This window comes from Nicotiana tabacum, chromosome 24 (genome assembly GCF_000715075.1).
Source record: "Nicotiana tabacum cultivar K326 chromosome 24, ASM71507v2, whole genome shotgun sequence".
Taxonomy (NCBI): domain Eukaryota; kingdom Viridiplantae; phylum Streptophyta; class Magnoliopsida; order Solanales; family Solanaceae; genus Nicotiana; species Nicotiana tabacum.
The window spans coordinates 82,568,383-82,640,471 of NC_134103.1; the positions used below are offsets into that span (position 1 = coordinate 82,568,383).

General features: G+C 36.5%; 2 protein-coding genes, 2 long non-coding RNA genes and 2 other non-coding genes across 9 annotated transcripts in view; 4 read left to right on the forward strand and 2 right to left on the reverse strand.

The window, feature by feature from the left end:
* LOC107790096 (BEL1-like homeodomain protein 9) overlaps positions 1 to 3,617 on the forward strand; it is a 6,173-nt gene extending 2,556 nt beyond the window's left edge. Inside the window, 3 exon segments of the mRNA XM_075247860.1 lie at positions 940 to 1,310; positions 2,611 to 2,671; positions 2,939 to 3,617. Of these exon segments, the coding sequence (XP_075103961.1) occupies positions 940 to 1,310; positions 2,611 to 2,671; positions 2,939 to 3,493 (987 nt within the window). The 3' untranslated portion in view covers positions 3,494 to 3,617.
* A 428-nt stretch (positions 3,618 to 4,045) lies between these two features.
* LOC107790095 (uncharacterized) lies at positions 4,046 to 7,575 on the reverse strand. Its single transcript, XR_001648960.1, has 2 exons — positions 7,213 to 7,575; positions 4,046 to 4,398 (listed from the first exon to the last, which is right to left on the reverse strand). It is a non-coding gene; the product is annotated as an uncharacterized LOC107790095 (long non-coding RNA).
* A 13,149-nt stretch (positions 7,576 to 20,724) lies between these two features.
* TRNAV-CAC (transfer RNA valine (anticodon CAC)) lies at positions 20,725 to 20,798 on the forward strand. The gene has a single exon. It is a non-coding gene; the product is annotated as a tRNA-Val (tRNA).
* A 2,745-nt stretch (positions 20,799 to 23,543) lies between these two features.
* LOC107790094 (CASP-like protein 5B2) lies at positions 23,544 to 30,142 on the forward strand. Of its 4 annotated transcripts, none has more exons than XM_016611995.2 (5): positions 23,544 to 23,967; positions 24,528 to 24,689; positions 25,101 to 25,158; positions 28,725 to 28,830; positions 29,682 to 30,142. In XM_016611995.2, exons 1-5 carry the CDS (start codon positions 23,808 to 23,810, stop codon positions 29,880 to 29,882), a joined length of 687 nt encoding a protein of 228 aa, XP_016467481.1. In that variant the 5' UTR covers positions 23,544 to 23,807; the 3' UTR covers positions 29,883 to 30,142. The 4 variants fall into 4 exon arrangements, with proteins under 4 accessions (XP_016467481.1, XP_016467479.1, XP_016467480.1 ...); XM_016611993.2 differs by having other exon boundaries at positions 23,550 to 23,967; positions 28,725 to 28,857; XM_016611994.2 differs by having other exon boundaries at positions 23,551 to 23,967; positions 24,528 to 24,668; positions 28,725 to 28,857.
* A 304-nt stretch (positions 30,143 to 30,446) lies between these two features.
* On the reverse strand, positions 30,447 to 33,140 carry LOC142178475 (uncharacterized). Its single transcript, XR_012706625.1, has 2 exons — positions 30,865 to 33,140; positions 30,447 to 30,774 (listed from the first exon to the last, which is right to left on the reverse strand). It is a non-coding gene; the product is annotated as an uncharacterized LOC142178475 (long non-coding RNA).
* Positions 31,774 to 31,847, forward strand: TRNAI-AAU (transfer RNA isoleucine (anticodon AAU)). The gene has a single exon. It is a non-coding gene; the product is annotated as a tRNA-Ile (tRNA).
* Positions 33,141 to 72,089: the final 38,949 nt, after the last annotated feature.

Consider the following 72,089-nt stretch of genomic DNA (forward strand, 5'->3'; position numbering starts at 1 on the left):
TTTGAACATTTCTTCAATTCTTTGGCTCGTGTTGACAACAACTTTTTCCATCGCAAAGTTACTCAATCACTTGCTGTGATTGGTGGAAGAATCTTGTCAGTGTCCAAGAGGCTATTAAAAGATTGCGCAATGTTAATTACTTCATTAAAAGTGTTATTGATTAATGTACACCTCATGATCCTTTTTATTCCATAGAGCGAGGTACTAAATTATCTTAGACTTTAATTGAAGTGTAGGTATTTTCGTCTCATATAGGGAAATTTGTAATGTGCTTTAATTTGATGAACTTGAGCTGAAAATGTTTCAATTGCTTGTGCTCTCATGGTTCGAGGATGTGACGGGACAATAGCCCAGAAGAATATTGCTACTATCAGTAATAAATGAATATTACTGAATTCATCAGTAACTGGAAAAATGACATAACAAAAATTGACAATGATATGCAATAATTAAGTTTTATCTGAAGGGCTTCAGAAAGTCATCCAAACCCAATGCAATAAAAAAACCTTGATCGACTTTGGTACCAGTTCTCAATTGCTCAATACACTTGATATTTATCTGATAAATCTCTTTTCTCAAATGTGGTATGAGCTAGCTATGAGTTATTTTCAGGCAATTTAGCATATTCATATTCCATTTACTTCTTGGACGTACTGTCACTCTTATATTTATGGCTTATAAGAAGTATTCATACTTAGCCAAGGGCTTTGGTCTCATGTTAAGAGCGCAATACATGATGTGTGGATTACGCGTGCTTGAACTTTGCGCTATATATCCAGTGAATTTTGATGTCATTGACCCTCATAGATTTGCGATTATGAAAAAGAGAAGTATACCTAAGCTATTCAGATGAACTTTTTGCATCACTTAAGATTTCAATTAATTTTAAGGAAATCTCTCCTTGTATTCTTGACAAATCTTTAGGGTGATGTTCATCAGGTTTACAGAAGGTATAAGCAGTACTATCAACAGCTACAAGCAGTTGTGGCATCTTTTGAATCTGTTCCTGGACTTGGGAATGCCGCACCATTTGCAAAACTGTCTCTAAAAGCTTTGTCCAAACACTTTAGGTGCCTTAAAAATGCCATCACTGACCAACTGCAGTACACAGGCAAATCTCCAAATTGCGAAAGTGATAATTCAATCCCGAGAGCTGGAAATCCTGCAGGGAAAGACATTTATTTCCAAAGACAAGCAATTCATAATGCTGGATTTGTTGACCATCAGCCTGTTTGGCGACCACAAAGAGGGCTACCGGAGCGTGCAGTAATTGTTCTCCGGGCATGGTTGTTTGACCATTTTTTGCACCCGTAAGTAATATCAATTGGATTTAACTTGTATACACCGATAGTGTAATGCATTTTAACTTATCATAGCAGGCCATTTACTTTATTTTCTAATACCACAGAATAAGGCTTATTATAGAGAGTTTATTTCTGTATTATCAAATTAGGCTTATATTATAGAGAGTTGCATGTTGTTGTAGGCCATCTTATTTGATTGTGTAAAAAGAGTTATATACTGTCAATGCATAGCGGTTACAATCATGGCAACTTCATATATGTTGAATTAATAAACTATGTTCATGACCCTTGAAAAGAGGGTGTGGAGGTCGAGAATTAGGATAGAAGGTAGGTGGTTAGTCGAGCGTCGTTCCTTTTGTTCCAGTAGTAGTAGCGTTATTCTCGTATTTTCATATTTTTGGATTTCTATTACTATTGATGTTGCTTTTGTTTCGATTTTTCTATTATCTTCCTCTTGTTATTGCTTCTTTGACTTATCCACTACTGCATTTCTATATCTATACTATTGTGATTATACCTACTTGTTTTGATCTGAGGGTCTTTCGGAAACAACCTTTCTACCTACACAAGGTGAGTTAAGCCTGCATGCGCACTACTTCCCCAGACCCCACTTGTGAGATTACACTGGATATGTTATTGTTGTTGTTATTGGTCATCTACTTGGTTTACGAATTAGGAAACTACAAGTATTTGCTTAAGGATGCATTTATTTGTTTAAGGATGCATTTATTTGTTAATGGTTTTGTTAGTGTATTTGAAAAAATGGTGCAAGTATGGAGTTATAAGTGTAAAACATGTACTGGAATAGATGTATGTTGAAAAACACATTAGTACCCTTGTCCAGCATTTTATTGGAGTTGAGCTTCCTTCTAGTGAGCTTGAGAATGCTTTAATTTGCTATCTAAATTACAACACACCAAGTGCAATCTCACAAGTGGAGTCTGGGGAAGGTATTGTGTACGCAGAACTTACAACTACCTATAATGAGGTAGAGAGGTTGTTTCCACACTCGGCTCAAAGAAAAAAAACAAAGCAAGTTTGAAAAAAGAGCAGTAGTGAAGTTTGAAAAACAAAGTGGCCATGTTGGAAATACTGGAGAGAAACAAAATAGTAAAGACAACAAAATAATAAGATAGCCGACGTAAAGGAAACAACATGTAATATAAAAAATTGCAGAATAGGAAATTTGCTGTCTAAAATTCTAACAATCTAGTTAGCTCTCTAAGTTTTCTTGATTCAAAGATGATATGGGAAAAGTTAGAGTTTTGTCGCTGTACTTTTAACTCTAGTGTTGATGCTGTTGCAGTTATCCCACAGACTCTGACAAAGTAATGTTGGCGAAACAGACTGGTCTTTCAAGGAATCAGGTGTGCATTTTTCATATTGATACCCTGATTATCATCCTTGAATAGCCGGATGCAGAAATTTTTAATGTATTTTAACTTGTCGTAACATGTAACTTGTCATATTTTTTACGTTACTAATCTCACTTTTTATGAGAAGTTACCTATAATTACCTTTTAGTTGACCTGACGATGTAAAAAGTTCTTTTACACTGTCAGTATATATATAATAGTTAGACGTTTTTTGCTTGCATCTACCTTATCTAATTCAATATTTTACTAATGGATCAGGTTTCTAACTGGTTCATCAATGCGAGAGTTAGACTATGGAAGCCTATGGTAGAAGAGATACACAATCTTGAAACTCGGCAAGCTCAGAAAGCAGCTTCACAAAGAGAGGGACAAAACAAAAACAATCCCATCGAACATTTTCCAACGAGTAATTCACTTCCATCTGAACATCCATCTACGTCTTCACAACAATTTCATGATGTTCCATCAAAGCGAACACGAAATAATGATCCAAGTGAAACTCATTTAGGAGGTGATGATCAGGAGACGATGAATTTATCGTATGACAATTTTTCGCCTCATTCTCATGTGGGAATTGATCAAATGAGTGCATCAGCTGGAAATGGTGGCGTGTCGTTAACATTGGGACTTCATCAGAACAATAATGTAAGTATTGGTTTATCAGGTTCCTTCCCAAGAAATGCAGCTCGGCGTTTTGGTATCGATGCAAATAACGAAGGATTCATGTTTGGTGGATTTGAAACACAAAATCGTCAGTTAGGAAGAGATAATAATATTATTGGAGGGCAGCTGCTTCATGATTTTGTTGGTTAAAAAATATTTTCCTGCTTCTTCATTTATAGAATGTTAGAAAGAATTCACTACTCCATACTATCTTTGGATAACAAATTATTGGTAAAACCATCTTTTTTACACAGTAATCTTAGTAGGTTTCTCATCAGCACTACTTGTATGGTTCTTAAAGATTTTGTTTCCTTAGACCAATATTTTGCGACTGTTTCTTGGTTCATTTGAGCATATATAATAAACACACTCGCACCAAAGAATATGCTATGTTAGTGAAGGAGGAACAGTTAGTTGCTTGATATAGGCAGATATGAATCAAGGATTTATATTCAGTGGGTTCAAAATGAATCTAATTTATATATTTCACAAGCATGAAGTTTTCTGCATATGTACTTCGAATCGAGCTGAAAGCAATGGGAAGTTAAAAAACTGAAAAGTTCACTAATCACAAAATGATATGCTTTTGCGCATTTGCTAAATATTATTCAGTCTTCATTTGCAATGGAAAAGGTTAATTTTGGCCTCAATACATGATTTTCTAGCTAGTGATATAAAAGCTTGAGAACTAGAACATCAATATGATTCATTTGCACAATGCCATGTTATTCTAGAGACTAAAATAAATGTATTGTACGTACAAACTAATTTCTTCAGATTATTTTAACAAATACTAGAAAACTATTGAAGTAATCAACTTTCAGTACCTCCTCATCGTCATCTTCTTCTTCCTCATTCACTGCAATGCAAGGAGAGCATAACGATCAACCACAACAACACGACTAATTACTTCATTATGGCGAATTTTACATTCCAAAAGAAGTCATCCGATGACCGCCTCCCCGCTTAAGGTCAGCAACACCAGCATCCGCCTCTTCTTTTTCTTCTTGATTCTAAGTATCAGCATCTCCTTCTTCTATTTCTATTTCCTTATTCTAAAGAAAGTTTAGTACAGAATATTAGTAATATACCAGAATTATATGAACTTGTAATAATAAGAACAACAATAACAATACTTGAGTTAAGCCAAAAAAAAAAAAAGGAACGCGGATGATAAGGCTTTGAGGCTAAGCAAAAGGAACACATAAGCCGCGAAAAACAATAATAAACAAGATATAACGGCAAACCCATCTGTTCCATCCCAATAAAGAGTAAAAAAACCATGGGCAGAGTATGAAAAAAACCAGTGCGATATTAAAGAGTGTATTTTTTGGGGGAAAAAACAAAGTAGCGTTTGGAAACGGACCAAATAAAGAGATCATACCAAAGTAATATTCAAAAATGGACCTAATTAACATAGATGCTGAAGTTAAAGAGTTTTTCATTTAAGGAAGAAAGAAGGATAAACTAGTCAAATGCTTTTCATAACTAATACTATTAAATTCTTTTTATGAATATATCAAAATATAAAAAGGTCCGGGAATAGTATATTTGCACTAATCTATTAAACTGAAAAACATGCGGAAGCTAGTGATTAAAGTAAAGGGTCAAAGTATTTTTCACTAGTGAACTCTCAAAAGCAGACTGAAGAGACAGCACAAATTTGAAAATAGAATGAAAAAATAAGAATGTTTATGTGTAAAAAAGCATTACACAAAAGGTAGACAAAATTCTGAATGTTGCTAGAAATTTGGGAAGCAAAAGTTGAAATGTTTGTAGGGGAAAATGCAAAGATTGACAAACATATCGAACACATGGACTAGTACTCCCTCCGTCTCAAATGATCTGTCGGCTTTCTAAAAATAGTTGTCGAATGATATGTCATTTTGGAAGTTTAAGGCAAATTAAATTATATTTTTTACATTTTATCTTAAATAATAATTGTTCTTGAAGATGGAGATGACATATAAATAAAATAAATATTCAATGAAAAGAGATTATATATTAAGACATAAATAAGGGTAAAATAGTCCAACTCCCTTCTTAATTAATATTTTTTAAGAGGCGTGTAAAAGAGAAACACGATAGATAGTGTGAATTGACGATGAATGGCCCCATTGAGGTCTTTCTCCTCAATCTCACTTGTCTAGAGAGATCTCTTCCAATGTGGGTGTTTTTAGGCATTCCATGGTGAATGTTGTCATCTCGACCCAACCATCGATATGTACAGATTGCAATGATGGCAATTCCCAACATTGTTTGGTTGGGCTAAAGCTCCTCAAGTCGTTGACATATCTAAGAGAAAGACGTGCCAGCTTAGGCATCACATTTTTTGGTGTAGTAATTCCTTTTTGTTTTTCAGTTTCTTCACCTTTCCCCCCATCACTTGTTCCATCCCCCAGATCTCAGAAATTTTTATTCTTGTAAGATTAACAAGGCCTTCAGCTCCTAGTGCAGGGAAAAAACTTTTGTAACTACTCGAACAATACCGAGATATTTTGAGATTCTGAAGATTACCGAAGAAGCAAGTGAAGAGTCTTTCTATCCCGTCCCTAAGATGATCAACAGCACCCTTCCAGAAATGCACAAGACCATCCGTATCTCCATCGCAAATTGATCTTAGGTTAAACAGATAATTAAGCTTATTCAAGATCTGGAAAAATGGGAAGCCAATTGATTGAAGAATCAACAAGAGTTTCCAGTTTACTGCACCATTCTGTCTCATGTGCTTAAATCCCTTTGGAGCCAATTCTTTTATGGCATCCGTCGAACCCTCACCTTTCAAGTATAAATATTTTGTATGTTCCAACAAGAGGCGTACCTATTGCCCTAAAAGAAGAACCTCGATAGGAATGTCCAAAGACAGAGAACTCACAACAAAATTGTTTGGATCCAGGCAATTCTTATCACAGTCTTCGAACTTTTTTCCTACTGATATAGCAAATCTTCTATGGTTGGAAGGAAATCCAAGTTCTTTGTTGATAACCTCTCTTAGATCTGAGTTTTCAATTTGTAGCACCTTCAATTTTACTAAGCATTCTAGCTCCTTGATGGCATTTTCATCCCACTTTTCAAAGTTGTTTAACATGTGAAGTTCTTCCAAATGAGATAGGCCTGATATTGTAACTTTTTCAATATTTAATGAATCACTAGTATTATATTCCCTCTTGCAACATGTCAGATCCAACAATCTTAGATTACACAACCTTCCTATTTGTGCAGGTACATCCTCAGTCCTTACTATCGAATAGGAAGAGCTAAGAATTTCTAAACTTCTCAAATCCCCAATGATGGAAATATCTCCCAAATAACAACTACGAAGATGTAATGTTCGAAGATTTTGCAGATATGTAAGTGATGAGGGTAGTGCTAGAAAACGCACATACTCTAATTCTAAGACCCCTAAGGTGTTCATTCCTTGAAGAAACTATCTAGCTGGTAAGACTTTGAAAATAGGAAAATAGAAAGTGGATAATTAGCCTTGTAAGAGCAATAATTGAAGTCTCGGAAAAGTTAACAGTTCCGGAAAAGCAATTTATGACCAAAGATGTACTGAAATGCAAGTACAGTTTTCATTCCGTGTCCATTCAATCAAGCTTCTATCATGGCATACCAAGAAACCATTATCCTTAGATGCAATAGACATTGCCACATCACAAACTACGTTGTGCATTTTGACATATCCTTTTTCAGACTCTACTAGAAAGAAACGATCTTTGAGTATCTCAACTGATGCATATTCTCTATTCCTTGCTTCTTCCAAGTTATTGATACCTCTAAACATGCTAAGTCCCATTCCATATCTAATTATATCTTCAAGGTAAATATCAACATCTTCTTTAAACAAAGTATAGAGAAGAAAAAGGTACCTAGTTTCATTACTTTCCAGACGAGTGTAACTCAACTCCAGAGGCCGATACACATCCATAAGTAGTCCCGGGATATTTGTCGGAACGTTCCTTTTTAGCTGGAGAAGTGCATACTCCCAAAAAGTCTTGCCTCTATCTTTAAGAGCCCTGCCAACAGTTATAAGGGCAATAGGAAGGCCCTTGCATTCATCTGCAACATCTCTTGCTATTGTATACAAATTAGGATCATTCACAGATTGACCTGCTTTCTCTTTGAACAAAATCCATGCTTCTTGTTAAATTTGTGGTTGATGATGAGCTTGAAGCTCGATCCATGAGAGAGAAGTCATGAGAGAGAAACAGGAATTGGGAAAGTGAAAGCTCACCTTTATTTCTCAGTGTAGTACAAAGTATATACACGTGTAATACCAAATTACAACTAATGTTGAGCTGGCCCACTAACTAACACTACTAACTGTACAACTAACTAACATTACATATGAAAGTATAATTATACAATTCTCAACACACACACACCCCTCCCTCAAGTTGAAAGTGTTGTAAACACTGCCAACTTGCCCAATATCGATGAATGCTTTATTCTTGTTAGGGTCTTGGTGAGAACATCAACCAACTGATTGTCTGTTGCTACATGGTGGAGTGAAATCAGCCCTTCCTGTAGCTTATTTCTTACAAAATGACCGTCCACCTCTATGTGCTTAGTCTTCTCATGAAACACAGGGTTTCTAGCTATGTGTAAAACTGATTGGCTTTCACAAAAAACTTCTACAGGTTTAGCAAAGGGCACAATAAGTTCTTCAAGTAGTCTGCATAGCCATACTAGCTCCCCTACTACTTTAATGAGTGCCCTGCATTCTGCCTCTGCTTATGATAGTGAAATAGTCTCTTGCTTCTTAGATTTTCAGCACACAGGACTATTTCCTAATAGCATTATGTATCCACTCACTTACTTCCTTGAGTTTGGGCAAGCAGCCCAATCAGAGTTACAATAAGCTTTGATGTTGCAGTTTGGATCATGTAACATGAAGATCCCCATTGTGGGATCACCCTTCAAGTACCTGAGTAAGTGAAAAGTTGCTTTCAAGTGGGGGTTCTCTTGGATCTTGCATGAATTGGCTAAGGTGTTGTACACTATAAGCTATGTATATCCTTGTGTTGGTAAGGAAGGTTCAATTTTCCTATTAGTTTCCTGTAATAGGTTGGATCAGTTAAGGCAGTGCCCTCTTTAGCTTTCAACTTCACCGTTGGATCAAGTGGTGAAGGAAAGCTACTATAATCCATACAATTGTACTCCTTTAAAAGATCAAGCACAAATTTTCTTTTGAGATTACAACTCCATTAGCCTTATAGAGTATCTCCAGCCCCAGAAAGTAGTGAAGTTTTCACATGTATTTGATTTTGAAGCTGTCATGTAGAAATGCCTTCAGCTCCTCTATTTCTTTTTTATTTATTCCTGTCAAGATTACATCTATACTGCCACATATACTGTTGACTCAAATGTCTTCTTGTAGAAAAGTGAGTAACCATACATAGAATAAGGGTATCCTTTGCAACACAGTGCTTCACCTAATTTGGCATACCACTGTCTACATGCTTGCTTAAGACCATACAAGGACTTCTTGAGTTTGCATACCAAATTTTCACTGTCTACTATTAAGCCTTGTGGTACTTCCATATATACCTATTCATGGAGATCCCCATGAAGAAAGGCATTACTCACATCTAACTAGAATATGTCCCAGCCTTTCTTGATTGCAGCAGCTATGAGGGCCCTCACTGTTGTGATTTTCACCACATGGCTGAATGTTTATGTGTAATCAATTCCAGCTTGCTAGGTATAGCCCTTTACCACCAACCTAGCTTTGAACCTCTCTATGCTACCATCTTCCTTATGTTTCACTTTATACACCCACTTACACCCTATGGCTTGTTTCCCAACTAGTAGTGGTACTAGATCCCAGGTGTTATTGGCATGCAATGCTTCAAAATCTTGTGTCATGGCTGCTTGCCAGGCAGGATTCACAGCTGCTTTTTCATATGAAGTAGGCTTTTTATCACTGCAAATACTTCTCACAAAGTACTAACTGTCCTGGCTTAGATTCTCAACACGTATATGACGGTGGAGAGAAAACAAAGCATTAAGAGAAAAGGGGTGCATTGGTTTGATCATTGGTGTTGTGTTCACTGATATTTGGTTTCAGCTAGGGTAATTTATGGACATAGTCCTTCAAGTATGTGGGAACTTTGTGTGTTCTATGAGATTGTCTTGGCTGCAAAACATGCTCAGGTGAGGTATTTCTTATAGAGCTTATTGGTGAATTACTTGGTGAGTTATCTGGAACAGGTAAATCTACAGTGTTAGGAGAGTGTGGTGAGGGGGATGGATCAGATGACAGATCTGGATGTGTGACATCTGGAACCCCTTTATCATTTTGCTCATTAGCTTGAGTCCGCTCATTGTCACTTGACACATGATCAATAAAAGGAATAGATTTGAGAAGAGAGTAGAAGGAAGCAGTATCCTGGGACATACTGAAAGGAAAGACATTTTCATTAAACATTACATCTCTAGATACATGTGTTTTCTTAGTGGCCAGACTGAGCACTTTGTACCTTTTTACCCCAAAAGGATATCCAACATAGACATGAGGTATGGTTCTAGGTTTAAATTTATCTCTATGGACCTTGGGTACTGTAGGGTAGCAAATTGAGCCATAGTTCAAGTTTCCATCCACAATCTGATGGCCAGACGGAGCGGTTCAATGGCATGCTGGGGGAATATATCCGCCATTTTGTTACCGGATTGCAAAAGAATTGGGTGAAGCTTCTCGATACTGCTCAATTGTGTTTCAATTCACAAAAGAGCTCTAGTACAAACAAAAGCGCTTTTAAAATTGTTATCGGACAACAACCGCTACTCCCACACACTATGAATGCCCCAAACATATCGAAATCTCCTTAAGTTGCTAGCTTCTCGAAGGAATGGAAGCGAAATTTGAAAATAGTGCGGAGCTATCTTGTCAAATCCTAGAAGCGGATGAAAAAGTATGCTGATCAAAATCGTTGCTTTATTGAATATCAAGTAGGAGACAAAGTGATGGTAAAAATCTCAAAGCGGTACTTGTTTGCAAGGGTCCATGACCCTCGCCTATTGATAAAAGTACATTGGACCCTTGTCCATTGAGAAGCGCATTGGGAAAGTTGCATACCCCAGCCTGGTGGAAGATTCATCCGGTCTTTCATGTCAGCCTTCTGAAACCTTTTCCGGAAGACATGGAGGATCCTTCGCTGAGCCAACTCACAATACCCAGTATTCGAGGCCCAAATTCAACTGGGAAAAGGCGAGTAGAAGATATTCTCGATGATCGAGTGATTTGTGCTTCAAGGAAAGATCACCAAGAGTTCCTGGTAAAATGGCAAGGCTGTGATGCAGAGGAGAATACTTGGGAGAGGGGAACAAACCTTAAAGCTTACACGAGCCTGATCAAAGATTATCTTGCAAGTAAGGCGCCGAGGACGTCGCCAACTCAGGTGAGGGAGAACATGGGCGGCTTTCCAGCCATGCCCCATGACCCCTTGGACATACCCCATGGCATTCTGGCAAACCTCTCAATGCCAAGCGCCATGGAAGGCCCCGTGGTCTGGCCGTGCCAAGTGACAAACGCGCCTATGCCTATGTCACCCTACCGATAGCCCTCGCCAGCGCCCAGCCGCAGACAGATGCCAACAGCGTCGCGCACGCAGACTCTGATGCTAAAGACAAGGTTGCTGCCAACGGATCTGCTGCTGCTTTGTAGGAATCTAAGTCATTCTATTGTAAATATAGAGTAGTTTTACTTCATGTATTTTCATTATGTCTCTCTAGCTTAGTTATTTCAAGTCCTGTAACTTTAGTTTATTTTTTTTAAGTACTATTAAGGGGATCAAGCAATCAAATTTTCTAGTAAGCAAATAATTCTCTATACTGGTGTCTCTCCCTCTCGACACCGTGTTGCTTTTCTGTAATAGCTTTCATTAATGTAATCAAGCTTTCTTTCATTCTCAATTTTCTTTTTTGTTCTCTCAATTACCCTTGACATTGATTTTCCCGTACCCACTGACAATCTCGTTTAGCATACGGAGGGGACCCTAGTTGGCGAATAGTAACTACACGGACATTGGTTGCCTAGTCTTATGTCGCTCTTCCAAGAAATCTCTGAAAGACGTCGCGTAACAGTTTGGATGCTGCTTTAGGGTCCGTTGTGGCTTTAGTATACTGCCTATTACTATGACAAGCAACCTGAAAAATGGATAAGATAATCAAAAGGTAAGGTCATTTATAATTTTAGTTATTCCAATCAGAGATTAAAGCAAAAGGCAAAGAACTGCATTTTATATTTATACATTTTCCGATGCTAAATTGCTAATCACTAAAGTAAAGCACAATTGCACTATTAGTATAAGTTTTCTGAAGGACCCATTTTTATGATGGCAAAGCCGAAACTCAAATCTAAAGCACAAAAGCAGAGAATTGGTGCTTTAGAAATCTTATTTTGATTCTTTAACTTCAAATGGTGCCATTCTTGCTTCAAAAGATGGAGAAAATTTTGATTCATGGATTCCAAGAACTGAATTTAATGCAATACTTAACAAAAAGAGTGAAAACGAAATAATTAAAAATGAAAAGAGACAATAACTAGAAGAGCACGCCATTCCCTTTTTGCTTATCTGAGGTCCTAAATAAATAGAGAATCTAATTAATTTTCAAATTTTTTCCAGGCACCTTTTTATCACAAATGAAATAACGAAAACAACAGAATTCAAAACTTACGGAAGCGAAGTATCCACATTTTGGCCACTATTCAAGAGGCATCCGACAGCAATTTGGGGGTATTTACAGCAAAAAATAGAACAGAATTTGAGCAATTGTAAATCACCTTTAGGTTGTGATCAGCTATCAGCACTAACTTTGGAATAAGTCAGTCACCTGTTCCAAAATAAAACAGAAGAATAACTTCTTACTAACTCCTTTCCGGTTTACGTAAATCTATTTTCTTTTTGGTCCGTTAAAAAAAGAATGATCCCTTTTTAAATTTAGAAATAATTTTACTTAAACTTACAATTCTACCCTTATTGAGAAGTTTTTATAACCACACAAATATTCTGAGCCCCTTTTTGAATTGTTTAGGACCACAAATTTCAAAAGTCTTCATTTTTTTCTTAAACTACGTATCCAGTCAAACAGTTTCACATAAATTGAAATTGAGGGAATATTCTTTTTTTTTGCTTTGTGGAAATTTTTCAGAAAATCCCGCAGTCGCTACCCTTTTGAGTAACATGTTCAATGTGTAATAGTTTGCAAACCACACAGGAAACATAAATCGCACTAGGCAAGTCCCGTGCGACAAGAACAAGCTCTGACTGAGGAATACTGGTGGTGAGGAAATAATTTGCTTTGGTATTTGAGGTTTTTATTTTTTACAAGCACCTATTAATTGAATGAAAAAGGTTAGTTATAATTTTTGGAATTTCAACTCATCCTTCGTGAGATATACTTATAACTTTTCAGAGAATAAAGAAGATTTTCTTTACATGCACTGAAGAAAATATTTAGTACCTTTTGTACAAATCAGAACCAGGTTTTCGTATAAGCTGACGGTTGACTGTCTCTCTGTTTCCACGACTCCATCTCTGTTAGTATATAATAAGATCTACTGTAGAGACGACGGACAAGCATAGTGAGCCATTTTGTAAGTCATCTTAGAGTTTGAAAATAAACATATTTGCGCCATTTACTGCATTTTAACATGGTTGCTACTTGCTAGCGGGGCGGGTAGTTTATATATTATTTTTTAGAATTAGTCTAATATTATTTATTAACTTTCGTGTTCCATAAAGGTTGAATGATACACTTGATTGAATATTAATTTATTTATTCAAAAGAATATGAATCAATTCCTACTAAATACTTTTTGTTTTTTCGATCTGTTTCTAGTTTCTAGTTGACTTATCCAAAACAAAATGCATGTTTAACTTCGAGAAAATGTTCAAGCTTGTCATTGTAATATCTGGTGTAATTTCTCAATTTTGCCCTTAAGTTTTGGTCCATTCATGCTTTTGACATTAGTCAATTGCCCTGTATTTGCCCTTGTCATTAATGGAGTTCCAACTTGAAATGAGTGAATCTAAATTGGAGCTCTTCTTACAATTAGTACTTACTAGTTGTCTTTTCATTGTTGAGCTGTAATTTCCAAATAAAATACTCCATATGTTAATTTTTAATTGTTCATTTTGCACTCTTTTTAATAAAAAACAAATGAAATATATATTTTACAATTTTATCCATAATAATATATATTTTCAAAATTCTTGAAAAATGATTTGGAGAATGAATAGTTAATGATAATGATAAAACAGGAATTTTTTTTTTATCTTTCTCTTGATTTAATATAGATGACAAGTAAAAACGAAAATATATTTTTTAGTATGGTAAATAAGTAAAAGTGAACGGAGGGAGTAGAACATTTAGCTTTCGTTACACGTGCAGGTTGGAACAAGGCCTCTCCCACTATTTTAGAGTGTCTAAAAAAGACCCAGCTATGATTAACGTTAGGGGTGTACAAATAAAACCGACAAACCGCACTAACCCGATAATCCGAGAAAAAAATCTGACTATGGTTTGGTTTGATTGGTTTGGTGTTGGAAAATAAAACCCGACGATATTTGGTTTGGTTTGGTTTTAACTAAAAAAAGTCAAATCGAAACCAAACCAACCCGACATTATATGTATAGAAATTTTAAATATATTTAATTTCATTTTAACAAAAAAAATACTTACTTTTCATGTAGAAAAAGTATTTTTTTTATTTCAACAAAAAATATTTTCTACTCTCTAGCCAAACACTAGAAAATATTTTCCAGAAAAAGAATTTCATTCACCAATCAAACAAGGGAAAATAAGTGATAAAACCACTCATTTTCCATGAAAAGAAAATATTTTCCTCATAAGTGAAAATATTTTTTAGTTTTTTCATGGTTTAGATAAAATGCATAACTTATTTTTCTTTTAGTGTTTAGTCATGTAAATAATAGTACTTATTAGTCGTACTTATTTTAGCAACTTATTAGTAATTTTAAATTATGTTTGTTTTCATTATGACTTATTAATAATATTTATTTTATGCAATTTTATTATCTTTATTGTTGAATATTTTAGTACAATGCCATGAATCATCTCATATTTATGTTATTTTATTAAAAAATACCTTATATAGTTCTGCCTTACTAGGATTAAAGAAATATTTGGAGCACAAATTATATATTTTGTTCTATGAAAGACTTTATGAAAAAAAATGAAACAACCCGAAAACCCGAAAAATTCGAGAAAAAACGAGATTTAAAAATCCGACTTTGATTGGTTTGGTTTGGTCTTTACATTTAATAACCCGATATAATTGATTTGGTTTGGTAATTAAAAAATTCGAACCAACCCGACCTATATACGCCCCTAGTTAACGATATATTTAAACTACTACTTTTATTTCATGCAATATTTATTATCGACTAGCTTAAATATACCAAGTAACTAATTCAATACTTGGATCAATATCAAGAAATGTAAAAAACTGTACACGTGAATTAGCTAATGGATCAAAGTTTGGAAATCATATTTTCTTTTTTAAGTTAATTAACAAATGCATGATGAATAGTTATAAAGAAATACGAATCTGTTGTAAAATAAAGATTATAAAAGAAATAAACTGAAGACAAGTATAGAAGGAGATTGATATTTTATTCAACTTTCAAACTGATATATATATATATATATATATATATATATATATATATATATATATATATATATATATATTGAACTGAAAACTCCTCTATTTATAGAAGAAAGGAAGCAGCTGCGATGCTTTTCAGGAAGCAGATGCGAGGCTTTTCAGGAAGCACCTGCGAGACTTTTCTTCAGCTACTTGTAAGTTGTCTGCATGAGCTGCTCGCAACCTGCCTGTTTAATAAGAAGTTGATGCAAATCATTTCATTGAGTTGCTTGCAACCTGCCTGCATCAGCTGCTTGTAGATAAACTTCAACAGAGTACTAAATGGATAATCTTCTTCAGGAAGATTATCTATAGCAGAGTAATAAATGGACATCCACAATATAATATTTTTATAACACTCTCCCTTGGATGTTCATTAAAAGATAATGTGCCTCATTAAAACCTTATTAGAAAAAACCCAGTGGGAAAAATCCTAGTGAAGGAGAAAGAGTACACATATTTAGTAATACGCATTTTTAGCTGCCTCATTAAAAACCTTACAAGAAAAATCTCATGGGAAAAATCTTAGTAAGGAAAAAAGAGTACAAAGCGTATTTCACTCTCCCTAATGAAACCTTGTTTCAAATATTTGAGCCTCCGCGTTCCAATCTTGTATACCATCTTCTCAAAAGTTGAAGTTGGCAAAGACTTAGTGAACAAATCTGTCGGATTGTCACTTGAACGGATTTGTTGCACATCGATGTCGTCATTTTTCTGAAGATCATGTGTGTAGAATAATTTTGGTAAAATGTGCTTCGTTCTATATCTTTTTATAAATCCTCCCTTTCATTAGGCTATGTATGCAGCATTGTCTTCGTATAAAATTGTGAAACTTTTATCACATTCCAAACCATATTTTTCTCGAATGAAATGATTCACTGATCTCAACCATACGCATTCCCTACTTGCTTCATGAATAGCTATTATCTCAGCATGATTTGAAGAAGTAGCAATAATAGATTGCTTTGTGGAGCGTCATGATATGATAGTATCTCCACATGTAAATACGTACCCGATTTGAGATCGAGCTATATGTGGATCAGATAAATAAGTTGCATCTGCATAACCAACAAGATCTGCACTACCTTTGTTAACATAAAACAAACCCATATCAAGAGCTCCCTTTAAATATCGCAATATATGCTTAATCTCATTACAATGTCTCCGTGTAGGAGAAGAGCTATATATTGCTAGTAAATTAATAGAAAATGCTATGGCAGGCCTTGTAGCATTAGCAAGATACATAAGTGCATCAATTGCACTGAGATAGGGTGTTTCAAGACCAAGGAGTTCATCATCCTCTTCTGGAGGTCGGAACGGGTCTTTATTCACTTCAAGTGATCGAACAATCATTGGTGTACTCAATGGGTGCGCTTTGTCCATGTAAAAGCGTTTAATTACCCTTTCTGTATATGCAGATTGATGGATAAAGATCGCGTCTGCTAAATGTTGAATTTGCAGACCAAGACAAAGTTTTGTCTTTCCAAGATCTTTCATCTCAAATTCTTTCTTAAGATATTCAATTCTCTTTTGGAGCTCTTCTGCAGTTCCAATAAGATTTATGTCATCAACATAAACATCAAGTATAACAAATTCTGATGCCATTTTCTTTATAAAAATACATGGACAAATAACATCATTTATGTAGCCTTCTTTCAATAAATATTCACTAAGGCGATTATACCACATGCGCCCAAATTGCTTTAAAACGTACAAAGATCTTTGTTATCTGATTGAATATATTTTTCGAGATTTTGAATTTGCTTCAGGCATTTTAAATCCTTCATGGATCTTCATATAGAATTAATCAAATGAGTTATATAGGTTATGACTTACATTTAAATGGCATGACATCTTCAGGTGTCTGGACTACAGGTCCGATCCTCATAATCTTTTATAATATTGTGCACTATATTGTATCAAATATATCGTCAACGATCATTTCGTATCAGTTCGCAAGCGACATAACTTGTTGAGATCTCATCACTTTCTTTATTTTTAGGTACCTGAACTTCTTCTAGAATTTCATGAAATGTTATGTCGTAGGCTCTTCAAGAGCTTATTTCCTCCTTATTATGATCATTTTGATCATTTGCTCCTATTCTTTTCAAGGATTGTTACCTTTGAAACCGATTGGTCTACCACGCTTCATGCGTACAGTAAACTCTATCCTTTAGGGACTTTAATTTTAATAGGATCATTTGCAGCTGAAATATGATATTTAATATTTGATCAGCAAATGCTTCTGGCATTTGGCTTGAATTATTTTCTAAGTGAGGATCATATTAATGATAATTCGATTTATATAGCATATTTTTCAGTTGTTTTATTCCATCCCCCAAATGTTAGAAAAACTAACTCATATCCCCAATCTTCTTTGGGAAACATATCTTTGTGCATTGTGGTAGAGAAATTAATCATATCCCACGCATCAAAAATTATTAGATAGTAAAAATATTTAATTTCTGATCCTAAACCAATTGTGAGGGGATAACTTATCATATTTTGTTGGTCTGATGCATACAAGTGCTGTTGTATGTAATTTAAAAAATCTTAGACCAACACATGAGGCTTTGTTCTCATAAGCAATAGTTTATCCATTAATAGGAGGTAGTCAATGCTAAACTAGCTTGGATATAAACCAACATCATCAAGATGAACTATCTTGATTTCATAATCTGAAAATTATGCTCTTAATTGAGAAAGATAATTTCAAATGCCAAACTGCAGGTTGACAATAAATATACATGTAACCATCTTATATATGCATCTATAAGTGGTTCACATGATAGGTGAATGAGCCCATATTCACCTTTTATATATTCCAGAATTCAAAGATTTTAGTCTCAATTTTAGCTGGTATAATCAAGTTATTATGAGAACAAGCAACACAAGAGAATTCTTGAAGAATCTTCTAGTTTTTCAGTATATGCTTATATAAATTCTCAAATAGCTCATTTAAAAATGGCAAATGAAAACTTCAAGTTTACCATAGCATGTGCTATCTCTAAGTAAACTTCTGGTTTACTATGGCATAAACTTTTACATCACCAAACTTCTGATTTACTGTTACTACTTTTGTATCAGTAAATTTCTGATTTACTGTGACTGCTTTTGCATTAGTAAACTTCTGGTATACTGTGATACATGATGTAGTATAAATTTGAAGAATAAGGCGGGTAACTTCTCACATACATATTTACCCCATATGATTGTGGAAACATGGAGATTTTCAATCTTTCAATCATTTGTAGTCGCAGTATGATAGTCATATGTATTAGTAAACTTCGGTTTGTCATAACATATGTTTTGACCACAATAATGACAAATAAGCTCTTCGGGAGCCTTCCATTTATTGTCCACAATCAAATATTATTCAGACAGTACTTATGTCATATGTCTTCTAGACAAACAGTTAGCTCTTCAGGAGCTTTTGTTGTACTATCAAATATTGCTCAGACACTTCTGGTGTCATGAGAGAAAATCATAATCAAATGAACAATATAAAGCTAATTCTAAATTTATAAATGACGAAAATTAAGAATTTTAATATTTCTACTACTAACTTTGTGACAAATATCTCCTTCGAGGAAAAATATCATTAACATCTGAATATTTTGTATCAACACGGCAACCACATAGTCATTACATCTTTTAAGGAAAGATACACGAGTTGTTATTTCCTTCGGGGAACCCAATAACTAACCATAATATATTAATGTGGTTGTAGTAGAAAGCATTCTACAAGAATGCTTTTGCCTTAGAATGATACTTAATAAAATTATCCAAGATGTTTTACGTACAACAGGTACGTGCGGCAATGATCTTTATGCCACAAAAATAATATTTATATCCTCTGTTATTCTAGTTCTGTCGAAGGTGAGTTGTGGTATTTCTCCATTCACTCAAGGGAATTAAAATGTGCTTCAAAAATAACTTTGAATAGTCCATTATTTTATTTACGCACAGAAAGATACAATTTCATAATATTTTCCTGCTTAGGGAGAAAATTACAATTGTGTTACTTCTTCAGGAACAAATTAAAATACGATAAATTGAGTATATATTCTCTCAATCATATTACCTCTTCTGGAGATGAATCGTAATATATTTACATAAATAGCGCGCTCATATTTACGGCTTTATTAATATTGTCACATTCACTTCAGGGAATGGATTAATATTTATAAAAATTCTCATCCTTCAGAAAATCGAACATAATTATCTGAACACGCATTAATCATATCAAATTGTGATGTTTCAACCTCTTTTAAAATATTTACTACTTCAGGAGCAAATTGAGACGTACATGTGATATAGAGAATATTTCTCTAGCTTATCTTCATTGTAACCATAACAAGCCTAAATTATCACTTCTGGTGGTTATAAGAACATACCACTTCTGGTGGTTAACAAAATTTAGTTACAATGAGATATACGAAACACAATCACTTCTGGTGGTTGTATATATATATATTTTTTTGCAGACTCTACCGGAGTTTAAGTGGACCTTTTATTGTTATCCACATGACAATTCAAATACGCTTCATTAGACAAGTAATGATATAATATTAAAGGGCATGACTGCTAAAGCGTAAATGAAACCTGAAAAATTAATTAGAGAAATAAATAGTGATGGTTATATATATGTTGGTGCTATAGTCCTTATACGGGTACCATCCTTCTTAATCATTAGCCATATGTATTGATTGCAGCTCTATCTCAAGATGCAATATTGCTCATATGGATAAAACAAAATTGTTAGAGCATCATAACGTTTGTAGTTAATAATAGTTGTCCATACAGAAAATACTTAACAAGCGAAAGCAAGATTAGAAATGAACCTTGTTCAAAGTTATGAGATTTCTAGGTACATCTACCTAAGGCAGTTTGGCTTCCATCGTCTTTTGCTCCAAATTATCTCAAGTTAGAGATAACTATACATTCAAACATAGAGACCCGTGCTGATGACGTGTTATAAAATAAAGACTATAAAAGAAATAAACTGAAGACAAGTATAGAGAGAGATTGATATTTTATTCAACTTTCAAACTGATATATATATAATGAACTGAAAACTGCTCTATTATTTATAAAAGAAAGGAAGCAGTTGCGAGACTTTTCAGGAAGCAGATGCGAGGCTTTTCTTCAGCTGCTTGTAAGCTGTCTGCATGAGCTGCTCGCAACCTGCCTGTTTAATAAGAAGCTGCTGCAAATCATTTCATTGAGTTGCTTGTAACCTGCCTGTATCCGCTGCTTGTAGATAAACTTCAACAACAAATTCTAAATGAATAATCTTTTTCAGGAAAATTATCTATAGCGTAGTAATAAATGGACATCTACAAATAATAGTTTTATAACAGAATTTACTGGCTCTTATTTTCATTTTTTATGTGAAAGTATTTTGTTTTACTCAATTTTCCATCTGTTTTAATAACTTGCAATTGTCATTGATAATCTCGTCAAGAAAAAGATCAGTGATAATTTGTGATTTTCTTAATCCCAGCGTTTGTGACAATTCTACACTTTTGATAATCCCGAGTTTATAATCATGATATTTATATCTTATATTCTATCTGCGGTGGATCCGTGGATTGTTTCCTTCCGCATTGGGTTTTGCTTCATGTAGAAGTTATAAAGCAATTAAAATAAAAGCCTAATTTGTATCATATAACTTATCTAAATATCACAATCCTTCAGTAAATGAGTCTGGGTGGTGTAGTTGGTTATCACGCTAGTCTCACACACTAGAGGTCCCCGGTTCGAACCCGGGCTCAGACATTTTCTTCTTTTACACAACTGGTGTTGATCTCCTGTTTGTACATTGAAGAGCAATTTCTTATGCTAGTATATATAATTATATATTATACCCTATTTATTATAAACTAAAGTCATTTTAAAGTATTATTTTCTATAGCTACCTTTTATATTTTATAGCAAAATAAGTATTTATGGTATATACTACAACTGATACATGAAATACGCTATTTATATTTTTCCTCTCTTTTTCTTTCAATTAACATATGATTTTCTCTCATAATTTTTCTTCTTTCTCTCTCTCTCTTTCTTCTCTCTCTTCGAATCATAGATACACGAACGAGAAACAAATCATGAAAGAAAGTCTAAAAATCTCAAAATCAGAAAAATGAAAGTAAACCTATAATTAATAAAAGGAAGCGGAGATACATTGGACGATAGAGAGATTGAAGAGAAAGAGGGATTCTTAGCGCGGTAAGTAAGAGGGAAAAGAGGAAGAAATGGTTGAATTGGAAGCGTTGTAAATTGTAATGGAAGAGGTAGTGAAGAGATACAAGGAGTCTTGACCGGAAAACGCCATCTCCGACGAACTTTTTTCTCGTCTTTGCTATTTTGTCACATACAATGATATAAATACACTGTATTATGTATAAATTCACTCAAACACATTGTATTTTTGTATAAATATTTTTTTTTGCCTGTGTTTATGTATTTCGAAGGTCTGTATTTTTTTAATACAACAGAATACACCTATATTCATGCATACTGTACATACAGTACGCATGAATACATGATATAAATATTGAAATACACTGAATATAAACAGTGAATACATTTACTTTTAAAATAGAGTGAAATACAGTAAAATACACTGAATAGAAATGAAAAAATCGTGAATACAACCAATGAAATATACCGAATACAACAATAATAACATGTATTAGGAATAAGAAAAATACGGTTAATATAAATACATTTGAATACACTGAATATAAAATAGAGAATACAGTAAATACAAACATTGAATCTAATGAATGCAATAATAAAAAAATAATTAAACGCACTAAATATAAAAGTTATATACAACTGAAAAATTATTCTAATTAATTGGGTTGATAATGAGGCATGTTAGAATTGATTTTGTTGAGTTATATTGAGAGTGTATCACGCTAATTGATATTATTTCTGTTATTAGATAGCCGGATATACCTAATTTTTAAGGTGAGTGTCGTTACAGTATTCATGAATACATGGCACGAATACATGTGAATGCATGCGCGGACAACCGGACTGCCCTGATTTTAGACGCTTTTTGTTGTTGTATTCATGAATATAGCAACGCGAATACATGCGCGTACAACTAGACTGCCCTGATTTTATGCGCTTTTTACTGTTGTATTCATGAATACATGGCACGAATACAAGTGAATACATGCGCGTACAACTGGACTGCCCTGATTTTTAGGCGCTTTTTGCTACTGTATTCATAAATAAAGCAACGCGAATACATCGAATACACTACCGTAAGTCCGTAATAACTGAATAGTAGCTATAGGAAATAATTATGTATATAGTAGCTATAAGAAGTTAATAGCTACTAAGCAATAGTGGTTTCTGAAAATTCTTTTTAACAAGAAAATTTTATCTCCTATAGCAAATGTATACACCCTATTGACTCTTTTATGCACGAGTAATGTCTTGATGTAACTCTATTATATTAATATGAGTTTAATTAAGTTTTATCCACTGATATATATTATAAAAAACTTCATATAGTCAGGTGTTTAATTATTTCTATAATATTAACATTTTCTTCTTTTACCCAACTTGTGTTGATCTCCTTTTTTTACATTGAAGAGCAATGTCTTGATGTAACTCTATAATATTAATATGAGCTTAATTAAGTTTTATCCACTGATATTATAAAAAACTTTATATAGTCAGGCATTTAAAAAATAATTACAAGTAATATTTTTACTTGAAAAATTGAAGGCTGCAATCTACTATGTACAATATGTATGCATTGTAGTGTAGCAATTTTTATATACTGTGAGTGAACATAAGTTAAATTGATTTTATATCTACCATAGAATTTTGCTTTTGACGTTAGGATGTGACTAGATTTGCCTAAAAAAGAATCTCATGTAGTGTCATATACTATAATTTTTTCCACCGTATTTGATGGTCCTTATTTTAACAATTATGTAGTGCCCATCTAGAATAAAATCGGGCAGAAAATCGCTTTCAATCAGGTGACTGGTAAGGGTTAGCACTTTAAAGTATCACTCATAAATTTTTTATATGATTTCAATCGAATTATATTATACAAAGACGTGCACTTTTTTTGCGAGCATATGGTCCGAACAGAAGGAAAACTAGACAATTTATATGGGGCCAAAGTTATTAAAAATATTTAGAAAAGGTTGCAAAGGAAAAAGCAAAAATTCCTGACCAAAGGAGGATTGGAAATTAAAATTGTTTTCATATAGTTAATGGGTTTTTCGGAAAGACTGAACCAGACATAATTAAATTTGAACTCGTGATATACTATGATTTGAACGATGACTTATGTGTTATTCTGTCTATTTCAGTTTATGTGGGAGTGCTTTTGGCACAAATTTAATAAAGAATAACGACATTTAAAATTTGAAATCTTATTCATGACTTCATGTCATGCAACTTTTGTGGATGTAAAGTTAAAATATATTCTTTTTGAAATAGGTTAACAAAAAAATAATATGGCATAAAATGGAATGGAGGAGATAATAATCGCGACTTCTGTTGGCTGAATATATAACATCTCCATCTAACTTTCAGTGGGCAGAAGATCCCAGTTTTTCTTTCTCCATATTCCTCTCCAACTACTAGGAATAATATATTTTTCTTATCTTTTCCCAAAGAAATTAGATTGATACTTTTGAAGTTTGATTTCCATGGCAACCACGTCTACCTTGTGACAACATGAGCTAGCTCTATTTAACAAGAGGAGATGATGAGGATATATATATCCAGAATCCATAGGAAATAATTAAAATGGATTCTATGAAGTTATGGGGAGAGGCTTTAGCTGCAGCAACAGGATTTATGTTACTAATCGGACTGCTCTGTTGCTGCCTTAGCTGCAAGATGAGTTGTCATGGTAACAAAACCAAAGGTAGCAGTGGCTTCAGTACTTGTGATGGTGGCTTTGGAGGTGTGTGAGCAATGAATATTTCATTATTATTATTAGTCTAATTCCATTTAAGTGAAGTATATTTATATTGTTTGGGTTTGTTTAGTCCAAAATAAAAAAGAATATATTTGGAAGAGGATTTGTCCTTTGAATAGGGAAAACGGGGAAGAAGGAAGAGCGGGGAATAATGTTTAGTGAGTTTTGAAGTTGCACCATTTTAGGTACAAGATACATGCTACTGAATTGCAGTTGGATTTTCTTATCTATATTGATTTAAGGCCAGGCTACGTTTTTGCTTGTATCCAACCCTACCCCCCACCTCCCCACCATTTTTTTCAATCTATATATGAATGTATCAATTCATACTTTTTTTTGCTTTGGTTATCTTTTTTGGGATTGTGGTTATTGCCTCTATTTACATGGATTCTCAGTATTTTCATCTAAACTGTTGTGTGGTTATATTAATAGAAAATAATAGAATTAAAGCATAAGGTACAAATTCGTTCACTTGTTAATTAATATAAATTCATTAAATAAAACTTTACATTATGGAAGACTTAACCTAATGTTTAAACTTATAGGAGAAATATGCGCAAAGTTAAACTTCAAGGGGAGGAATGTGCAATTTATTCAAAAGAAGATTAAAAGCGAAGAGACGTATAATAAAGCAAGGCCACGTTGGACTGTCTCCCAAGAGCCAGACTGCACCACTATCAAAATGAGTACAAAGCTTCGCCATTACTGTCCGTTCTTGTCGAGAGTACTAATTTACATTAATCTAGCTACCATATACTATAAATTATGAAATAAAACCATCCTATTTTCTTTAATTGTATTTTTTTAGCTCAACGGTTCAATTTGGTACATTGTTTGGATGATACAATCTTTAATCATCTATTCATCAAATCAGACATAGATGTAAAGATCTATGCACAGCAATCTGGTAGATGGGGTTGTTGAATTTGTAGAAAATACAGGGATCTAGGGTTCTAGAAAGGACCCTTTTGGTCCTGTGGAGCTTAAAGGTCTGAAAATTGATAAGTATTTGGTTGGAAATAAGAATAGTAGAAGTAATAGAAGGATGAAGGAACTGGTGGGAAGTCCAGGAAGTGTAAGTGGGTTGCTATTGAGGTTTGGGCAATGTTTATTTGCAGGTGGGTCAATTGGGGTCATGGTTTCTGCTTCTGGTTTCTCTAATTACACTGCTTTCTGGTATGCCTTTCTTTATTAGCTTTTTGTCTATTCTCTAGCTATCTTTATTTCATGTTGTTGTTGTTACTACTTGTGGCATATGCTTCTTTTCATCTATTCTCTAGTCGACTGTCAGAAACAGCCCCTCCCGGGATAGGGGCTCAATGGCTCTTTATTCTATGTCTGTGTTGCATTATCACATAATTCTATGTTTAACCAAAAAATATGTTTTTTGATGGTTCTTCAAAAGATTTCCTTATGCACTTGGATATGATATCTATGACAACTGAAGGAATTATAGAAGAAAGGATAGGGGCAAAGCGGAATCGGGTTAATAACTACTTCCTCCATCCCATTTTATGTGATGCACTTCGGACTGAGCACGGAGTTTAAGAAATAAAGTACCGTTGAAATTTGATTGATAAGTTTAAAGTTAAATTTCTTCTAAATATAGAAAGTTTAATTTCTTTTTAGAACAGACTAGAAAGGGAAGCGCATCACATTTGGGACAGAGGGAGTAGTTGCTTGTTCACCGTTTGCATTTGAACATCCATTTTGCTGCTAAGCTAGTTAACCTGTGGAACTAATAAGTACAGTAGTCCACTTTTCATGAAGTAGTTTTGAGTGTCCCAGTCATTTCAGAGAAGAAACTGAAATAACAGAAATAATTTAATGAACATTCAAGTATATAAAAATTGTAGCGCATAATATGCGTACTAGCTTCTAACTCAGGAACTTATGTGCATGCGTTCTACAACAACAACAACATACCCAGTATTACCCCACGCCGTAGGGTCTGGGGAGGGTAGTGTGTACGCAGACCTTACCCCTACCTTGTGAGGATAGAGAGGCTGTTTCCAATAGACCCTCGGCTCAAGAAAGCACAAGCACCACATTAATGAAAATATAGACAAGAAGGGACAATACCAAAAAGCCATATAAAAGCAGAATAAAAACAACAAGATAGTAGGTGATCAACAATGAAAGAAAATAACGGTTAGTCATAAAAACATACTACCAACAGAAATCGAGACTGCGTGCCAATACTACTGTTATGAACACTCTAGACTACCTACTCTACTACCCTAATCCTCGACCTCCATACCATCCTATCAAGGGTCATGTCCTTGGTCAGCTTAAGTTGCGCCATGTCTTGCCTAATCACCTCTCCTTTCCTCTTCTTTGGCCTACCTCTATCTCTCCGTATGCCCTCCAATGTCAACCTTTCACACCTCCTCACCGGGGCGTGTGTGCTCCTCTTCCTCACATGACCAAACCACCTAAGACGCGCTTCCCGCATCTTGTCCTTAATAGGGGCCACACCTACCTTGTGGCGAATAACCTAATTTCTGATCCGATCTAAACTGGTGTGCCCGCACATCCATCTCAACATCCTCATCTTTGCTACCTTCATCTTCTGGACATGAGCGATCTTGACTGGCCAACACTCAACCCCATACATTGTTGGTCTGACCAACACTCTGTAGAACTAACCCTTAAATTTCGGTGGCACCTTCTTGTCGCACAAAACACCGGAGTCTCCATTTCATCCATCCCGCCCCAATACGATGTGTGATATCTTCATTAATCTCCCCATCCCTTGAATAATAGACCCAAGGTACTTAAAACTTCCTCTCCTAAGGATGACCTGCGAGTCCAGCCTCACCTCCCCTTCCCCTCCTTGAGTCTCGCCACTGAACTTACACTCCAAGTATTCTGTCTTGGTCCTGCTCAACTTGAAACCTTTAAATTCCAGGGTCTGCCTCCATACCTCTAATTGCGCGTTCACACCGTCTCGCGTCTCGTCAATCAATACAATATCATCTGCAAATAACATGTACCACGACACCTCCCCTTGGATGTGGTGCGTCACTATGTCCATCACCAGAGCAAACAAAAAAAGGGCCGAGTGCCGACCCCTGGTGCAACCCCATCATAATCGGAAAATAGTCCGAGTCCCCACCCACCGTCCTCGCTCGGGTCTTTACTCCATCATACATGTCCTTAATCAACCTAACGTAGGCAACTGGTACATTTCTAGCCTCCAAACATCTCCACAAAACCTTTCTCGGAACTTTATCGTACGTTTTTTCCAAGTCGATGAACACTATATGCAAGTCTTTCTTTCTCTCCCTATCCCGGAATAAACCCAAACTGATTCTATGAAATAGACACACTCCTGATCACCCTTAGCTCTACTACTCTCTCCCAAACTTTTATAGTATGGCTAAACGGCTTGATACCCCAATAGTTATCGCAATTTTGGATATCACCCTTGTTCTTGTATACAGGAACCATCGTGCTCCACCTCCACTATTCGGGCATCTTCTTCGTTCTAAAAATGACATTAAATAACCTAGTGAGCCACTCCAAGCCTGTCTTGCCCGCACTCTTCCAAAACTCCACCGGGATTTCATCCATCCCGGTCGCTTTGCCCCTGCTCATCTTACGCATAGCCCCCTCAACTTCATCAACTCTAATCCGCCTACAATATCCAAAGTCACAAGGACTCCCGGAGAGTTCCAAATCACCAAGTACAATGCTCCTGTCTCCTTCCTCGTTCAAGAGACTATGGAAATAGGTCTGCCATCTCCGACAGATAAGCCCCTTATCCAACAAAACTGTACCTTCTTCGTCCTTGATGCACTTCACTTGGTCCAAGTCACACGCCCTCCTTTCTGGCGCTTTGGCTAACCTGAACAACCTTTTATCCCCACCTCGGCCCTCGAGTTCCTCATACAAACGACTAAAAGCTGCAGTCTTGGCCGCCGTAACTGCTAGCTTTGCCTCTTTCTTAGCCAACTTATAATGCTCCCTATTCGCCCTTTACTCCTCCTCGTCTACACTTTCCACTAGCTTCAGATACGCTGCTTTCTTGGTTTCCACTTTTCCTTGCACCTCTCCATTCCACCACCAGTCTCCCTTGTGACCACCAGAGTAACCCTTTGACACCCCTAATACCTCTCTCGCGACTTCCCTATATATCTTTTTTCATCTGAGTAGACCTATTTAATTTCATTTTTTCCTGATAAGACACAACCTATCTAATCTAAAACTGCTAGAAGAGATGGCTGGCTGTGTTAACTTTTCCATCTTCTAGACAGTGAAGTTAAACATGTGAAAGCATGCGCCCTCCAATGCGAAAGGGATCTTGTACGAAAGCGAAAAGGGGAGGGTAAAAATGTGGATATCCTTGCATTTGAATAATTCTCGATGAGGGACCTTCATGTATTGACCCAGGCTTGGACCCTAATTCTCGACTTTACATTTCTCAGACCTAGGCATAATTTTTCTGATAACCGAGATATCCCAGAGGACGCGCTGGCACATGGTTTGAAACTTTGTGGATAGCAGGCTCGTCCATTATGTCAGATCAATCTGAAATTTTGAATTGTTTTTCCATATTAATTCTCATGTACTTGTACAATAATGCTCTTTTAAATCTTTCTTTGCGTCAATGTATGCCAATGTTTTCAGTCTCTCCATCACCCTATTGAAAAACATAGATCACTGCCTCCATTCAGTATACATATCTTTTTTTGTTCATGGTTATTCCTTTTTCTTAGAATACTTGGCATATCTTGCAGCTATTTGATTGCATCAATGGGACTTCAAGTATTGTGGAGTTTTGGGCTTGCATGTCTAGACATCTATGCTTTGAGGATAAAAAGAGACCTTCAAAATCCCGTCTTGGTGAGCCTCTTTGTTGTTGGAGACTGGGTATGTATCTTTTGTTTGCTTTTGTCTTTCATGCTTATGTGATGTGTTTGAATAAAGCTGTACACGCCTTCTTTTTTCTATTCAATCCTCCTCATTCTTGTTTTCTAGTTCATGTTTTGTCCCTAAAAGAGTGTATATTGTCTTGATCTTCACAATTTGAACCAAGTAATAGATGATGTGATTCCCCTCACTGGAAGCGATGACAGCTTTTTGACCTTCTTTGCTACTTGTCCTTGTTTATTTGCAAACATGTAAATTTTTAAGTACTGTTTCTTTCGTTAAGAGCAGCTGATATTTTAGTCCATGTCATTGACCCAAATCAAGTTTAGAATGTTCCCTATACTGTAAACCATTCTTTCCTGCATTTGAGTGCTGAACAAGTTTTATTCTTTGATAGTCGCCATGATCATCACCAGACATTCCCCTTCACTGCGACAAACATCCTTCTATCACTAGTACCTTGTATGAATCCTGACATGCTCTATGCAGGCCACTGATATTCCATTGATCATGTGCCTTTTTTCCTTTCGGAAACTCCTCTTATACATGAAATAACCAGGGTAGGCTCGTCGCCTTTGTGCGGCTCACACCTTCAATAATAGATTCTCCCTTTTCGCCTTCTCTGACCATAATCTTGTCCTCTCAACATCATTTTAGAACTTCTTTTTCTTCTTTTTTTCTCTCCATAATGCATATATCTTGTCCTAGAAATCTTAATCTTTTATATGCATTATAACTCTGCTGTATCCCCTTTACATTAAAACTTAATCTCTGACCATGAATTTTAACTATATTCATGTTCACTGGCTTGACTTCAATTGCAGGTTACTGCAACCCTATCACTTGCAGCTGCGTGCTCGTCGGCAGGGATTGCTGTTTTGTATTCAAAAGATTTAAACTTCTGTAGTAGTCCACCTCATCTTCCATGTGGTAGATTTGAGCTCTCTGTGGTGTTAGCGTTCATAACCTGGTTTCTTATCGCCATTTCTTCCCACGTGATGTTTTGGATTCTAGCTGCCGTTTAATGATGTGAGAACGTTTCTCTCTGCTCAGAAGATTGCTTCTGAAATGACTTTCAAGGACCCGTCACATCTATATCTAATTTCCACTAAGTTGTAGCCTTATCTTCCTTGGCAATCGATATGCAGAAGAGATGAGTTTCTTCTGCACTGATTGAGTTTCTTGGGGTTAGGTGGTTCCCAGTTGTGCTCTTCAAGTTCAATTTTGATCTGAGTGTAAATTTTAACCTCCTAATTGTACTCTAATCTACTCCAGTTCAATTACATTTAGATCTAGTATGAGTCCTGAGCTTTTTTACTAGTACTTGACCCTGGACATTTTGAAATCAAATGTTCACTCTCTAGCTGCTGCTGCATTACTATGGGATGCCATTAAAGTTTTACAAAGGCATATTACTAACTTGCTTCAGTTTTTATCCCCTGATATTCATCTAGTTGATATGGCTTTATGAAGTAATCAGAAAATGGCAACTCCTTTTTCACTGAATTTTCAACCCTCTCAGTTTAATTTCTTCTCTGTACAGTGAAGTTGCATGCTGGCAGTAGCAGTAAAGACTTAAAGAGTAAATCTTCTAAACATAAAGTAGCAGCAAAGAAGTTTATCAGCTGCAACTGTTGCATTTTCATTTTGCAGATCTAAGTTTCTATTATAAAACAAGGCACAAGCCTTCACTTGTAGACAAGGGCAGTTAACATTTGAAATCTTGCAGCAATTTTCTCAGGAATAGAAGTTCACATTTGATCAGGCAAAAGAAATGATATATCTCATAAACTGAATTGATTCTCCAGATTTGATTAGAACTGCAGGCTGGTGAAAAGCCTTTGCTCAGTGCAATTCTGAAAGCTGACCAGAGCTCTTTATTAGTTCAAATATATGTAACCTGCAAATTTCTTATAGCTGAAATGACACATCACACAAATAAGTGGAGATCAAGAACATCCTCTTGAACTGAGATCAGTTTATATTGGTTTAGTTTCCAGAAAGTACCACATGAAACGGTAAAAAATTATTCAGATGGTAATCTCTGGCTTGAGAATGCTGGATTTTCAGATCCACACCTATGTAGCTGTAGATTTTATCCATAGCATGGTGTTTCTTCTCTGCAAAGATAAGGAACGACTCCTTATTAATTTGTAGGCTCAATTCAATCCGATCTAAAACAGGTTAGCATTGATCTCTTCTAACCGACAAACACTTTATGTGTTTTTATGAGGACGAAGCCGAGCTATGAGTTCGACTGAACCCAACAGCTTTTGCTTAACAATGTATTTTGTGTTAAGAAATTCATTAAATATGTTACAAATATTAAATGTAGAACTCAGTCATTAATACTTGAATTTATCGTTCTAAAATCATCCACAACCCATAAAACTGAAATCTAAGCTTCTATCTATGCATATAAGCCTTTTTTCTTATTGTAGACGAGAAGCACCCATAAACTAGAAAGTCTATCCAATTTAAAAGATCATTTAATGTAATTAAAATAACTGAATTTTGAGTTGTTCATGGTTAGTGACAGTCCAAGAAGAGATCTCTCTTATTTTTCTTCAATATTGAAGCATACTCTTTTAGCAGCTGTTAGGCAAGATCGTGGAAGCAAATATACCAAATTAGCAATTTAGGAGATGGAAGAATCCAACAAATCGATGTATATTCTACTTTGGATGAAAATGTTATCTACTATAAGACGAGTTCAGTTTCAATGAAAATGTTATAGTCCAAGAACTGTGGAATAAGGTTATTGTCAAAGTGTCAAATCTTTTATCTTTATCGTGAGTTTAAAGAACTCTACTCATTTTACACTTCTCAAAAATTTCTCATTTTCTTTTTTAGATCTTAATTTCTCCTTATGGGTGTGTTTGATTATAGTAGAAAACACAAACAATATAACACCGAGGCCCATTAGCTCAGTTGGTTAGAGCGTCGTGCTAATAACGCGAAGGTCGCAGGTTCGAAACCTGCATGGGCCAGTACGATATTTTATTTTAAGTTTCAGCCAGCTGTATAAAATACTGCTTTTCTCTTCTTTAGTTTTTTATTTTTTGGTTCCAGTTCTTCCTTATTTTCTTATGTATTTATTTAACTTTAAAAATAAAAAATAAAGAGACATCTCAGTTCTGGAAATTAAAACAAGAGAAAACCACCAGCACTTTTAACTCAAGCTAGCTCTGCATATTTTTTTTTTTTTTGTTTTCACGATGTAATAGGAGGAATATAATTCATATAATTGATTCAACTTGTTTAGAATTGATGTGTAGTTCTAAATTCTCAAGAATCAGCAGCTTAAATCATGCAAAACTCAAATGAACAGAAATTTTGACAATTTTTATATCACACATACACCACATAACATAACCAATATATACACTTTGAAATTACACAGAGAAAAGCAAAAGTCTGAGTTACCTTTGGTTATCCTCAAACTTACACCAGACAATAAACCATCAAAGTAAGCATAAGTCTGAGGTCCCTTTAATTTGGTTATCCTCAAACTTACACCAAACTAAAAAGCACAGAATTGTCACACATGAAAATCTATCGTCTTGTTACAATCATTTAAGTCCTATTGGTTTTCCTTCATCAATATTACCTTATTTTTCTTCTTCAACGTAACATAAAGATTGATCATAATCACTTAACTGCACGAGCAGAAATCCGATGGCACCTAGCCGGCGATTGTACTCCACTGGAGACCATTCTTTTAGTGACAGTGGTTGCAGAAGGTGACGATGATGAAGTTGTCGAAAACCTAGTATCTGCATGTCCAAAAAGCTGTATATCTGACGTTTCAAAACGGCCTGAATCACCTGGAAGTCTCATGTAAGAAGCTGAAGGCGACTCATTTATCCATGTTGTCCTACCTCCATTTTTGTACTCTACTATTGCTTTGTATACTAATGGGATCAACCCCTCCATTTTTTCCCCCCTTGTTCTATAGGTTTTTTCTTTTTTATTTGCTTTTTTGCAAGTTTAGAAGAAAGTTTTGAAGTAATTAATTTGGAGAACTTTGGAGTGGTGAGGAGGAGAATTTATATAGTAAGGTAGTTTATTGGATAGGAGTGTCCAGCTGTAAATGCTAAGCAAAGGTGACAATGAGGCACGAATTAATGGAAGTAATTAAAGGAAAAAATAAAGAAGCTTCAAAGCAATGACATTGAGAAACTCCATCACATGAAAGCTCCATTTAAACTACACATTACTTTTACATATCATCAAATCTCAACTTATTATTTCTCTTAATCTTACTTAGCACATCTTTATAAATAAAATAAATCTATTGGCCTGACCAGTACCTGATTCTTCATTTTGTTATTCTTAAATTAGTGTCCATGGTTTTTACATGATACTATATTATATATGTGGTAGTTTGGTTTCCCGCTTAAAAAAATATATATTATGTGATTCTCACCGTTCAATTTTATCCGGCACTATTTCCTTATTAATTCGTTCCTAAAGGAATGACACATAATTTTATATTTTGGAAACATTCTATCTTTCAATTTCGTATTTTATCCTTAATGTCATGCTAATTCACTTCATATTTAAAGTCACAAGTTACCCAAAAAAAAAAAAAAAATCTTTCTTGAACTGCGCACCCGATCCAATTACATACATAAATTTAAACGGATGGAGGAAATCGGAAGGATTAGAATTTAGATAGTTTATATCAGATAAGCAGAATATATACGCCACATGATTATGACAGTATATATATAATAATAGTAAAATAATAATGGAACTTCCATCAAATTTTAATGTTTAGTTCATATGTAGTTTTTCATTAGTTGGTGTCTAACATATCTTTTAGGATATGGTGAGTCTATTTGAAGCTTTCAAACGTGATGTACTTGCTGCCATTTTCGATTGCAATTAACAGCTGAACCACACCTTTCCCACCAAGATATTATTTTTTCTTCTCTCTCTCTCTCTCTTTTTTTTCTTTTTCTTTTTTCTCTTCTTATTCCCATCTATGGTTTTTAAGAGTGGCTGCCTATAACATCAGAAGCACCAAAAGTGAAACAATAAAGAAAAAAATAATTGTCTGGCTTGAAGAGGAAAATTTCAAGACAAAGAGCTGTCACTTAATTTATACAAATAGCATGTCAGATTCACTGTTTACTTTCTCTAGACGGTATATATTGATTATACATAGTTACACACATATTATACATATATTATATATCTGACTACTATTTTTAATTTAAAAGATTAAGGTGACGGCTATTTGAGTTATTTCTTTTATTAATTTTTGCAAATGGTTACATAGGGACACATTGAATCTTCTGACTTACCTTTAGGAATTGTTTAGTGTCATAGCATCTTTAAGGAATTATTTAAGTCTTGACAAAAATACTCGAGATCATAGTTAGTTAATATAAAAATGTTGTTAATTTCGTCCATTGTGCTAGGCACATTTGGGAGCATTGAACAGATGGCTTGCCAAGTTCAGCTTGGCAATATAATAATGGCTCTTCTAGCTAGAGCAAAATGGAGCAGTTGCTTAATTACATTGACGTCAAACCAACTTCTTAATTAACCTAATCACTGGAATAGATAAGTCTATAGAACATTAAAGAATTGAAGGGAAAGAGATAAATCTAGTTATCCTAATCACTTATAATTAATCACATCCTTGATTCAAGTATTCCTCACATCTAGTCTCCTTTACTAACTTTAAACTACTATTATCAGTGGAAGAATATTTTTCAAGTTGCATATAGCAAGTGAAAGAATGTAAAAGAAAATTTTTTTTTATCTATCCTATGATGTGCAACTTTATCAGTTACGTATCCACGGGGAATTAATGTTAGTTTTCAAGAAGCAGATGAGAAGTCCCTATAGTTTAACCAATAATAAGGGGGTTAGTATATATAATTTGATCAACTATTCTTTTTTCTTCAACTTTTACTGTTTGAACGTTACCTGCCACCAAATTTTGTCTGATTTCGTCAATAATATTTTGTAAATAGAAAAAAAAATTCCTAAGAATTTATTTTATCAGCATTTGTATACAATCAAACTTTCCAAAAATTTACTTTCTAGGTCACAACTTTTATAATAAGTTTATTGCTAGCTAGTAGATTGAAGTAGAATGCTAGCAACGGGTAAAAATTGAGTTGTAACAAAATAAAAGCACATTCTTCTTTACTATTTCTAGAAGAATTATCCTAAATATCCGTCCACCAATCGCATACATAAATATATGTGTGTGCATAACTGTACTTATGTTTTTATATAATTTATGTATACTGGGTAGATAAAATATTAAATAGTAAATTCAGCCGGCTATTAATTATGTGCGAAATAAATATTTACATATGATTTCCGTTGACATCAAATTTAATTAAGATATACCGGCTCTCATGGACTCCACTTGAGACGAAGTCATAACTTGCATCACCAACTAATCAAGTAGTCCACTAATGTGTATATAATATTCAAGTCATTTTCTATTTTCTAATTAAAAAAGATTAAGCTTCAAAGTTGGAATCAAGGTGTCCTACTCCTAATGCCATAGATAAAACTGCGTGCGCCTTTTATGTGGGCGTTAGGTAAAGAAAGAGGATTGAGCTCTTGTCACATTGTCTCTATCTAAAGTTATAATAAGAAATTAAAAATTGTGTAAATATTTTTTAAATTATCTATGCGTAAAACTTAAACAGTATAAATATATCTCAAATATAAAACCATTAGGATATTGCTAATTATGTTACTATATATTGACGTCTCAAAGCATATATACCCCATTTGTTTTATTTTACGTGAAGGTGTTACTACTAGAGAATCAGATAAATTTTTCTTAAACTACGACTTTGACAAACTCTTTTAATTTTTTTTAATTACTATGTTGACTTATAATACTTTTAATGCAATTTTCAAATAAGTAAATTTGATTTAAAATAATATAAAATTGACAAAATTTTCTCGTGGCCACTTAAACTTGCACCTGATTGCCAACCCGATAAACGAACTTACAACTTTCCCATTTGAACACTTCAACTTAATAGAATGGGTTAATAAACACATCCCACAAAGCGTGTATGTCACTTGCGCAAAAACAAGGAACGGTCATGGCTGGGCAGTGACTATCATTCCTTAGGTCATATTTTATGGCCCAAAATTTTTTTAGGCGATCGGGGTCCGGGGGGCCCGGATCACTCGAAAGACGTGGGTTATAGCACACGAAAATATGAGAATCGGGTGGAATTCTAGTATGCCGTAAAACTCAAAAAATGAGGAACGGTCATGGCGGGGCTGCGACTATGGTTCTTAGGTCGTATTTATTGCTTGACATGTGTTATTTGTGGGTCCATTTTTAAAATTTATTACTCCCTCCGTTTTAAATTAGATGAGTTACTTTCCTTTTTAGTCTGTTCTAAAATAAATGACACATTTCTAAATTTGAAAATAATTCAACTTTAAACACTTTATTTTACCCATTTTACCCTTGATGAGAAGCTTTTATAACCACACAAATAGCATGACCCCACAAAGCTTTTACCCTTTAAGCTTTTAAGACCATAAGTTTTAAATTTTTTTTTTTTCTTAAATTCCGTGCCGAGTCAAGCTACCTCATCTAAAATGAAATGGAGGGAATATATCTTTTACTTCTCCACTCAAACACCCCTTCCCCCGCCCCCTCCCCTCAAACAATCGGTAAAAGAACCTAATGTCGATAAAGTCTGGACCGAACTCCCAAATTCAAAATGATCGGCAACTCCTGTTTCTCCATAATCATGTTCTTAAAAATTCATCAAGAAGCTATTCTTCAATCAAATCTCAAGAACCCAAATCAAACAAGAATACTTTGAAAGTTACCATAGACATTTTGAAAAGTTCTTCATCAAATAGTGCTTGATTTAACAGTGAAGGAGGAGATGAATTTAGTGGTGAAACAGAATGCTCCCCGACTTTGAAGCCATCATTGATTTCTTCTGAAATTCCAAAATTATTTTTTGTGTTCTTGCCAAATTATGACCATGGTGATATAAACTACTATAAAATTCAAAAATTAGCATACAACTTTTGAATTCTTAATTTTCCTTCTCAACTATACCCTTGACTTTTGACTTTTAGTGAAAGAATAGCTTGGGAGAAGATTCAAGGGTGCTAGACAGTAAAAAATTGTTGGATTTGATTTGTTGGTAAAAGGAAAAAAATGATTTTTGAGTGGAAGGAAAGGGGAGAGACTAAGTGCCACCACGACGCCTGTGGTGAGATTTTGGGTCGTGAAAGGATGGGGGCGTTTTCTTTCTTTCTTTTTTACTTTAAATTTTTTTCCCTGATTTTATAATTTTTTAATCCAAAATTATTGTCCTCACGCGCGTTAATTATGTGAGTTGCACACACTTTGTCCGTGTCACCTGTGCTCCTGCCACATAAGCATGGTAAATTGTCAAAGGAGTTTATTAATTTACAAATATATGGGTTGAGGTGTTCAAATGAGAAAATTGTAAGTTCGTTTACCGACTTGATAAATCAGGTGCAAGTTTAGGTGACCACGAGATCATTTTGCCTATAAAATTTATAGTTTATCTTCTGAAAACTGGGATTACGGCAGTTAAAAAATTCCTTCAAAGAAATTTTCCATAGATGGAGACTTGTGGATAAGATGGTGTAGCCTTCCTTGTAAGGAAATATCCTTGAGGTCCTCACGTTTGGTTTTTCTTTCTCTCTGTTTCAATCTTCTTTTATCAACTAAGAAATAGGTGAAACTATTTATCCTTCGCTAATTAATTAAAATAAAGTTGAAAGACAGCAAATAGTCGTCCCGTCTCCATAATATACAGTTCACATAGTTTGATGTCTTGACTTTGTTTTTTGTTTTTTTTTCCTACACAACTAAAAACTTTGTAATACCCTTTTATATTGGGAGGAATGGGATTTCAACTGCAGTGTCTCAGATTAAGAGAAATCAAAGCAAATCCCCGTTGAAATTGTACAAGATATATAGCTCTAAGTCGAGAAAGAAGATTTTGTTTCTTACCAAGTAACCATACGAAGATCTAATAGTAACAGGTACATCGAATTTGTGTATCTATTAACAACAGCGGAAGATCGTTGAAATTTGTGTGATAGAAATTGCTCCACGCCGATCAGAGGCGGATCCAGGATTTAAAAGATCTGGGTTCAATTTTTAAGATTTTTAACATTGAACCCATTATATATTTAAAGTTATGGGTTCAAATCTATTATTTTTGTAATTTTAATAAATTTTTACACATAAATTTCTACTCTGCGTCGAAAGTTATGGGCTCAATTCAACCCGTAACTCTCACACTGGATCCGCCTATGACGCCGATTCTATTTCACTTTGGAAATATAATTTTTGATTCCACAAACAAAGTGTTCTCTGTGTATTTCTTGTGAGAAGAAAGGAGATGAATTCTCCGTGTTTTTCTTGTATCTTTGAAGAGTACGTATTGTTCCCTTTTATTCAGAGTTAAGGAAGAAAGTAGTTCTGAAGAAAACTATTCCTACCCAAAAATATAACCGTGTAGAATATGCTCCCACAAATTCAACGTGTGGAGTAACTTCTCATAAGAGGTTATTTAATCTTATCTATTCATAAATGGGTCGGGTCAACCCACATGGAGCGACCCCCGACCCAAATTGAAAATAAATCCAACATCTCCACTTAGCTCATGGTGGGCTGTACCCAAACCAATATCATGCCAATATCACACATTATTCATACGGGCAAATAGTTTGTGGGACGTGCGAGCATCAAGGGCTATAAAATATTTCAAACCTATTAAGGTTATTCTAAAGCTCTATGTAGAAATCCGATCACATTCGGAAAGGATTCACTACTAATATGAGCATCTTATTACTCGCTATATCCCAGACATCACTCACTATTCCAGTACCTAGTTATCCGATCCCTCATCCTCGAAAGAGGTGAACTCGAGTTCATATTTAACTCCAGTACCTAGTTATCCGATCCCTCATCCTCGAAAGAGGTGAACTCGAGTTCATATTTAACTTTGTATCCATAATTACATTTGATACTATCATGGTAAGTGTAATGGGCGACCTATGAATACAAGTTAAATTACTAAATTTTTAGTTGTCTTCCCTTTCTACTCGAATCTTTCCATTCCAAATCAACTGCTTTCCTAGACATGCACTGCATTGCCGAATCACTCATGACTATTAGTGACATGCTAAAGTAGCAACACTGATTGGCACTTCAAGAGACAGTAAAAGGTCAAAGGGTATTTCAATAAAAGTTAATGTAACTTCTTGGAATCTCACACAATGAAGAAGCAGGGATTCATTCTTCTATTATCCCAATCATTCAACACCGTACAGATCTTGGTCTAGCTGACACCTTCAAATGTCTAACCCGGGTTTCTTACTTCAATAATCCTCAAATCAAACTTCTTGGAGAAACTCGCATCTGGCTGACAAAATAAGTCATAATCGAATGGTAAAATTTGTAAGTTTGATTTGTTGTCAAGACCGGCCTTTACAAGTAAATATAGCCTCGCATTATCCAAGGTTCTATAAGGTCTCATCTCTTCATGATTCTTAACGTAAGAGGCGATTGCTCGTGTGAGAGAGCCAATCTCGTGACTTGTTTGACACACTTTATCACACGAGATATAAACATAAATTCAATAGTCAAATATTGATGAGCATATTATAATAATAAAGTCTTTTTACAATACGTAAATATGTTCATATCCTTCACAAACCTAGAGCTATACCGTGTTTCTCAAACAAGTATCTAGATATTGCCTTTATAAAAGGATCAGCTATCATGCTTCGCGTAGGAATGTACTGTAAATTTATCTCTCCGCCTGCTACCATGTCTCTTACAAAGTTATACTTGATTTTAATGTGTTTAGTCTTGTTGTGATACATAGGATCTTTTATGTATGCAATAACAGCTTGACTATCCCAATATAGAGTCATGGGACCATGAGAATTTTTTGTAATATTCAAAGAATCTCTTCAACCAAACAACTTCTTGTACAGCAGACGCACAAGCCACGAACTCAGCTTCCATCGTCAAAAGGGTAGTACAAGTTTGTTTCTTACTTTTTCATGAAATAGCACCACCATTAAGTAAGAAAGCATAACCGGATGTTGATTTTCTATCATTCCGGTCACCAGCCCAATCATCATCTGTATATCCTCTCAAGTATAAATCATTTTCACTATAACATAGTGAATAATTTGAAGTTCCCTTCAGATATCTGAAAATTCTCTTCACAGCTTTCCAATGATCTCTTCCAGGATTGGATTGATACCTGCTAATCAGACATACGACATAACAAATATATGGGCGAGTACACATCATAGCGTACATCAAACTCCCAACAACACTTGAATACGGAACTCGAGACATGTCTTTATTTTTATTTTCAGTCTTGGGACACATTTCAAGGCTTAAAGTTTACCTCTCACTGTAGAAGTATCCATGGATTTGCAACTATTCATGCAAAAATGCTCCAAAATTTTCTTTGTATAAATTTTTTGAGATAGACTCAATAACTTTTTGGAACAGTCTCTTTGGATCTTAACTTCAAGGATATAGTCTGCATCACCCATATATTTTATGTCAAATGACTTCGAAAGCTATGATTTGATAGTTTTCAAATATTCCAAATTATTTTCGGCCAATAAAATATCGTACACATAAAGAGAAAGAATTTCAAACTTCCTATTGGACTTCTTCACATAAATGCAATGGTCTTCATTGATCATGGTGAAATCATACGAGATCATCTCATTGTGAAATCTCAAATACCATTGCCTTGAATATTGCTTCAGGCCATAAATAGATCTTTTCAATTTACAGACCTTCTTTTCTTGGCCTTTAACGATGAAGCCTACAGGTTTTTCTATGTAGATTTCCTCGTTTAGTTCTCCATTGAGAAAAGTTGTCTTCATGTCTATTTGGTGTAATTCCAAATCCAAACATGCAACAACCCAAAAGTAAGAGAATTGAGGTAAACTTCATAACCGGTGAAAATATTTCTTCATAATCTATTCCAGCTTCTTGAGTAAAGCCATTTGCCACTAATCATGCCTCGTATCTTTCTATTGACCCATCCGCTTTAGTTTAACTTTGAGAACCCATTTGTTCCCAATGGCTCTATGCCTAGGCGGAAAGTTAACTAGATCCCAGACTTTGCTGGTTTTCATGGATTCTAATTCTTCTTGGCAGAATATATAGTTTACCCCCTGACCTTGAGATCAAACCCCTATGACATACTCCTTCAATACGGGCAACCTTTTACACACACAATCTTTTAAAAGTGTGTCTAAAACACACCTCTTTTGCTCACCTGATATCGCGTGATTTACACCCACTAGAGGTGAGTGAGCATTAACTTTTTGTGTATGGAGCTATAAATTGACGCCATGTGTCCAATTGTTTTTATTTTCTTATCTATCTTCTTTTTTCATCAAAAATTTTAATCAATCTTAAATTTATTTTTAAAAAATATTTTTTAGCATCCATCTTCGCCATTCCTTCATCGCTGCTCCACCGCCATCCTCCATTGTCGCCACCAACATCACCTACCTCAATCTGTGCACACCATTACTTTTTTTCATTTCCGTTGTTCAAATGTAAAACCCATAAACTACAAAGGAAAAAAGCCACTATTTTGCACCAAATCAATTAAACCCATTTCAAATTCTTTATTACAATCCTAATATTCGAATTTTCAAGCACTGTCAATGTAGCAAAGCTCAAAATCAGTACTTCAAATGTAAGGGATTAAGGAGTTACATGAAGAGACTTCAAATAATGAGCAGGTGGTTCAAAATGGAATTTTCCAAACTCCAAATTATAACAATTGTTTTTAGAGAAAACTGGTTGGAAAAGTTTAGAGAAAGAAAGCATCTACAATTAAATATTTCCCATCAAGTCAACAAAATCTAGTTTTTAATTCGCACCAAAGTTGATAGGCACGCTGGATTGTTGGTTTTCGTCTTTTAAATTATTTAAGGAAGAAGAAACTTTGGAATTTTTACTGTTTAGAGCCATTTTGGGATATGGGTTTTGGCTAAGATGGTGTCTTGGGTAGATTAAGAAGATGAGGGAGCTTTTCTATTTCTTTTTTCCTTTTTTAAGAAGATGAAAACTTTTAAACGTAATTTTTTTTTTTAAAGTTAATGACACGTGTCACGATATTAATGATATGTGACATACACTTGCTGGAAACAAAGTGGTCAAGCACCGAGCAGGTGTGTCTTAGACACACTTTTGAAAGGCTGTGTGTGTAAAAAGTTGTCCTTATTGAAGGAGTGTGTCATAGATATTTGACCTCAAGGTCAGGGACAAACTATGTATTCTGCCATTCTTCTTTCATTGCTTTCATCCACTCATCTTTTCCAGGACTCGATAAAGCCTCAGTCACAGACTTTGGCTCATCCATTTATGTGAGAGTTAGCAAGAAAATATACTCTTTAATCTCATAAGTACGTTTGGGTATATTTTCCTGGCACTCTTTCGTAGTTGAAATTCAGGTTCGTCAAATGGATTTTAGGATTGAGAGTTCCCAATCCCACTCGGATCAAGATTAAGATCTTGATCAATTTGATTATCAACTATGTCAGAAGATACTTGCTGACTATCTCAGTTCAATCAGTCCATAGTTCATAAAGAGTGGAAGAAACTAATTTAGAAGGCACTTTGTTCAACATATAGGCTGCATTCAATAACATATCTTCCCAAAAGGAGCTAGGTAAAATTTGCCTGCGCCATCATGGACCTTATCATATCCAACAATATTCTATTCCTCCTTTCTGCTACACTATTTTGTTGAGGTATGTAAGGAATAGTTAACTGTCTGGTGATGCCCTTTTCATTATACAATTCTTTAAATTGATTTGATAGATATTCACGCCGTCTATCGTTTCTTAAGGTTTTAATCCTCTTATCTAATTGATTCTCAACTTCATTCAAATATTTCTTAAAGTATTCTAGAGCTTCATATTTATGAGAAATCAAATAGACATAACCAAAGCGTGTGAAATCATCAATAAACATAATGAAATATAAAGCACAAGACCTAGCCCTCATATTCATTGGACCACAAATATCAGAATAGATTAATTGCAATGGAAAATCAGTTCTCTTAGCCTTTCAAATAGTTTACGTGTAATCTTTTCAGCAAGACAATTTTCACAAGCTGGCATTTCAATTTTAGAGAAAGAACCCAAATGTCCTTCCTTAGCCAATCTATTAATTCGAACCTGCCTTATGTGACTTAATCTTGCATACCATGTAATAACATCAATATCATTGTTACTAGAATAACATGCCATAACACAACGGTTAACATAATAGTTATACGTAGAAGGATTATAATCTAACACAATAAAACCATCATAACGATGTCCAAAACCATAAACAACATTGTTTAGAGTAATTCTAAGACCATTGCGACTAAAGTTCAAATTGAAATTTAAATCTAGAAGAACAGACACAAAGACTAAGTTGCGTCGAATCTCTGGAACATATAATACGTCATGCAACATCAAAGATCGGCCACCACACATGTCCATTCTACAAGTGCCTATCCCTTTGACTTCAAGCTTTGAATTATTTCCCACATATACATGTTTTGATCCAGGTGGAACTCGGCGAAACTCTATAAATGCTTCTCTATCACAGCTCACATGGCCGGTGGCCCATGAGTCTATAATCTACATATGATAAGATTCAGTTAGTAAAATAGTGCTAGAAATATATATAGCACTAAGAGATACGTTTTGAAATGCTACCTTTTTCGGCTCAGTGCACTCACGAGCAAAATGCCTTGGAACTTGGCAATTGTAGCACTTCATCTTGCTCTTGTCTTTCTTATTGTAGAACCGTTTTTCTTTCTTGGAATTTGGCTTGTTTCTTTTCTTGGAGGATCCTTCTCCGGCCTCTTACCCTTTCCGTCATTTTTCTAGTTTCTCTTGCGCTTGAAGCTTGATCTCTTTGTGCCACTTGATTCTGCCACAAAGGCATTAGGTACAACTTGCATCACCAAGTCGCTCGTATTCAAGCTCCACATGACGGGCAACATCAGCAAAAGTTTTGATGCTATCATTATGGGTCAAGTTAACCTTCAGATGTTCCCAATTATTGTGAAAAGGCCGAATTACTGCCTGAACCTGCTGCTCATCAGAGAGAACATGGCCAATACTTTTGAGTTGAGCAATCATATTTGACATCACCCTTAAATGTTTCTTGACACTGTCACCATGACGCTTTTTGTACGTGTCAAACTTGATAGTCAGTTGTACCCCGATATGCCTCTCTTAAATATACCCACATGGCTTGAGCAGTAGGATATTTCTCACATTCGTGGATGAGATCATCAACAACTGAACTTACAATAATTCCACGTGTAGTGAAATCTTTCTTTTTTCAAATATTGTAAGTTTCCAGATCCCTCCTGTGTTAGTCAGTGTTACCCTCCTTTGGGTGACTCATAACATGGTTAATACTTTCAAGAGCATCTTGCTCTTCGAGTACATACCACATCTTATGATTCTAGATGTCATAATTTTCACCATTCAGTTTGTCACCTGTTGATACCCAATTTTGCCTTCATATTTTTATAAATATCATATATACTTTCAAAATATTATTTTTGCATCATCAACAATTTACAAAAGTCATATAAGTATTTTCTATAATTGTTCATAATTTTTTAAGGCTTTAAAATAGATTTTTTTGCATTTAAATTGTTCAAATATTTATTAATTATCCCTTCAAACTATTTTGGGATGCTTTAATCATCCAAATTTATTATTTTTACTCACTCATGTGTTTTATAATATTTTACTTCATTTCATGTAATTGCATTTGTATTTTTTGGACGATTTACGCATTCTTGCAATAATAGCATACTTTATAATTAGTTATATTTTGTCATTTTATTCAGGGTCAAAATAATTTTTTATATTTTTATAATCTTCATCTATTATTTTAAAATATTAATTTTCATAAATAGTATTTTTATATTTATTTAGCTATTTTATTAAATTATTTTTCCTTAATTTCTTGTATTTAAAATCTAGCCCAACCCTAAGCCAATTTTCGGACCAAAAGCTGGCCCAAATACTCAGCCCACTTCTTTGATCCCTTAGCAGCCTAAACCAAACAACCCCAAATCGAACTAGAATTGACCTCAATCTTAGAGATTTGGACAATATTTCATCTATATACATGAAGAAATGCTTGATTCTTCACACCAGTTGGCCGATTTTAAAGTATCGAACCCTAACTAGGGTTTGGAGTTTGATTTCTTTCCTTTCCGGTTACTTTACTGATTGCATGTGTATCTTTCTACTTTCCTTTTTTATGTTTGCTTAATTTTCCTTCCTTGTTTACTCGTTTGATTTAACTACTATATAACCCCCCTTTCCCCGCTTCCCCTCTAAGTCTTAAAGACTACTGCTATGACTACTACTACCACTATTCTCTCACTCTCATTCATCCTATACTATTATGAAATTTTAATTTTTGGCCGGCTGAAAGCCAAGGCCACCAGATGTTGTTCATTAACCTCCTCTAGTGCAAGCACTGCTCGGAGCACATTTCGAGGCTCCTGTGAACTCTGAAACACTGAGGGTTTGGGGTTTTATCATTTTTCAGTAATCGCGACTATTCTTAAGATTTTGAGTTCTTCATCCCCTTTTTAGTTTGTTCGCAACTTGTTAGTATCTTATACTTTTTTAATTTTATTATCCTATGATTGTGTGCATTCCTTTGGGTGTTTAATGTTATGCCACTTCAAGCCTGCTCTAATTCTGATTTTTCACATAGTTAGCTAAGTCGATTCATGATGTTTACTTGATTTACAATTAAACCTGATTGATGTTTATCGCACTTTGTTTGGATCCTTGGAAATTGCGCCTGCCCAGAATTGTTTTCTTCCTGTTGAATCCCTTATGCATCGCCTGTTGTTCCTGCTGCAAATAATGTGATGACACTGTCTAAATGCTTAGCCTAATATGCTCTTCCTTGACATTACTAGCTTCAATGAATGCCCATTGTATGTGTCCAACTTGATTAATTGCTTATCTTCATGCTTAAGTCTAATTGATTACTCAAGACTGTTGCTTATCATGAATCCATGACTTAGAATCTCCTAGGAAATTAATGCATGCCCAGAACCTATTGTAATTTGTCTATGCTAAATCTTTCATGTACACTTGCTATTTGTCAAGACCTAAAAACCTAACCTGTCGTGATGGCGCCTATCGTAGAACTAGGCAAGCCGACTCATTTCCAAACAAAACCGATATTTTCATTTCAAAGATAATTTCAATGCTATTTAACATAAAACCTCCATTTGAGGAGTTCAAATCAAGGAAAACAAAAGTGCAGAAAAGAAAAGCCTGACGTCGGGGTGTTACTAGTCATGAGCATCTACTACAATCTGTCTAACAATATCAAGGCTAACTCAGCATGGAATGTAGCTAAATATAACTAGAGGAAGACAAGAGAGAGAAGAGAAGGGGTTGCGATCGCCAAACAACTACCTTGCTATCTCCAAGAAAATCTACAACCAGAACAATCAATAACCGCTACCGTATCCAGCTACACCTGAATCTGCATACAAGGTGCAGGGAGTAACGTGAGTACGTCAACTTAGTAAGTAACAACAATAAATAAAGACTGAGCAGTAGTAACAAGCAATAAAGCATATAACGTTCATATCATGAAATCTCAGTAAAGTACAACATGCTTTAAAAATCAGTGTTTGAATCAAATCATATCGTTTAAACCCGGTTCTAGTAAAAATCATTTAAAGATATTTTCCAACAGTTTTTCAAACAAAGGCTCAATGCAAAGGTGAGCAAAAATGATGAAATCATAAACAGCCCCTCGGGCAAACCTCACAGTCACTCGTGCCACTCAGGCATACTTCACAATCACTCTTGCCACTCGGGCATACCTCACAATCACTCATGCCTCCCAGTCACTCAGCACTCGCACTTAGTAGGTACCTGCGCTCACTAGGGGTGTGTATAGACTCCGAAGGGGCTCTTTCAGCCCAAGCGCTATAATCTGCACGGATAACTCACGTGCTATAATAATAATAATAAAGTACACTGCAGGTGGGTAGCCCCGATCCATACTCATCCTCACAATCAAGCCCTTGGCCGATATCAACATGTTGCGGCGTGCAGCCCGATTCCATAAATATCCTTACAAATCAGGCCCTCGGCCTCTCTCAGTCATAAACCTCTCAAGCCACTCGGGCATTTCAGTAAAACAGGGCATTCGGCCCAAAACATTTATATGCATCAAAATAGAGTCATAAAACTGAGTTATGCGGTAAACAAGTATAAACATGACTGAGTATAAATTTTCAATCAAAAATAATGAGAGGATAGTAAGAGAAATCCCCTAAGGGTCCAAACGGTACTGGCGCAAGGCCCAAACATGGCATTCAGTCCAATTTACAGAAATTCTTTCTAAAACATATAAGTATCATATAATTTCCATAAAATATGCAACTTTACAGTTGCTACGGGACGGACCAAGTCACAATCCCTAGCATGTGTGTCACTTCAAAATAGTAGAATGATACGAAATTCGGGGTTTCATATCCTCAGGACTAGATTTATAATCGTTACTTACCTCAAACCGGTCAAATTTCTACCCCGCAATTCTCTTGCCTCTAGACTCAGCCTCCAAATGCTTCAAATCTATTCACAATCAGTACAATACCATCAATACGCGCTACTGGAATGAATTCCACAAGAAAAGCTACAAAATTAGACCAAGACCCGAAATTGGCTCAAACCCGGCCCTCAGTCCCACGTATCGAAATCCGATAAAATTCACAAAACTAGAAAGCTCATTCACTCACGAACCTAACCATACCAAATTCATCAAAATCCGACATCGTTTGGTCCTCCAAATCCTTAAATTACTCTCCAGAAAAATTCCAAGCCCTAACCCCTCACTTTCACTAATTACAATGATTAAACAACGAAAAAATCACCATATATATGAGTATTAGGCTCAAGTAACTTACCTCAATGAAAACCCCCTTGATTCCCTCTTCAAAACTCTCCAAAAAGCTCCAAATCTGGATAGAAATTGTGAAGAATGCCCAAAAATTTGCGAAGTGTTCCTATATACCTTCTGTCCAGGCATCTCGCACCTGCGGCCCCTTTTCTCGCACCCGTGCGACCACACCTGCGGCCCAAGGAGCCACATCTGCGCAACTCACTTATCTGCCTAGACTCAGCATCTGTGGCAAACCCGCCGCACCTGTGAAGGCGCATCTGCGCGTTTCCTCCGCTTCTGCAAAGCCTGCCCAGCATTCCCCTTTCCGCATCTGCGCCCCAGGTTTTGCACCTGCGGGCTCGCAGATGCGACCTCCAACTCTCACCTGCGCAACCTTCCTAGACCAGCATTTCCCACACCTGCGCACTCCCCACACGCACCAGCGGCCTCGCATCTGCGACTCTTCCTTCTGCAGGTGCGGAAATAGCAGAAGCAGCAGCTCCAGCTGCAAATTCCAACTTCAACAAATCCGTTAACCACCGGAATCAACCCGAGGCCCCCGGGACCTCAACCAAAAATACCAACAAGTCATATATCAACATACAAACTTAGTCTAACCTTCGAATCACTCAAAACAACATCCAAACACCAAATTACCCTCGGGTTCAAGCCTAAGAACTTCTAAATTTTCAAATTCGGCAACCGATGCCAAAACCATCCAAACCACGTCCGAATGACCTCAAATTTTGCACACATATCAAAAATGACACTACGAACCTACTCCAACTTCCGAAATTCCATTCCGACCTCGATATCAAAATTTCCACTGCCGATCGAAATCGCCAAATTTCCAATTTCGCTAATTCAAGCCTAATTCTACCACGGACCTCCAAATCACATTTCGGACGTACTCCTAAGTCCAAAATCACCTAACGGAGCTAACAAAGCCATCAAAATTCCAATCCGAGGTCAAATGCTAAAGAGTCAAATTTTGGTCAACTCTCCCAATTTAAAGCTTCAACAATGAAATTCCTTCTTCCAATTCTATTCCGAAATACCTGCGACCCAAAACCGACGATTCACATAGGTCAAAGTACATCATACGGAGCTACTCATGCCCTCAAACAACCGAGCGAAGTGCAAATGTTCAAAAGGACCGGTCGGGCCGTTACATTATTTCCCTGAAATCAACTTGTGATTATATGATTCTATATGCCAATATTGTTGCAATGACAAGGCAGACTTGCTCATTGCAATGCCATGTCTAGTTTACTTCTCTTCATGTCGAATAAGACAAGTCCCCGTCCTCTTCACATGATGCATTCTTACTTTATTTACCTGAAAGCCAGCTTCTTCTCATCTGAATGCTTACTTATTGGATTTAAAACCTTTGTGTGGTAAATTGTATTTGCCTGAATATTTCACATGTTAAGCTCTGCAAGTTAGTTATTTTTATTAGGCTCTCATGTTAAAGCTTCCATGTTAAGATTGTATCTCACTGGTTTCTGTCTATGATACTACTAGATTTTTATGTTCAAACCCCTGCCTAAAGCTCTTTAAACTAGTTCTGGACCATGCTTTGTTTTGAAACTTTGTTTGAAATAACCATGTTGCTCTTAATCTCTGTTTCTGGAATGATAACCATAAACTTGCCTCATAAACTTGGCTAGAGCTATTGTTGGTCACAACTTAAGAACTAATTGTTTAAGCTTCAGAGCTCTTTAATTAATTCTATGTGGAGTTTGTCACATGTATGGCTAAGTTTGGCATCCGTTTGGGTAAGTAAGTTATTCATTTGGGCCTGGTATGTTGGTCCTGCCTTTGGTATTGAGGTTTCTAAGTATACTGTCTGCACTTGGAGTTTGGGCATGCTATCCGCATAAAGTCCTAAGCTTGTTTGAAGGCCCAGATGTATTACTGGGTTATTCTACATTTGTATTGGGCCTGTAATTATTTAAAATAATCTGTAATAGCTTGTAAAACTGAATGATGGTGAAATTAGTAAAAAAGGGGGTTGGAGTATTCTAGTGCTTGCATAAAAGGGTAAAAAACTTGCCTATAGGGTCTATGTGTTTTGTTTGCTTTTTCGTTTAGCATTCCTTATTTGTTATTTCATTTAGCGTGCTTTATTTCTGTACACTAATAGAATCACGCCTATAAGGATCACACACACTTCACTCGTACACTATTCAAAGCATGTTAGTACTCGCCATACTTGTTTTCTATGTCTATTACTGTGCACACTTAGACAACATGCCTATAGAATACAATAACGTTGTTTTGCTAATGGTCATTTAGATACCATGTCTATAGGGTTTCAAATAATCGATCGATCACTTCTGTTGTCTTGGTACGTTGTTAACCTGGATATCACGACTACAGGGTCTTAATTAATTAATCAACTACTTTGTTACTTCATTATGTTACCATACATAGAAATCATGCCTATAGGGATAAGATCTTATAAAGTCAATTGCGTCTATCAACTGTTAGAAATCATGCCTATAGGATATTGTCACTCACATAAGAAGCTGTTAATTCTCGGCTTTCGAAGTTGTTTTACTGCCTCATTGCACAATATTTAGATATCATGCCTATAGGGTTGTAATGCCTTAATTTGCAAATCTGTTAACCTAAAGCTGCACTGCTGCCTGTACAATACTGAAAATCAGAATCGCCTAGAAACCATGACTATAGGACTTAACGGCTATAATGATTATTAACTCTGAAATTGTCTACTGCCTAAATCTGTCGCGTGCATTTGTTGCTTATGTGTGTGGGTTAACTTGATCCCTTTCTTGCATTTATGTGAAGTCCTATATGTTTTGAATGCGCGCTAGTTTTATCATTTTCTGAGCATCCAAAGTAAAGTCTAGAACCACCCAAATAGCAGGTTCAAAGCCTCATGGACCATAGGCATAGGACGGGTAATGCACGCATAGGACGCGATTTAGAATTGAATTAGAACACTTCAGGTAAATAACTTTAACATAGTAATTGGGTAGCATGAGATGATAGTCTGTGCCCCCTAAATAATATGAGCAACCCCTACCCTAAGGGAGTTGCAAAGTATTATTTATATTGCATGGGGTGATCCTTTAGGCTAAAAAACTTAGGACCCCCACCTTTTCTTTATATGATTACTTATTCATACTTAGTCGTTGAATTTAGAACAATTAAGTTGTACCGTGTAACCTCTAAAGACTTGTACTGATTATCTATATGACTTAATTGTTGTCCGATTTTCTTTACACTTGTTCATAATAGAACCTTTAAATTCTTTGTCTTCCCTCTCTTATATGATCACATAGGACAATTATAATCTAATAATCTACATAGCATGAACTTCGGTTGGGACCCACAACTGTGAACTTTGAAGAGTGCCTAACACCTTCTCTGTGAGGTAATTTGAGCCCTTACCCGATGTCACGACCCAATTTAGAATTATAACCGGCACTTAGGAGCAAGTGCTCCCAAATAAGCCTCATCGATAATTTACAGAAAATCGGATAGAGTTTTCCCTATTTTAGGACTATCCAAAAATAAATATGTCTTAAAAATCAACAACACAACCAACCTATATCCACCAAACAAGTTATAATCCCCATTCATAAAATATTTCCAACACAATAATATTAACTTCATCTTCAAGTATACGATAGGAAAGTCTAATACGAATCACAAGTATATATCAACGATAGGAAAGTCTAATACGAATCACAAGTATATATCAATAAAAGAATACTTATGACACTCATAAAAAGGACAATGGAACGACTCTAAGAGTTTCAAGAAAGAGACTATAACAAATAAATAACAATCTTTGCCATGCGAATAAATGCGGGGCTCACCAGGAACTGCCAATTCGTGTACTCTAATTAACGGAATTCTTGCCTGCGTCTACTGATGTCTCTGTAAAAATAATAGCAGGGAGTGAGTATCTATCTCAATGAGTAATAATACTTAACCACAACCATTTTTAATAGGAGATAAGTCAGAAAATATACTTGTATATATAATAATCACAAAATTAAATGCCCTTTTTAAAACGGTAATAATAATCAGTCTCATCATGTGTTTCCTGTAATAAAATCAATTTAACAATACAGTAATAAACTCGGTAAATACTGTGTCATAGCAGATCTTTATATTTGGGAGGTTTCCAAGAAAGGATCATGTAATCTGTATCACTGTGTAAACCCCTTCGTAAAAGGAGTCAAATATAACTGTAGGTCCCTACTCGAGGGAAAACGGTAACTGTATACTAGTTCTACTTTCCCACTAGCGAGGGCTATAACTGTAATTGATAATCTGTAAATACAAGGTGCACCAGGTCTAACGAACCCGCCGTTAGCTACGAGATCCTTCAAAGTCTCCTCCCATTTATATTTTTCTTTGTAAACAGTAAATATTCACGTGGAAGCATTTTCAAAATGGTACATGGCATTTCAATTCTTATCAAATCATGTAATCCAAATTCCGGTAATGGTAATCATATCTCAAGTGACAGAAAAACATATCTAGTAATAGTGAGAACCTTTTAAATAATTATAAACATTTCAAATGAACTATTCAGTACCATATCAAGTAAAGGATTTGTCCCACATGCAATTTCAAATATTCGGTAACACCTTTTATTTTTAAAATATAGTATAAACCATGCAGGTTATGAAAACATAAATTTGCGGTAAGATTACTCATCTCTTGACGTCAACTAACCAAAGCTTAACTTCGAGTCAGATCCGGATTGCTCGGCTCGTGTATGAATCTATAAATCAATTTATAGCTTAGTGTTACCATCCACTAGTTCTGTAATTTATAATTAAGGTGATAACGAATCGCTATTTTGATTACCCACGTCTTGATTTCACTTAAATTAGAAACGGTTAGGCTGCCTATTCCTTTAAAATAATTCTCTGTATCCTCCATTCCTGACTTATATCTACTTTAATGAACTACTCTATTTTATTATGAAAATTCCTACTTAGTGCATTACAGTTAAACATCGAAATAAAATCTTAGAATCCCAATTTCACTTAGCCTGACCAAGAATCTAACGAGACTAGTTTAAATAAAAAAATGTATTGCTATCTCTTTTTTTTCGTTTTCTTAAATCCCAATTTGATTCCCAACTCTTAATCAAATTACAACCTCATATTTATTCAAACTTTAAAAATAATACTACTTCAAATAGGAGGAAACATATATGTAGTTACCTGGAATTCTACTGTTGAGGGTCAAGATATATATTTAATTCTTCAAGTAGAATATGGTATGGGATGGAGCACCAGAAACCTTTCTGCTTTGATGCCTACGATAACTGAAGGTTTTTTTTTTTTTTCTTTCACTTTTTCCCAAATCCCTTTTCCCTCTTTTCTATCTCACGCCACTTTGGACCAAATGGGTTACGGCCCATTAATTTCATCCCTTCATTATATACACATGTTTTTTTTTTTTCCAATTTGTCTTGTATTATTTGTTTTTTTAGCTAAAGACTTGTATGACCTTATTAGCATATAAGGTATACACCCGATCTTTGGTGACATGGACTAGTTCTAATCAGAGTCATTTGCAAATAAGTGCCTTAACGCACCTTAAAACCATTACGTGGCGACTCGTCTCTTTTAATACCCATCGAAGTCCGCTTTCACAAGAAAATGGGGCGCGACAGCATGTCGACTCTACTGAGGATTTACACTTAGGCTCTTACCATAATGAAGTTGACTTGTGTGGATTATTTGATGACATGAACATCCCTTCCCTTATTTTCTTCATTTGTTTAAATTGCTATGACATGCATATCCCTTTCCCTATTTTCCTTTATTTAAATTGCTATGACATGAAATATCCCTTCCCTGTTTCCCTTTTATTGCTGTGACATGTACAAGACTGCTATATCATGTTTTTCCTATCTCTATCCCCTTATTTGTTTCATTTAATTCTCACACGTTTTCACGAGTTAAACTAACTTCCCTCTGTTATCTTTCCTTTTTTCTTTTCTTTCTCTTGTTCATCTTTATTACTTACTATTTTACGCACTTTTATCATGTATATTTGGCAATGTGTTACTATTTTGCATAAAGCATGCTTTCAACATCATACTCCACTCATGCTTATTATCAACATAGTGGCGCTTGATGAGTGTCCGCGCTTTCCTGAAATTACCCTTTTAAATCAGAAAGGCTTATTTGCGATAGACTAGTCGATCGGCGGAGCAGTCGACGGTCCCGTGCCTTTCCTTCTCAAGTTGTCCACTTGAGAGTACCAGTCTATACCTTTCTAGAAAACCATACTTCGATTTGAAATATACACGCATCATGCTAAACCTAGTACGGATTGAGACGTCATTGACATAACAACCTGCTTAGATGAACCTTGTCCAAAGTCCGACGGGTTTTTCATAATCCTAAAGGACACCATCATATTATGTGCATTACTTGGAGAAAACGTGTCAACATGCTGATCATTATTGCATAAATAGTGGAATCTGGAGGGAGAAATGGCTAACTTTTATTTGTTTGTAAAAAATAAAGCACGAAATTCTCAGGTTCGGTATGGTCCAGAATATCCCGCTTTTGCTAATTGACTGGTGGAAATACCTTGCACCTTGTGACAGAACCCATGTGAGGAGAGTATTTTGTGACCTGCCATCTTTGCTGAACATTCGACCAAATAGGGAACTGATCGAGGCTGCTACCATATTCTGGGACGAGAAGAGAGCTGTTTTTCGATTTGGCAATATAGAAATGACTCCTCTCCTGCAAGAAATAGAGTGTTTAGCTAAGTTACCATGGGATAGTCCAGGACTATTGGTGCCAGAGAATTGCATCCCACGCGATTTTCTGAAGATGTTGGGTTTTAAGAAGAATGACGAGCTGGTATGCCTGAAGAAATCATACATCCCCTTTGAATTTCTCTATGAGCATTATGGTCATAGCAAATCATATCGGCTTCATTATGAGGAGCTAGCCATTACCTCTTTAGGATGGGTGCATCACCGGGTTTATGTTTTCATAGTCTATTTTTTGGGTTTGTTGATCTTTCCGATGCAAGGGGGAAGAATTCATACTCGCTTAGCCATGGTCGCCAGGACCTTAATGGAGGGTATCGAGGGGCAAAAGTACACTATCATCCCAATGATCATAGCTGAGATGTACTGCGCTCTAGATCGGTGCAAGCATGGGTCCGGACACTTTGAGGATTATAACCTCTTACTACAAGTTTGGCTTCTGGAATATTTCAGAGGGGTGATTATCGCCAAGAGCTTCTACGAAGGCCACTGAATGACTACATAGCCAGTCATCATCCAAAGAAAATGACATTCATTCCAGTCAGGTTTGCAAAGCCTGGAAATGCTGTAGGCTGGGGTGCATTTCTTCAGCAATCTGATAGACGAGCAAGTGCATTGGATGTTTGAATGGTTTTCTAGTAGTGAGTTCATTATCAGATCCAAAGGAACTACTCACTTAGTACTGATCAGGCTACGAGGCATCTACCCTTACGCTCCTATAAAAAGGCAAGCTAAAAGGAAACGAGTCATACCTCGGGTTTCCAACATGGTTCAGTATAAGGCAAATTTCAAAGGGGATTCCATCCCGTTCAAGTTCGAAGCACAACACATGTACAACCAAAAGATCATCGGGGAAGGAGATACTATTGAACCAGACATCTATCATGCCGATCATATGTACTACTATCTCTCAAGGTTGGAAGACGACATAGTTGGGGACGTCAAACCGGGAGTCAATATGAAAGATAAGATCACAGATGAGGTGGCTGAAGCACACGTGAAGTATAAGAGGTTACGCATATCACGACCCAAAATCTACTATAGGTCGTGATGGTGCCCACCGTCGTCATTAGGCAAGCCAACGATGAATTGCCAACTTAATTATTTATTTTATTATTTTTTAAATCATGAATTTTATTATATAGAGAGATCGATGCATCAAAAATCGTAGATACGCATGATTTAAGTAAAATATAAAGTAAAGGTATCTCAATGGTAAGCAAAATCATAAAAAAAAAATTCTAGAACACCTCAAAATCCGGTGTCACAAGTGCATGAGCACCTACTAGGAAGTAGAATAATAATATAACATCTGTCTGGAATACAAGATAGACATGATAATATAAATAAGTATTATGGAGACCCCGTATGTTGCGGTGTGTAACATGGGATGCAACTCATTATAAAGTCCCCTGAATAGTTGTGCCTTTACGCCCAAGAGACCAACAGAAATATATATATACCCGCATAATAAGTTTAGAAGTGTAGCATGAGTACGTAAATCAATGCATACCTAGTAAGTATTGATGACGTCCAAATCCACTACTAAAAAGTAAATGGACTAACCCCAGAGAAGTAGTGACGAGGGGTCGACATCGACACTTACTAGTGGTCCAATAAATCAAGTATAGTAGAAAGTAAACAAGTATGAGGTATGGTAAATAAACAGTGTAAACAAGTATAGGTACGTGGTACGATCCTCCTATGAACAGTAAACACAAGTTCTCAAATATCGATTACCTCCTCAACCGGAGTATATATAAAATGGTCCCCACCAGATAGGTCGTCACAACTCAAATCAAGAAAACTCACGGATATAGTGGCTTCTTGTCAAATATTATGCACGATTCCACCAAGGAGAACGACCTGATCCCATAGGAGTGTTTTATAGAAATGCCGAGGCAAATGGCCCGATCCCATAAGAATATGATACATGATACTATAGAGGCGAACATCCCGATCCCATAAGAGTGTTTTATAGAAATGCTGAGGCGAACGACTTGATCCCATAAGAATGTGTTACAACAATATCCCGCCGAGGTGAATGGCCCGATCCCATAAGAGTGTGGTACATAATCCTGCCGAGACGAATAACCTAATCCCATAAGAGTGTGATACATAATCCTGCTGAGGCGAACGACCCGATCCCATAAGAGTGTGGTACATAATCCTGCCGAGGCGAATGGCCTGATCCCATAAGAGTAATAAGACTAACGGATCCTTGACCCCACTCACGAATATACGTATGAGTTATGAAGTTTAAGGAAAACTTAGCAATGAATACACACAACGCGGGAGAAATTCGTCAGGGAAGCACAATTTTCATGGCTAATCAAGTAGATCGTCCAATTTCAAAAATAGCGAGTCCATTACTCTACGCAAATCTAATCTCAGGTCGTAATGCGAAATAAAGTAATTAAACATGCAAGGATAACTCAAATAGTACAGTTAAAGCATGGCGTGAATCTAAGTCTACCCGGACATAACCAGAAATTCTAGCATACACACGGACACTCGTCACCTCATACGTGCGTAGCTCCCACAACATGTAGCATATAATAAGAATAACACCTACGTGGTATATTTTCCCTCACAAGGTTAGACAAGAGACTTATCTCGCTTCGAAATCCCCAGCTCCAACGCCTTTCTAACACTTCAAACCGATGCCAAATGATCCAAAACTAATCAAACAACGTGCAAACCAATCAAAAGATACTCCAATACTCACAATTTAACAATTAGAAACAAATTATCAACTCCTCAAGAAAAGTCAACAAAGTCAACCCTCGGGCCCACGCGTCCGGATTGCGAAAATTATTAAAAATAATTATTACCCATAACTTATATAGTATATATTCTAAAAATCATCTAATTTCATCTATGAATTGACTCTCAAATCAGGGATTTTCATCTCATAACTTTAGGGCTCAAAAACCCTAATTTTTACAATCCCAACACGAATAAAAATGATAACCAATGAAAATAATCATGAAAAATTATCAAAATAAAGGTCAGATATTTACCCCTTTGTTGAGATGAGAACAACGCCGTGAAAATTACCTCAAACGGAGCTCTAGAACTCAAGATATGCTCAAAATACTAAAATGCTCGATCTATCCATTTAAAATACTGTCCATGTAATTTTTGTTCTTTGCCTTCGCAGGACACCTTCGCGTTCGCGAAGAGAAATTTTTTGCGTTGACCGATCAACCCATAAATCCTTCTTCGCGTTCGCGGAACCTCTCTCGCATTCGCGAAGAACAAAGGCTTGGAATTCAATGATTCTTGTTGCTATGACTCCGTAATTACGATACAGATCTAATGGTTTAATCAAATCACAAATCAAAGGTCGTTTGCTTAATATGGTATCCTTTATACCTAAGTAAACGACGCTGAAATATCAAATAAGAGCGCGACACAACCCAAACACATTCGAAACACATTTGAGGACCCCGAGACCCTGTCTAATCACACAAACCAGTCCCAAAATATAACACGAACCTACTCGAGGACTCAAATCACACCAAACAACATCAAAACCATGAATCACACATCAATTCAAGCCTAATAAACTAATGAACTCTTAAACTTCTAAAACTTATGTTGAACCATACCAAATCAACCCGGAATGACCTCAAATTTTGCATGCAAGTCCCAAATGACACAACATACCTATACCAATTTCCAGAACCATAATCCGGATCCGATATCAATAAAGTCAACTCTCGATCAAATCTATCAACCTTTAAACCTTCAATCTTCCAACTTTTACTAAAAAACATCAAATCAACCTACGGACTTCCAAATCCAAATCCGAACATATGCCTAAGTCCAAAATCATCATCCGGACCTAATGAAACTATCAAAACTCTGATCCGAGGTCGTTTACTCAAAATTCAAACCTTTATCAATTCTTCCAACTTAAAGCTTCCGAATTGAGAATTATTCTTCCAAACTAACTCTGATCTTCCCGAAAATCTTATCCGACTACACGTGCAAGTCATAATACATGAAGTGAAACTACTCAAGGTCTCAAACTACCAAACAATATGTTATAGCTCAAAACGATCGGTCGGGTCGTTACAACGCAAAAGGGTGTTCGAGTTCGAAGCTAAGCATCTGGAACAACATAAAATGAACATGGAGGCGATAAGGGAATGGAAGGAGATTGCCAATAAGTCGACATAGAGGTTAGAATATCTAGAGGAAGGATTGATGGAACTAGAAGGGAAGATGAGAAAGAGGCTTTGGGATTATCAAGGCATGGACGATGATGAAGGAGGGAAGCTGGCCAAGGCTTATTTGCTACTGGACATGCGCGATCTGGGGAATGTGATTGATGGGGTCAAGAGAGCCAAGCATGGAGAAGGTCCTTGAGGAACCAAGTAGAGTAGGAGATAATGCCCTTTATTGCTTTCTAGATTAGATTAGATTATGATGTAATAAATCTTAATGCCATTAGTGACTTTATTATTATTGTCGATTTAGTAAAAGATTGATTTGGCTTATTTTCGCACTAATGAAATGAGACAAACGTTGGCATGAATTTTTTCCAAGTCTATGTGTCGCTTAGGCCTGCCTCAGGCACAATGAGGTCCCCAAAATTAGGACGCGAATTAATTATTGCATGACCTTATGTGATACATATTTAAATATTGCAAATACTCTTTTACTTTGTCTTATTGACTTGATTACCTTTTGCTTTTTCTTTCTTTTGATTATTGCCATTCCCAAAGGTTAGTTCGTGCATTCTCAGCATACCACACCAGATCCAAAGGTCCTCCACCTCCTCATCCACCTAGCGACCCGAAAAGTAAAGGCAAAGGGGAGATGGATGATTTAAATGGTATTCGAAAAGACAATGCTACCATGGCAGAGAATGTTGAAACCTCAGATAGGAGAAGTATGGAAGTATCAGGGCCCATTTTAAATTTCTTAAACTCCCTAAAATTTCTTTTCTCCTTCCCTTTGTTCAGCCCTTCGATCCCTTAACTTATTTTGCATCGCCCTCGGGACTATCCTGATAACTTCGGATTTTGAGTCTGAATCATTATGGAAACAAGTCCTGCGACGACGTATTTTTCTACGTTGTCCCCTTGCTCGACTTCGAGAACTCCCACTTGGAATAATTCGAACTTGTCCCTGTTCAGCCATAAGTGCAATAGGACCAAAGAAATAATAAGAATGGCTACAACCATTCAATGTGACAACATATATCACACTACTTGTAGAAGGATATGAATTATGGGATTAGGACTAAAATAATTTCCTATTTTAAAGAGACAGTGACTCCTCTTAAGACCAATTCTCATAACACATAAATTCATAGTCTTAGCAAAGTACTTTGACAGATCAGTGTAAAGATGTCACATGAATCCTTTCTACCATATTATTTTACTTAGAGTCAAGGAAGCACTGCATCAAATTCTGTTAATAATCAAGCAACAACAAAATTTATATATAATGATGCCATATCATAACCATTCACGTTGGGGAAATATTAGAGAAACAATCTCTTTTGGACTATCCATTATCAAGTAGTTATTCTTTAAATCAAGTGCAAAAAGACAAATTTATATATATTGATTTACCACACTTTAAAGTTATTTTCTGAAAATTTACATTTCAAAGATCAATAAATCCAAACATAAGAATTGCACCGTAAAGTCCCATTATCATGGACCTCAAACTTCATCTCTTCTTATATTCATAAAGAAAATAAAAGACTTCTCCTAATTAAAAGAGGCACTTGCCTTTTTCGGAAAAGAAAAAAAAATTGATGATTCAGTTATTGTAAAGGCATTATGTCCCACCCATGGACTAGCAATAAGACATCATCAATTTATAGTCAAAGTAAAATTTTCTTTCTATTCTCATTAGTATAAAACGAGAAGCCGAATCTTTCAGAAACCTTGTATCTTCTAAATACTTGTACATCAGATTCTTATCTTGTCATACAATTAATATCAAGCCATGATATATTACTATGGACAAATTTATAGTTGCTGCAATAAAAAAAAATAATTCATGGCAGTAGCAAAACAATTTCACAAAATTTTATGAATATACATATATCTACTTGGTGGCAGACAAAAGACAATAGCAAATATTTGGAAGACATACAAGACAAGATTATGAAGCAAATTACTCTCCTTGAATTGAAACGAATCCTTTCCGTATTCAATTAAAGTCAAGTAAGGAGAAGTCATTCAGGAAATGCTATCAGGGCAAGGACAACTTTTTACACAAATCGCAAAATTAACACTGATTTAAATTTAATTGTGTATTCATCTCAATAGAACATACTTCAAAGACTCTTGATACCAATGAAGATCTAATAGTAGCAAGGACATACTTCAAAGGCTCTTGATACCAATGAAGATCTAATAGTAGCAAGGACATCGAATTTGTGTATATAGTAACAACAACGGAAGATCGTTAAAATTTGTGTGATAGAAATTGCTCCACGCCGATTCTATTTCACTTTGAAAATAGAATTTTTGATTCCACAAACTAAGTGTCCTCTGTGTATTTCTTGTGAGAAGAAAGGAAATGAGTTCTCTGTGTTTTTCTTGTATCTTTGAAGAGTACGTATTATTCCCTTTTATTCAGAGTTAAGGAAGAAAGCAATTCTGAAGAAAACTATTCCCACCCAAAAATAATAACTGTGTAGAATATGCTCCCACAAATTCAACATGTGGAGTAACTTCTCATAAGAGATTATTTAATCTTATCTATTCATAAATGGGTCGGGTCAGACCACATGGAGCGACCCGCGACCCAAATTGAAAATAAATCCAACACCATACATCAAATATAAACTAAATATATATTAGAGATGGGCTATACACAGACTATTGTCTTTAATTGGAGATTAATAGGGGAATATTGATCTTTAAATATTATCTCCTTTTTTATCTTTAATACAAGTTGCTAGACATAGGTGACTACTGATACGGGTATTCAAATTACAATCATGCATTGAATAAATGAAGTACACTAAATGGCTCCTCCTATAATTTAAAGGTCTAGCTTCAAGATATTAGTGCTCTTCAAATATATGCATACTCAATCTCATCCAACCTGTACTTATCTCCTAGTCTCCAACAGAACATGTTCATGGAAATCAACCATATCTCAGTCCCAACCAATTGCTACGAGGAAAGAAATATGTACAAGAGGAATATAATCTTCTTGTATAGACATTCTTCCTCCTAACTTCCCTCCGATCATGTCTGCAATTGTCTAACATATCAGATCAAGCAAGCTCTTTAAGGTGAGATAGTTGGCAACCTATAAAAACATAAGACAAATAATTTACTGCAAGTGCAGTGTATACTTAACCTCAACAAAAATGATAATTCCCAAATCAGGAAGAGTATTAAAATGGAGAGTAGTTGTAGTCATTTGCAAATGCTAACAACAACATTTAAACAGAAATGTAAAATCATTATAAAAGAATCCAGTGACTGCAATATATAAAATATAAATTTAACAGTTAAATATAAACACATTAAAAAAAATTGTCAGCCACTCAACAGGATTCAAAATGCCAAGCAAGAACTCACGGGGATAATATCAAAAATGTAAACAGAATGTGTTGCAGGCAAGTCGATTGATATAACATTTGTTTCCTAAAAAGGCAACAATTTAGTAAGACCACAAGTTCTAAAGTTAATTATTATTCTTCATTCTAACTTTACAATTAAAGCATGTCCTCTAGCCCATAGTTTTAGAATGAACAACAGAAATTGATCACGCCCAATTATGCCTTGTAAAAAGGATTAAGCAGTTGCTGCAAATATAATTCGGTTCAAGCCCGGAATCGAATCCCACAGAGAACTAACCTATTTACTATAATTTTTAACAATGCTAGTGATAAACTCACACAATTTCCGAATGCAAGATTTTTAATAGATCATAAGTGAAATTTATTTATCTAATGAAAAATGACAACAAAATTAGCAATAATCAAGAAAAAGGTTGAATTCAAAGGTAAAAGGATCTAGGGCTATTGATTTCCCCAATTACCGGACTAATTCCTGATACATTAGCTATAATCTCGCCGTAATACTCTATGAGGATTATGAGTTCCAGGATACCGTAATTATCTCTCGATCAATTACGATAATTTACTAGAAGCATTCTCTCGAACTACTCTAGTTAACAATTTATGCAACTCAGAATTATCCCACCAAAGCTTTGTTATTAGTAATCCAATATTTAAATTCAAGTAATTAATCTTTTAACTTATCCGAAAGTAGTATTGTTCAACAACAATCTCACCAAGTGTTCTTTCTCAAGCAACACAAGATAACTAGACACGATTAATCAAGGGCCCTTTCAATTAATCACAACACAACACATAGTTAAACAATCATAGAATAAGAACGACTCAATTATATCTAAACATAGTCAAAACTTCATCCAACAATTGGTTCCATCAACCTTAGATGATGGGTTTAGCTACTTATACTAATAGATAAAAATTCACTATAATAATTCATAATCAACAATGGAAGTAAGAAGAAGAAGATGAAAAGGAAATTCTCCGTCTTCTCTCTCTTGTTCTTGCCTCCAAAATCTCCTAAAAACAGCTCCTCTTCTCTTCTGGGCGAATTAGGCTTCATATAGGTTTAGGTTAGTCGCCTTAGAAATTACATAATTTCCCCTTAGTTGTTGGCCTCCGTTCGCCCATCCGCGACCATGGATTCGACCGCGGATCCGGCCGGGGATTTCAGCCAGTGTTCTGCCTTCAGTGTGCAGTCCAATTCGCGGTCAACTCCGCGGCCGCGCACCTAGAGGGGACCTCCCCGCTTGCTTTTCTCGCTCCTTTTCGATCGGGCTAATCTTCGATTGGCCTTCCACACTCCATATTGACTCCAAAATACTCTTTCGCTTCCTCTTAGCTCGGAGTGGCTCCTAGAAAGCATAAAATTCTTAATTAGAGCATTTTGTTATCTTTTAGCATTCAAATATCAATAAAGTATGGCTAAATTAGAGTATAAATAGTGTCTAAATTATATAAATATAGCCTACTATTAATACCCCACACTTAAACTATTGCTCGTCCCCGAGCAATTAAACTACACTCTACAGAGGCCTAACTTCACTGAGCGACTTCCTTAACTCGTCACACCAAGAATATTTCACATAGTTTGAGTATACATTAGTGTAATATCTACACCTCAAGAGTAGACCCCCGCGAGCCACACAATATTCCTAACCGGCTTACTTACTCTATTCAGAGGTCCAGACTTACCTCTCCTTCGTGAATCAAGTGCCTGCTCACTACAAAAGAGACTCATTCCACAATCAATAAAATTCACGCACACTGAGGAACTTCAAAATAAACAGAATTCACTCACCCTCAGAAATGGTATTCTTGTGCCACATAAAATGCTCCATAGGCTTGCCCGTAGTGTACTACTCTACTAATTGAGCTTGTTCAGTCTAGGATCAAGTAGGACTTTATTTGGCTGTAATGTAGGCTGCAGGTCGGGTAGGATATATTTGGATATAATAGTGACTACACCTCCCCAAGCACTTTAATACATATATTTTATAATCAAGCCTACACTTAATTTAAACCAATATTTCCACCTTCAACACGACGTAAATTACCCCACACTTCTTTGAGCACAATCACCTTAAAAGCCACCACAGAATATTACTATTCAACATGATACACTATTAACACATGATACACATTTTTTTTTGAATAACAAGGTGCACCTTTCTCCTGATTTCCCTAGTTCCACTCAAAAGCCCCACCAACTACCCCACACTTTATCCTTTATAGATTCATAGTAATTCAAGTGCTTACGAGAGGTAAAGGGTTAAAAAAAAATGGTCAATTCAAACAAGGGATAAGGCTTGTAATGTGGTTGCCAAGAAAACATGATTACAGGCTCAACGGGGTTAACTACAATACATAACAAATAGGTGGGTGGAATATGTATATATATAGTTCAACAAGGAAATGCCTATATCACTTCCCAGACTAAACAAGACTACTATTTTGCTTTGCAGATACACATGGCAAGTTCTAGGCATCAAATGTAGTGCATAGAATACAACAAGCCTCACAGACACATGGCACATGACTCACTCCAGATCGGATCATCAAACACTTAGATTAGAGTACTTAAGCCAAATTAAGAACATACAGTTTAAGGCATTCTTACAAGAGTCAACAAATGAGCCTAAGCGTCACACTAAGTACCCGTTATATTCAAGGCATTACGAAGTTAAGATATCCTATTCTAATCCTGCCCATAGCCCATAAGTTCCTAACTAAAAAATAAAAACTAACTACACCCGATTCAAATGAAACCCTTGGAAAAGAACCGTGGTTTAAAGAAAAATCAAGGGGGAATTGATACACTATTACAAAAGAAAATCCACGCTCACCGCACCATTTTTTTTTTACTTTTAACAATTTTTTTTCTTTCGACTTTAGTCCTTCAAGAAACCCGTCGAATGATATCCATTGTCAGGACAAGTCGAAAATGATTTATGTAAATAAAATACGAAACTATTCTACATACAACATACAACAAAGTATCCCCCACCCCACACTTAAAAAGCTGGCATGTCCCCATGTCATACAAAATAAAGTAATGCGAGGTAAAGGAACTTCCCTAGTGGATCAGTCTTGATCGGAGACAGTGCCAGGGTCGAGATGACATGCCCTCCCCAGCGCATGCAGCCAGCCCATGATTTTCTTCTCTGACTTCGCATTTTGGGTGGCCAAGGCATCAACTCTAGCCTCCAATTCCGTGACGGAAGTGCGCAATCCTGCCATATCCTGTTCTAAGGATGTCATCCGTGTACTCTGTCTGACCTGGGATGGTCCTTTAGCCGCTGCAGCCTGTTCCTATGGGGGTGAGGAAAGTTCAACCTCCTCCTGCCCTTCATTGCCTTCCTCCGGCGCATCAGAATCGTCACTATGAGTTGCCCCAGGTGCCATCGGGTCTTTCCCGATGGTCACTTTGTATGCCCGGAACTTTGCTTCTTTCTTCACCATCCCATCCGCATTTGGCTTCTCAGGCACCCTTGCTGCCCGGCACAATCTAGTGACCAGAGAGGGGAAAAAGAACCCATACCTCTTCTGTGGTGAACGGACGAACATCTCAGACTGAATAACTTGGGCCACATCAAAATCGTGGCCATTCACGAAGCATCAGATCAAGGTTGCTCTCGGACCATTTATCCCTGTGGTGTTGTGGGATGGCAGCAAGCGACTGTTGATGATGTACAACCAGCACTTTCCTTCAAAAGTGAGTGAGGTAGAGTGTAGCTTCGATCCCGACACAACCCACACTACCTCTTTGTCTGGTGCACAAATAGTTCTGAAAAACCTGTTCCATGTGATGGATTCTCTCTTGTAAGTATCAAAGAAATCCTCCTCCCCATTGAATACAGGCACTTGATACACTCTCCTAATGGCTTCTATCGAGGCATCCACCCTCGTGTGTCGCACGATGCATATTCTATTCTCATGTTCGGGGCAGTTGGCATAGAACTCCCGGACAAGCATCAAGTTACCCTCCTCCGGCTCTTCAAAAAAGCTGTCCAACCTGCGCCTGATCAACTCTCGATACATATTAGGGCATTCATCCTGGAGGGACACCCTGTCAATACCCCTTTCCGATACAGGTGTTTTAGTGGCCTTTAAACTGAAACGGTCTTGGGCAGCTCTGGAGACAAACCTGGTACGATCAAACTGAGCTGCATTGGCTGGTGCCCGTGCCCGGGATGAACCTCCATAACCACTTGACGAGGCTCCGGTGGTGCGTCTCTTCTTTGAAGGTGTCATGGTACCTACACAACAAACACTACTATCAGTAATCGGCAGAATATGGGAACCAATGGCGCTTACTCCGACTTCACTCGCACAATTGGTCACAATTTACGTTCAAACTCATTGTGGCAATTCAACAAACACTTAAGGTGCATATACCCCCTCAAGTTACCCAAAGCCCCAATTAAACTTCCATTCCTCACAAACTCAACAATGTCTTCCCCTAATTCAACCAAATCTATTAGCCTCACATGCCACATATATATTACAATCCTAAACCAAGACAAGAGTACCCATGATTCTACTTTCCTACACATACAATAGCAAAGGAAAAGAATGGAAAAAATAAAAATTGAAAACAAAACAAATACTAAGAAAGAGGAATAGAATCATGTTACTTACTTGGAGATCTTGGGAGGAACGGAGATTGGGGATTGGTTGAGTGGAGAAGAGAAGGAAGGAGAAGAGGAGGGGGGGGGGTTAAGTAAAAAAAACTAATTAATAGGGAAAGAAAATAAAAGAAGAGAAAAGAAAAGAAAAGAAAAAATAACAAATTCAGAACCTGGTACCGCCTAATCCGCGGTCGACTCCGCGGTCCAATCTGCGGCCGCGGATGAGAAGCAGTGAGGGTGTCAAAATCCGCGCCCCAATCCGTGGTCAAGTCCGTAGGCGCGGACGAGGGTCAGTGGTCTGTGCAAAATCCGCGGCCTACTCCGCGGTCCACTCCGCGGATATCCAGCAATTTTTGTCTTTTTCGCACTTTTACCTATCTCCAGGTTAATTTCGTCCCCCGAATCCTTCCGATGCGCATAATTTTATCCCTGCACATTAGTATCTCGGTCAATGCCATTCAAAATCAATTACAAAAATAAGAGTAAAGAAAAATAATGGGTTGCCTCCCAAAAAGCGTCCGAGTTAACGTCGCGGCACGGCGATTTACAACAAACCATGGGTTGCCTCCCAGGAAGCTCCTGATTTAACGTCGCGGCACGACGCATGCTTTCATTGTTACTCTTCGCTTGCGTATTGGGGCTCTTCCAAAGATATCACCACTATATCCCCCTTTTCTTCGACTATTCCAAGGTAATGCTTCAACCTTTGCCCATTCACAGTGAACTTATTTGTCCCATCTTCGGATTCAATTTCTACAGCACCACTTGCACCACTCTGAAGGGTCCTGACCATCGGGACTTCAACTTACCCAGAAATAATCTCAATCTCGAGTTGTATAACAACACTAGATCTCTGGGTTTGAAATTTCGATCTAGAATGTGCTTATCATGCATCATTTTCATCCTTTCTTTTTACAATCTTGCATTCTCAAATGCATGGAACTTTAATTCCTTGAGTTCATGTAACTCAGTGACTCTGCTGGTGCATGCGGTCTCCATATCCAAATTCAACTGCTGCAGTGCCCAAAGGGCTTTATGTTCGAGCTCTACCGGAAGATGGCATGCTTTTTCAAACACCAACTTGTATGGTGACATATCAATTGGAGTTTTGAATGTTGTGCGGTACGCCCATAATGCATCATCCAGCTTCTTTGCCCAATCAATCCTTGTCGCATTCATTGTCTTGGTCAGGACACTTTTGATTTCCCTGTTGGACACTTCAACTTGCCCGCTCGTCTGTGGGTGGTAAGGTGTGGCTAACTTATGGCGAACTCCATACTTTTCCAATAGCCGCGCGAATGTTCTATTGCAAAAATGGGTTCCGCCATCACTGATTATAGCTCTCGGGGGTGACAAAACGTGTGAAGATGTTTTTTTAGGAAGCTTGTCACCCCTTTTGCATCATTGGTTGGGAGAGCCACCGCTTCGACCTATTTGGAGACATAGTCAACTGCTACCAATATATATTTGTTACCATATGAGCTGAAGAAAGGCTCCATAAAGTCAATCCCCACATGTCAAAAACCTCCACCTCTTGAATTGTGGTCATCGGCATCTCGTGACGTCGAGATATGTTGCCTGTCCTTTGGCACTCATCGCAACTTTTTACCTAAGCATGGGCATCCTTGAACAGAGTTGGCCAATACAACCCCGATTCCAACACTTTTGCTGCAGTCTGGATTCCTCTAAAGTGTCCACTATATGGTGAAGCATAACAAGCTTGCAAAATAGAAGGTTGATCTTTCTCGGGGATACACCTCCGGATCATGTTATCTACATATATTCTAAAAAGTAGAGGTTCATCCCAATAATAAGATCGACAATTGCGAAAGAACTTTTTCTTTTGAATTGAAGAGAGTTCATAAGGTACAATACCGCATGCTAAATAGTTAGCAATATTAGCATACCATGGCATCTCCTCCATTGTCACAGCGAGTAACTGTTCATCCGGGAGTGTCTCTGTTATATCTTCAACCTCCATCTTCTTTTCAGCTCCTTCCAACCTTGAGAGGTGGTCTGCCACTTGATTGTCCATCCCTTTTCTATCACGGATTTCCAGATCAAATTCTTGTAGCAAAAGAACCCAGCGGATTAAGCGTGGCTTTGACTCCTTCTTTGCTATCAAGTACCTAATTGCTGCATGGTCAGTATAAACAATAACTTTTGAACCAATTAAGTACGACCTGAATTTGTCGAAGGCAAACACTACAACCAACATTTCCTTTTTTGTTACGGTGTAATTGAGCTGTGCACCGCTGAGTGTCTTGCTTGTATAGTAAATTGGGTGCATCATCTTGTCTTTTCGCTGCCCAAAGACTGCTCCTATAGCATAATCATTAGCGTCGCATATGAGCTCGAACGGTTGCTCCCAGTTGGGTGAAACAATGATGGGTGCAGTTACCAGTCTCTTCTTCAGCTCCTCAAATGCCAACCTGCAATCATTAGAAAACACAAAGGTCTGATCCTTTTCAAGAAGTTTACATAAAGGGTTAGCAATCTTGGAAAAATCTTTTATGAATCGCCTATAGAATCCGGCGTGCCCAAGGAAACTTCTCACTGCCTTGACCGAAGTGGGCGGTGGCAATTTCTCAATCACATCAACCTTTGCATGATCGACCTCAATTCCCTTACTGGACACTCTATGCCCCAAAACTATTCCTTCTTGTACCATAAAATGGCACTTTTCCCAATTCAGCACCAAATTTATCTCCACACATCTTTTGAGCACTCTTCTTAAATTGTGAAGACAATCTTCGAATGAATCCCCCGCCACAGAGAAACCATCCATAAATACCTCCATAGTGTCTTCAACCATATCAGTGAAAATGGCTAACATGCACCGCTGGAATGTAGCCGGCGCATTGCAAAGTCCAAAAGGCATTCTCCAAAAGGCAAAGATGCCATACGGACACGTGAATGATGTTTTCTCTCTATCTTCAGGGGCTATTGAGATCTGATTGTACCTCGAATATCCATCCAAGAAACAGAAGTGAGACTGCCCCGCTGACCTGTCTAACATTTGGTCAATGAAAGGTACGGGGAAATGGTCCTTCCGGGTGGCTGTGTTCAATTTTCGATAGTCCATGCAAATCCGCCAACTCATGACTGTACGAGTCGAGATCAACTCATTATTCTCATTTTGTACGGCCGTCATTCCTCCATTTTTCGACACACACTGAACAAGGCTGACCCAGTTGCTGTCAGAGATGGGGAAGATGATACCCGCATCCAGCCACTTGATCACTTCCTTCTTCACCACCTCTTTCATATTTGTGTTCAGCCGTCATTGATGCTCTCTGGGAGGTTTGTGCCCTTCTTCCAAGAGAATCTTGTGCATACAAAAGGCTGGGCTGATACCCTTTATGTCTGCCATAGTCCAACCAATGGCAGTCTTACATTCTTGTAACACCTGCAAGAGTTGCTCTACCTACACAACTAGCAAACCAGATGATATAATAACACGCAAAGTAGAATCAGGCCCTAAGAAAGCGTACCTGAGGTGAGCTGGAAGCGGTTTCAGGTCCAACTGTGGTGGCTCCTCTATTGATGGTTTTGCAGGTGGTGTTGCTTTTTCTTCTAAGCGTAGGGGCTCGAACTGAGGTTCCCTTTTCTAGAACCCTTGACCCTCGAGAGCCATGACCCACTCCGCCAGCCCTTCACCATCCATCTCTTCCAAATTCATCAAACAGGCTTCTAGCAAATCCCCGACATTAAGGGTCTCATCCTTCTCTTGCAGTATCACATCCACGACCTCCACTAGGGAGTAATTTGTAAATTCGCTGGGTCTCATCATGTATTGTTGAATGTTGAATATTATTTATTCATTTTTCAACCTCATTTTCAACTCTCCAGTCTCACAATCAATCAATGCTCTCTCAGTGGCTAAGAACGACCTTCCCAAAATGATGGGTATCTCTTCATCCACTTGACAGTCAAGAATAATGAAGTCTGTAGGGAATACAAACTTCCCCACTTGAACAAGCACATCATCAAGAATTCCTGTCGGTCTTTTGACTGTGCGATTAGCCAGTTGCAATAACATTGAGGCGGTCTAGCTCTGCCAATGCCCAATTTTGTATAGATTGCCAAGGGCATCAAGTTTATACTGGCCCCCAAGTCACACAATGCTTTAGCAAAAACATAACTCACAATGGTGCATGGTATAGTGAAACTACCTGGATCAGACACTTTTTGAGCCATAGGTCTTGTCACTACCGCGCTGCAGGTTTGCGTCAGAGTTACAGTGGACAGGTCCTGGAAGTCAAATTTTTGCGATATCAGATCCTTCATCATTTTTGCATACCTGGCATTTTCCTCAAAGCATCCATCAGTAGGATATTCAATTGAATTTGTCGAAGCATTTCCATGAATTTCCTGTATTGATCATCTTTCTTTTGCTTTGCCAATCTTTGAGGGAATGGTGCAGGAGTCAACCTCTGCCAACTACTTGGTGTCGTTTCTTTGTTGGAAGCTTTTTCTACCACCTGTTCTGAGAGTTGTTCACCTTCCTTCTCCTTACACTTGTCAACCTGTGCTTGTTCAATTACAACCTCGATGAGCTCTGCTGACTCATCTTCCTCTAATGTAACTGGAGTAGTTGGCGTAGTCTCTCTCCTAGATTGAGCAACTTCTTTCTCTCTGTCTAAATATCTTCCATTCTTGAGACTCACTGCCATTAGCTGATTAGGGTTATGTTCCTTTGGGTTAATATTTGTATCTGCAGGCAATATTCCTTGTGGGCGATTGTTCAAGGACATAGACAGTTGTCCCAATTGAGTTTCAATGCCTTTGATTGCCGAATCATGTGCTGCTAACTTTTCTTGCATCTTACCATTTGTCCCAATGAGTTGTTGTAGCATGCCCCTGATTTCTGTCATGTTATTGTCCTGTTGTTGATGAGGTAGTTGGTAGGCCAACTGTTACTGATGCTGCTGATTATAGCCATGTTGCCTTTGATAAGGCACGACTTGGACTTGTGGTCGTGCGCTTCCTGGATTGGGGTTGTGTTGTGGCTGGTTTGGTCTGTACTGCTGGTTTGGTGCTGGTCCCCATTGCTGCCCACCTTGCCTCTGACCTTCGAAATTTTTGACATAATTCATGTCTTCTCTAAAGCCCTAGTTGTCGTTCTCTCCACTCCACGAGCACACATATGACCAGTTTATGCAAGGAGTGCACAAGCCTCCATTTGTTGTATCAACAATGTGCACTTGCTTTGTATCCATCTCATCAATTTTCTTT

What these genes read in the sequence shown, in the direction of transcription:
- LOC107790094 (XM_016611993.2), top strand. Translation starts at nt 23,808, where the DNA reads ATGGATTCTATGAAGTTATGGGGAGAGGCTTTAGCTGCAGCAACAGGA. An exon ending in TTGTGATGGTGGCTTTGGAG is followed by an intron (nt 23,968 to 24,527) that starts GTGTGTGAGCAA and finishes TTAAACTTATAG; the next exon opens with GAGAAATATGCGCAAAGTTA. An exon ending in TCTTTGTTGTTGGAGACTGG is followed by an intron (nt 28,858 to 29,681) that starts GTATGTATCTTT and finishes CTTCAATTGCAG; the next exon opens with GTTACTGCAACCCTATCACT.